Below are 72,089 nucleotides of genomic sequence, written 5' to 3'. Positions count from 1 at the left end.
TTGGGGAAAGCCAACCTGTAATCCAAGTTTCTGCACCTATGTCTTATTAAAATGGATAATGATGAGATTCAGATGTCTTATTCAACCACATATGAAGTAATTCAATTTGCTTCCCTTGATTTCCTTACTTAAAGAACTTTTTCAGGTATTTTTTAATTGCAAGGAATTTTTTAATCTCTGAGGTATAGCTTTGAACTTAGTCGTTCTTGCAGGGACGTGGTACTTGGTCTCTTTCAGGGAAATCTGGATTAGAGAGAAGAAGGGGTAGTAGTAGATACACACTGGACTGACAGTATATCTGGAGACATTTGGACTTAGTCTCTGGTGCATAGATTCCTCCTTCTTCAGATCCACTGAAGTATACTACACTTATTTCTGCTTGTAGTTCCTAGTTTCTGGAGCCCTCTTTCCAGTATATACTCTTCTTACTTAATTCCTTGTTTTCCCCAGTCCCCCTTACTCAATAAGTACCTTCTATTTTATGACTACATGTACTTCTACATCATGGAATTTATAACAGGTATGACTGCTAGAATAGTATGTCTCCAAATCAAGTGTAAACGCCTTCAGAGTAGGCACCATGTCTGCTTTGTTCTCAATTCTATCCTTTGCACGTTGCATAGAGGAACTTTCTAGCATATAAGATATATATTAAAAATTTGTTGAAAGGATAAATGAAACCACTCTAGTAGTTAGGGAATTTAGAGTGAAATATTAGAGACTCAAGTTTAAAAAATGATCAGAGAAACAGAAACTCAGGAAGGAATAGAGATGGAATGATTTTCCACCATTCTATCTCTAGATTGAGGTCACATCTCAAGATTGCATGAGAGTGGTATATGAATTCAGTCAAACTAAATGTTTTGTAAAACAAAGGTGACTTTAAAAAGGCATTTGAAATGTGGTTACAAAATCCAAATCTCATTATTAATCATTCAAAGGTTTAGAGAATCTGACTGGCATGTTAAGAATATTAATTCCTCTAGATGATCCTTAGTTTTATTTAAAACTCAGGAAGGAAAGTGAGAACTGGCACAGTGGTGATTCCTTGAAGAAAAGTAATTAAAAATAAACTTATTAAAATAAAATTGGAGATAAACTTATTAAATTCTAACAGGCTTAAATAATGTGCTATCATTTTGATAAAGAAGTGACTTCTATTCTCTTTCTTCGTGTGACAGCAAACATTTTACAATTTTTAATAAAGTATTTTGACACAATGTGGCATTTGTGATGAATATAAGAGCTAATGAAGAGAAGGGTTATATGAACTCCATTGCTTGAATTACTGTAACTTAATTATAAACAATTTATAAGTCAAAACAAGAAAAATTAAAAAATAAAAATGACTGTGAGAGTTGGAGGGTTGTTGAAAGAGCAGAAGTAAAAAACAAAGCATCATAGTTGCAGAAATATTCTAATTATGTTCATGTTAATCTTCAAAGCTCCACCTCTGAGATTGCTATTTATAAAACAAAATAGTGCTGCATGTGAATAATTCCAATTCTTTAACTTGGGCTGCTCTTGTGGACACAATTTTGAACATAATTTTGCAAAATCGAGAATAAAATTTAACTCTTTTAAGCCTCATACCTATTTTGTATAACTATCCCTGTAAAATTCACATCCCACTAAGAAACATGAAGTTAGAAATTACAGTCTTTCTTCATTACTCTCTTCACACAGGTGTATTTCCCCAGGGTAGTGATTCATATCAAGTACTATATACTATATTTTTTAAGATAAGACCCACTTGATACAGTTTTTCTCACTCGTTCAGAAAGCACTGACAGGTGCTTATCATACGCCAGGTACTGAGGATGCAGAGATGAAAGACTACAGGCACATGAGAGGCTAACTATATGAATTACCATAAAGTGGCAGTAAACTCATATAACCATAGGGTTGATATAGACCTCTGATGTATCATTCACTGAAAAATGAGGATTATTTGGTTTTAAATTCAACTCTACACCCTTTGCTCTTTTAAGAGAGCCCTTTTAATTAGATAATATACTAGAAAACAGATATAAAACAACATGATCTGAGATTTCAGCACATAAACCTAGCAAAGAAGCTGTGAGGCTGATCTGAGGCTGCTGGTATCTGATTCTGAGAGCAGTATATGGGTTGTGGGAGGGATTCTTAGAAACAGGTAGATAGAATGGATAGTAGAGAAAAATGTTCTGCTGGAAAATTTTTTTCCTATGCTTGTTGCTTATCAGAAACACACTTAAACCATTAAGGACAAAAATATTGAATATGACATTGTATATCAACAACACTTGGATAAAAAATATTGAATATTAAGTTATGGAAAGAGATATACAAACCTAATATTAAAACCTAGTGGCTACATCAATATCAGATGAGAGTGACTTTAGGAAAAAACTAAATATGAAAAATCAATCAACATTTACAAAAGTTAAATATGGAAGCAATATAAGTATTCATTAAAAGGTGAACAGATAGGAAAATGTAGTGTATATGTGCAAGCACTCATGCACACACACACACACACACACACACAAACACACATACACACACAAACACAGGAATATTATGCGGCCATAAAAATGAGATAACATGAATGGACCTAGAAAGTATTATGCTAAGTGAAGTAAGGCCGACAGAGAAAGACAAGTACCATACAATTCCATTTATAAGTGGAATCTAAAAAAATGAAAAACAAAAAGCTGAATTAGACCTATAAAAAAGAAAACAAACTGGTGATTGCCAGAGGGGATGGGAGTGAAGGGTTAGACAAAATGTTTGAAGTGGAGAGGAAGATATAGGCTTCTACTTACAGAATGAGTAAGTCACATGAATAAAACATACAGCATAAGGAATACAGTCAATGATATTCTAATAGTGATGTAACAGGAGAGATGGTAGCTACACTTGTGAACATGAATTGCTCAAACCACTAAGTTATATACCTGAAACTAATGTAACATTGGGTGTCAACTACACTCAAATTTTTTTTAAATCATAAAAAATCAATCTAATATGAAAATACTTTAATAATCAGAGAAATATAAGCTAAAACCACTATGAAATGCATGCTCAACGCCCCCCATCCTGCCACCCAATATTATACTTGCAAAGTAATAACATCTCATAATACCTGTTGTGAAGATGCAGAACATCAGAGTTGTGTTGAGAAAGTAGATTGATTACCACCACTCTTTAAACACTTGGGAATTTTCTAATAAAATAGAAAATGAACATCCTCCATTTCTCATCAATTCAATTATATTTATTCTAGAGAAATCCTCGGCCCTATGTAATACTAGACATGTAAAGACCACACCCTATCTTGTTCATAATAGTAACAATTGTTAAGCACCCAAATGCCACTGACAGTAGAATAGATTAATATATTGTGACTTTTTCATACTAGTACTATGGAATATTCTAGATCAGTGAAAACAAATGAAAGTTTAGGTACAGACATCACCTTGGAGGAGTGGGAATTTACTTATTAATCTAAAAACAAATTGTGAAAGAACAGCAAATTATTCCATATATGTATGCTACATTTTTTAAAGCAAATACTGTATATGTGAAGTGTTACAAAATTTTTAATAAAGGAATAATAAAACAAGATGTTGATATTGGTTGCTTCTGGAGAGAAGTGAGGAAGGGGGTAAAAATGGAGACCATTACATGATAAATATGGTAAATTGATTTATAATACTTATAATGTTCACTTTCTCATGTAGAGTGTTGAATAGAAATGTTAGTTTTCTAACTGTTCTTTAAATCATACATACATTTCTATGCTTTTCTTACCAGTTCAATATATTCTAGAATAAATATTTTACAAAGAATTAATAGAAACATGAATAAAAGCTGAATAATTAAAAGAATGAATGATCAGATAGAGTACTGTGGGAGGATGTGTTTCAAGTTCTGCTGTCAAGAAAGTTAACACTATGTATCTGGTACAGGTTCTGAGACTAGAATTATTACTTACAATCCTTTCCTTGTATGTTGATAGTTTGTTTCTCCAATACAGATATCTATTCTTAATATGGTATCAAAATATATTTTACTCTTGTGGAATGTTGGCTGGTGCCACTTTTCCCTAGAGCTTGACCACTGTCTCCATACTGACTATCATGTTTCCGGTCTCAAGATGTTCTGATATGATTTTATAAATTAAAAACAACATTAGCAACAACCAAGTATTAGCAAACTTGAAAATAGTTGTAACTGGGGAGCCTGGGTGGCTCAGTCGGTAAAGCGTCCAACTTCAGTTCAGGTCATGATCTCACGGTTCATGGGTTCGAGCCCCACGTCAGGCATTGTGCTGACAGCCAGCCTCAGAGCCTGGAGCCTGTTTCAGATTCTGTGTCTCCCTCTCTCTCTGACCCTCCCCTGCTCATGCTGTCTCTCTCTCTCTCAGAAATAAAAAAAAAAATTTAATTTATATAAAAAAAGAAAATAGTTATAGCTTTTGAATATCTATGGCAGAAATAAACATCTTAAGAATACAGAGTTTTATAAAACTTGCTTAGAAAAATACATTACTTCTGGCAATTCAAGTAAGCAATTATGTTGCAGAATAAAATTTTATAGTGACATTTTAAAGGGGTTCTCCTAAAAGAACTTCTCTTTCACAAGTGGCTAATTGCAGTTTGGGATGGACAGTTTGGCATTTCAAATTGAAGGTAAGTTAGTTCCTGAAACCAATTACACCCACGGTCCCTTTTTTAAATGTACAATTTCACTTTGTAAGTGATTTAGAGAACATAAAGTGCTTTAAAACAACAAATACTTATACAAATTCTAATAAAGCAAGCTTTCTTGTGGGCTCCCATGTCTGCCATACATAGGTACAGCTAAAAGATACAGATACTCAATGAAACATTTTTCTGTTTTTCCATACTTTGACAATATAGTTAAATATAGCGATTTCCTAGTCTTTACCACATTTCTCAATGTAACTATATTGATACAAAAGAAGTTACTACATTGATAAATTACATATGTAACTTTGTACTGACTGAGTTGTCAAACATGTGTAAGTTGAAAATAATGGACAGTTTTGAAAATTTTTAGAAGAATTCTTAAAAAAAATACTAGCTTATATTTATTCATTTTTATACATTTCTGGGAACTCAGATTTTCAATTACTTTTGTTAGATACTCAATAAAGATTTACTAGGTTATTTTAAATTGGAAAAAATAAAATCATCACATTTACATATGATATGGATAATTTACATATATTCACTTCACTTGGAATAGGACACCGATACAAACATAAAAATAAAATTAATTCACTTTTAATTCAGATCAATGGAGAATTGGAGGATAGATGTTCAGAAAATGGAAACCCATTATTTTACCTGCTTCTTTTAGCAGTTACTCATTTTTTAAGTTTTTTAATGTTTATTTAATTTATTATTTACATCCAAGTTAGCATACAGTGCAACAATGATTTTAGGAGTAGATTCCTTAATGCCCCTTACCCACTTAGCCCATCCCCTTCCCAAAACCTCCCCATCAACCCTCTGTCTGTTCTCCATATTTAAGAGTCTCTTATGCTTTGTCCCCCTTCCTGTTTCTATATTATTTTTGCTTCCCTTCTCTTATGTTCATCTGTTCTGGGTCTTAAAGTCCTCATGAGTTAACAGTTACTCATTAAGCACTTACTGCCTTAAGTGTCATGAAAGTAACAGTGATTGATAATGCATAGTTCTTGGACTTAATATGCTATCTAATTAGAGAGGAAAAAATAAGTAAATGTATATATTATTGCTTGTGTATATATTATATATGTACATATGTGATATAAAATAAACACAAGGAACTATATCTAGTAGTCACTTTAAACCATGGTTAAACTGGGGTGCCTGGGCGGCTCAATTGGTTACATGTGGGACTCTTGATTTTGAATGGTCTCAGGTCATGATCTCATGGTTCGTGAGCCCCTTTAGGGTTCCACACTGGGCATAGAAATCTACTTAGGATTTTCTCTCTCCCTCTCCCTCTGCCCCTGCCCTGCTTGCTTACACACAGATACACTCTCTCTTTCTTTCTCTCTTAAGAAATAAAAATAAAAATAAATCATGGTGAATCTAATTAAATTGTTTTCCTTGGCCTTCCACCCATCCATGCTTTTGTAGAGGTGTTTCCTTTTGTGTATGATGACCTGATCCTGCACAACCATCTAGTGAATAGAGCTTCCCATGTAATCAAAGTCCTCTGGAGAAGACTCTGTCTATACCCTGGATACTCATGTGTTTTACATGTTCCCACTGCATGTTGACTCTACTTCCCTTATGGCAATTGTTTCTATGCTTGTATGGTGATTGTTCACATATAACATTATGTTTACTTTTAATGCCCTTTAGCACTTAATGGGCATTTAAAAATATTGTGGACAGCTTAATCTATTATATAAATACCTAAATTTGTAATTAAATATCCTCTACTAGATTCTAAATTAATCACGTAATTAAAATGGAATACTTATTTGGATAAAGAGGATTTCTATAAGTTACATATTTGAGACAGATCCAACTGACCTTACAAAATGTAATAAAAAGCAGCCTGTAACAGCAGACAAATCCCTGAATTCAAAAGAAGAACTGGATTCAAGGTTAAGATTTCTACATTATTCCCTGTCCGATCTTAGACAATCTTTTAATCTAAGTGTTCATTTCATAAATGGTAAAAAGGAATAGATTTCTGCCCCACTTAAAATAGGATTATTGTGATAAAAAGAGATAAATGTGGTGAAGTCACTAGGTAAATGAAAAGAATTATACAAATTTAGAGTATTAATAAATTATGAAGATGGAAATTTAATATGAATATATCAAACAAAGAAATGACCTGGTGTCTCAGATTTCTTAAAAAAAGAAAATGTGGAAAATAATAATTGAATGCATGAAGATAGGGAAGAATTAATATATTTTAAGTACATAGTGATAAAATGGAATTTTCCTAAGCATTAAACTTGGAGATACAATGAATATTTTATAAGTCATTTGGTGAATTTCTTTCTTTGTATAAATATTAGAAAATAATTTCTAGAGATAGAAACTATTTTAGAAACTGGAAAATTCTCTACCAATATCCAACACTGACCAAGTACTAGGAAAGAGATCTCTTACCTGACTAGAATGCTTCTTTGTTAAAAGTTACCTTGATTCTTCAAAGTAGCAACCTGCCTTAAAAGATAATATTCTTGCCAAGGAACAACCAAACCTCCATAAAAATTTATTTTTAAGGTTTAGTCATTATACATGATATGCAGACATTTAATAAACACCTTTACTGCAACAGATTTGAAAGATGTTAGGACCATGTTAACTGAATAAATACATGAAGGAATCAGCAATATATTAGAATATGCACATATTGTAAGTAAGCATGACACTAAAATATAGTTAGCAAATAACAAAACTATAGTTTTATTTACTACTTAATCTCCAGAATCTAATATTTTGAAAAATATATTTAGTTTGAAGTCATAAAACATAATTGATTGTTTAAAAATATAATCTAGGAAAAATAATGCATGAATCAAACATCATTGGTGATATTTTTTATGGAAACACTTTTTAACATGACATCTAGCTGATAACAGTAAGTCTAGCTTGTTGTCCAAAAATTATTTTAGTGTTTTTGTATCTCCCCTTTGCAGCCAAAGTGAAAAGATTAGTTATGCTTACATTTGGCAGGGTTAAGGAGACTAAATAAAGTACAATTTAAGCATCAAATTATCATTAAAAATTCCATATGCCAACATACCATTAACAAATTGTAACAAATAAATGGTTAATGAACTATGATATCTATCCAGCCCTAATGCATATATTTAGAAGACCTGGGCTGAGATTTCTGCTGAACCAATATTAATTGTAACTTTAAGTAAAAGTTTTGATGTTTCTGAACCAGAAATTTCTCATCTAAAAGGAAGGTAAAATACACACCTTAAGGGTTATATTAAAATAGGTAACACACACACAGTTAATTTAGAATGTGTTTTAGTAATGAAAGATAGATTTGTTATAAGAATTTTTAAAACTTTTGTGTCTGTTTCTGGTTGGTGCTTTCAAAACAGTGATGCCATACTTGACTCCTTTAAGGATATCCTGGACAAGAAAAACCATCTGGTGAAATGAATGGAATTGCTTGCACAGTTATTTTCTTGACTGTTCTTCCTGGTTATGCATCATTAGCTTTTATTTCTTTTCTTTTTTTAAAATTTTTTTTAATATTTTACTTATTGCTAGGAGAGAGAGAGAGAGACAGCATGAGCAGGGGAGGGTCAGAGAGAGAGGGAGACACAGACTCTGAAACAGGCTCCAGGCTCTGAGGGGGCAGTCAGCACAGAGCCCAACGCGGGACTCGAACCCACGAACCGCGAGATCATGACCTGAGCAAAAGTCGGACGCTTAACCGACTAAGCCACCCGGGCGCCCTATTAGCTTTTATTTCTATATCTACATTTAGCATCCCCCCACTATGTTTTGTTCAATTAACCATTACCTAGGGTATACTACATGTCCGGAAGTATCCTGTGTCCTAAAGAATATTGGGAAATCTGAAAAAAAAAATAAAGAAAACTAAATATAATGCCTGATCTACAAGAACTTCTAGAAAAGTGAAGGAGACAACCATTAATGAAAGAATCACACAAATGTTAAACTGCAACTAGAATCAATATATGGCTCTATTAAATAAAATCTTATATCTAATGGGAACTGGCCTGGTTAGGAGATTAGAGAAGAATTTCAGAGGACAGACTACTTAAATCATGTATGGCAATTAGACAGATGAAAAGGAGTCAATGGTAAAGAGAAGGAACTTCATGTGCAGACTTTCAGAGCAAGGGAAAATTGTGCTGCTTTTGGTGACATGAAAGATCAGAGTGGCAGCAATGTAATATAAAGGGAAGAACAGTACAAAGGGAGAATATTGTACTCTATTACAGTCCTTTAAACTATTCCAACTCACAATACCTCTAATTCCTAGACCACTAATTTCTTCCAGGCATTTTCTTTGCATCAGTTGCTTGGTTTTACTTCTTGGGCACCGTAGTTCAACTACATATGACGTACTCCAGTTACAGCCCAATATTAGATCTTCTTACCAGTGCCTTCTATAACTTTTTGATCAAGAAGAGAAACAAAGGCCTCTTTAGAGTCTCCTCCCTTCTCCCACTCCAACACACGCCAGGCTGCATACTCCATTTAGGATTTCCTTAGCCTTATACCAGGCTAGTAAAAGCGTATTTTTGCTAGAGAAAATTAATTTCTTAAAATACAATAAAGTTTTTCAACCAGTCTCTCTAAAGAACAGATGGCAAATATGGCAAACATGTTTCTCAAAAAAAAATTTCTTTTTCTTTATGCTTGCAGCAGGGGATCAAAGAGTATACTTTGCTGTTAGATATAGTCTATGCACCCACCTCCTATGTTCTACACAGTGGTCTTAGGTGATGGCTGTGGTTATGACTCTGCAGGCTTTTAAGTTTGCATCTTATTTAATTTCAAGTTATGACAAGAATGGAAATCTGAGTTAGATATGAACCTACTGTAGAATTTATCCTAGATGAAATTGTGAAGTACACAAAATTCTTCTTTAGTGACTCTATAATACAAAACGTGCAGAATTTAGATTTTTTATGTATTCTCTCCCTTTCTCTGAAGCCCTAGCACTGATGCTGCTCCTTATTGAAACTCTTTTAATATGGTGATTTTTGTATTCTATTATGTTTTCTATATTTATTGATTGAATATTTTTGATAAGGAAAGATTTTCTCTTTTTGCTTCAAAATGGTCTCATTGATTGTTTTGGTTAGGTCTCATTGATTATTCTTTGCTAGCAGTACTTATTTTGATGCTTGAGTTGTCCCAGATTTGGCCAGTCCAGTGGAGTTCCTTTAAATGCTTCTATGTTCTTTGACTTATACTTATTAGTCTCAAGAGTGCTACCTTGCCATCTGTGACTGCAAAGATATTTCAGGCATATCTTTTACTTTTCCTGTCCTTGACATAAAATCACCTGTTTTTCATAATTAAAAAACTAATTTAGGGGGTGCCTGGGTGGCTCAGTTAGTTAAGCGTCCAATTTCAGCTCAGGTCATGAGCTCACAGTTTGTGGGTTCAAGCCCCATGTCAGGGTCTGTGCTGACAGCTCAGATCTTGGAGCCTGTTTCAGATTCTGTGTCTCCTCTGTCCCTGGCCCTCCCCTGCTCACGTGCTCTCTCTCTCTTTCTCTCTCAGAAATAACATTAAAAAAGTTTTTAAAAATAATTTGGGCAGTTATTTGTGGATACTAACTAGTGGTAAACATTTGAAAAATAAACCAACATTGAATTTACATAATCTCAAAGCTGCCCCATTCTCACCCCAAAAGATCTTACCACAGATGCTTTTAATTACAAAGGAAAAAAAAAAAAACAGTAACCTTACAGTGAAGAAAACTAGCAAACGCCATCATCACCAACTTTTCAAAGCTGGGCCATTGCCAGTAAGGGATAAAACTAAATGATGTTCCTCCTGATATTATGCACAGAAAAGGATGCAGCATAAGGAATATGGTACTTTTCAAAATAACATATAAGCATAATCTAATCATCATGAGAAACTAAATAAACCATGCCTAAAGGATATTTTACAAAATTGCTGACCTTACCCTTTGAAAAGTCAATCCTGTGACAAATAAAGACAAACTCTTGTAGATTAAGAAGACTAAAGAGACATGAAAAGTGAATGCAATTCATAATCTGGAATTTTCTTTTGTTATAAACAATATTATTGGCATATTTTCTATACTGTCAAATCTAATTAAATGTTAGATATTATATATTATCTCATAATATTCATTTTCTGACTATGATAACTGGACTAAAGTTATATTAGAAAATGTCTTGATTTTAGGAAATATAAAATAAAATACTCAGTGATATAGAGGTACCTTGTCCGTAACTTCCTTTCAAATGATTCAGAAAAAAAAACCCAGCACAAATCAACCTTGAGAGTAAATATGGTAAATATATTAACATTTGGGAAATCTAGGTAAAGAGCACACAGATATTCTTTGTATTAGTCTTATAATTTTTTTGTAAGTCTGAAATTAAATATTATATGACTAAATCAAAGAAAAAATACAAAGAAAAATATTTAGGGACACCTGGGTGGCTCAGTCAGTTAAGCATCCAACTTCAGCTCAGGTCTTGATCTCATGGTTTATGGGTTGGATCCCCACATTGGGCTTCGTGCTGACAGGTCAGAGGCTAGAGCCTCCTTTGGATTTTGTGTCTCCCTCTCGCTCTGCCCCTTCCTCTCTCACAAGAAAAATATTTAAAATAAATATTTTGAAAAAGTGTGATTGCTATTGGGAATGACATTCACTGCAGTGGCAGGCATCTCAGAAGTGATCTTGGTTGTTGTTGTTTTTTTTCTTTCCTTTAAATAAGTAACAACCCCCAAAGGTAGCTAATCATTAATTCATTTAATATTTTTATAATTCTACAGATCATAGTAACTTATTTAAATTTTATGTGGTTTTAATTGGAAAATATTGGAATTTCAGGAAGATTTAAAAAAGAGAGTGAAGTCTCACAAACTCAGAAAATAATTGGACCAGATGACAAATTTAAAAATGAAGGAAACAGAGAAGAAATCACTGCCTACTAACTGATTCACACATCTTACTGGCAGACATTAGCAGAAGGAGAGAGCTCAGAAGGACTTTTGCTATTAATTATTCACAGTCCAAGGAGGCAAGGCTTTAAAAAAGGAACTTAAGATCAACTTAAATCAGGTCATATATCTCATTAGGTTTTCTTTCTCCACTAATGATGGGTATATTTATTTTTTTCTACTTACCTTCTATCTCTTCATTTGTTGGGACATAATGAGCATTGAAGATCCTTCCCAGAGTAATGGTCAAAATTAAAAAAAAAAAAATACGTTGCTGAGTTTTAACAAATGATTTAGCACATTTTCTAACATACAGAGAAAAATACTTAACTCATTTATGGTTTTTTCCTTTATAGTTATGAATATTTCTATAAGCATGCCAATCATGGAAAGATTGTGGGTCATACACCCTAATACTTTGTAGTTTGGTATATAATTGGAACATTTTTTTCACCTATCATTTGGTATAGCAAAATATATGTGAGGATGTTTTCTTATTTTGTTTTGTTTCTTTAAGAAATCTTTAAGAAACCTATGGAATTAAAAAAAAAATTAGCTGATATGGTACCTAAAGTAATTATATAATAACATATCTATTATTAAAATTAAAATTTAAAAATATTATATATTACCTATAATGACTGAAAATAGGCTTATTTCCTCTGGTGGCTATGTGTACAATAAATATTAATGTATACTGGGTTTTCTGTACATAGTTATTTTTCCTTGGCTATTTTGTTTACAAATTTAAATATTAATGAACTAGAACTAACCTCTTCAGAATACAACTGATAATTATATTTTTGTTCTGAAATTATACTAGCATGCCTTTTCTTAAGACTTATGTAAATTAAAACCCTTACCTGCATGTTAACTCCATTTGTTTAGTTTTATGTATTTTTTTATTTTGTTTTGTTTGGTTTAATTTTTAAACAGATGTCAATTATTGGTATAATTAAAAATATACTGTATCCTTATGGAATTCAGTATTCAAATCCAAATCTATTTATATGCTTTTTGTATTCTACCCTACAGATTAAGTGGAATGAAATTTTTGTCAGGTGCTTTTCTGAAGTCATTTCCTCCTCCCCCTCTAATTCAACTAGGTCAGGGCTAGTTGCTTTGTAAGTAAACCCCAGTGAGAAAATGCTCCTCTATGTTTTCCCAGTATTCTTGGTCTTCACCCTACGGCTTGACACAATTTCATCTCCCTTCCATTTCACAATCATGTTTTTCTTAGGTTTTAGTTGCTAGGGAATTCTACGTTAATCTAGTTGATCTAGAGGAACTGTTGTGTAGTGTCAGTCAGGCCAGTGTTGGTTTATTATTCCGAATCACCAATGGTTCCTCCTCACAGTAGAACAGGGCTTTACTGAGAGAACTGCTCTGTAAATAGCAGCATATGAAGAATCATGGAACTTAAGGTGAATGAGAGGGCATAAACTAGAATGGACGCAGTCAAAATTACAAATTGTGGGAATCAATATATTGCCTGTTACCAAAAGGTCTAAATATTGTTAAAGTAAAGATATTAAAGAAAGAGCTATAGGGAAAGAGAATCAAAAATGAGGTTGGATCATTGGGACTCCAGAGGAGATATGGCAAGTTCTAGCAGCAGCAATTTTCAGGGTGTGGCAGTGGGGGAGGGTAAGCGGGTTACTGAGAAGTGAGGTAGCCATAAATAGAAAGTTTAAGATGTTGTATATATAGGTCATGGGTATCTGATGTTCTTGGGTATCAGGATAAAAGTAACACTGAAACAATAACTGTGAGTCAGGAACAGGATGACCAATTGTGCTTTTAAAACTAAGTCCCTGTTGGGGCGCCCGGGTGGCTTAGTCGGTTAAGCGTCCGACTTTCGCTTAGGTCATGATCTAGCAGTTCGTGGGTTCAAGCCCCGCGTCGGGCTCTGTGCTGACTGCCAGCTCAGAGCCTGGAGCCTGTTTCAGTCTGACTCCCTCTCTCTCTGACCCTCCCATGCTCACGCTGTCTCTCTCTCTCTCTCTCTCTCTCTCTCTTTCTCCCCTAGAAATAAATAAAAAACATTAATAAAAAAAAATAAAAAAAATAAAAAAACAAAAAACTAAGTCCCTGTCCCTGGAGCCTCCAGAGTCCTGGACAAACTTGGAGCAGGAGTGAAGAAGCTAGCAGTTTCATAAAGAGCAAACATTTTGTAGAAAAATAAGGTATGGCTGTCAGGAAATGGCAATAAAAGTGAAGAAAGAGCCTTCTCTCCCCCATTATGTATAATTTGGGAAGAAAAAAACAAACCAGTGTCGAGGCAGCCAGTGAAGGAGTTTTTGCAAGGGATAATGAGATTCATTTAAAGCCAGGATTTCTAGGGATACGCTGCGACAGCGTTGAGGACAGTGTTGAGACTATGCTTGAAGAGAAGAAGTTGATGAGTCCATAGAGCAAAGATGTTGGAGAGAGAAATAGATGGAGGTTAAGCAGAGAACATAGATGGATTTATGGAAAATTATGGGATTTAAGTTCAGATGACATAAAATGAGCAAAATGAAAAATGATGACTTTTTGGTTGACTGAGATTAACAGGGAGAAACAATCAATCATTATAGACGCTTTAGTAAAAACATGGCCATAAAACTATAGTCTGGAATGTTTTATCTGACAGTATGTTGACTTCTGGGTCTCTGCCTCTTGTGATGCACAAAATAGTATTTCAGTGATAATGAGTTTCTTCAGCAACCCTACGTGGTATGACCAATGTGAGAGCGACTGCTCCCTGAAACTGCTGTTCCATGGAGGGGGAAGAGGCTGGTGCCTCATATTTGCTGCACAGGGCCTCCTGTGCTCCACCCTATGACTCCTGATTGGTCTGAAGTTTACCCAACATGATAAATCTTTTTGCCTGGAATTAAGCATTGAGCTAATAGTAGATTTCTATCCAGCGCTGTATTCTATTTGGTCTCTTTATTTGATTTCTATTATCTGATACAGAAAAAGTTGCCATGTGCAGATACTTCTCTTTTTTTCTTTGCCTTTCCAGCTGATATTGGAAACAAAAACAAAAACAAAAAAGCAGCCCATGTCACAATGGTCACTTTCAAAACATAATTTTACACAGTAGCGATCTTACACAATTTAATTTGTGAGAGAAATTGAGAAAGTCTTGGCCTTCACATCCTTAGAATGACCTTTATATATGTATTTCATCATTCATCTAAATGTTAGAAGGGAAACAGTTGCTGTTTTATGGTTGGTTCAGCTTTTAACAGCTTTGGAATTTTGTTTTGAAATGAATGCTAGGGAAGTCATTTCTCTTCACTACTGAATATTTAACAATGTTGATTTTCATGGTGCTGATATAATAGTTAAAAACAGTGCTCGTTGATCTAGCTGCTTCCAAAGCATTATTATAAATTCCTTCTCCCATTATCTTGAATTCATACTTGGTATCCATACTTGAAATTGCCTGGAAATTTATATGATGCCTTCTTCCTATTAGATGTATTAGATGTGGTCAGATACCACAAAATCATATACTATTAAAATTAAGTACATAGATTTTTCCACCAGCTTAGGATAAGATTAAGGAGCAATTGGTCAATCACAGAAAATAAAACTTACTTGAGTCATCACCTTTTGTTTTTATTTTCCCCAAAAGAAGAAGTTCCTGGTAGACACTAGATTGAGAAAACTTTTAATATAATTATGTACCTGTGAAATTATTACCGGCTTTGACAGAAATGCCTCTGAGAAATTTAACAACTCAACTAATGTCAACGGATCTTATGTGCCTCTTATAAGCAGAGAAAAAAATACAGAAAAGAAAATCTGTGCACATTAATGTTTTTGCATTTTAAAATTACTAACATATTAATGTTTCCCCTGAAGCAATGATAGGATATACATGATAGAACATGTATATACACTGAGTACATGAATAAAGCATAGATTTTTTAAGAACTATTTGTAAAAATTTGAAGAAAATGATCAGTTAAGAGAATGAAATCAAAGAAAAATGGACTGTCTCTCAAAATGGTGACATCTATTTCCTGGGTGAAGTTTAGACATTTACATCAAAGTTTCAGAACCATGACTGTTTTAGCTCTTTGAGAGTTGAGGCAGCTTTCAAAGATGGACTTGACTTAACCAATGCAAGATACTGATGTGGATTGTAAAATTTTAAAAATATGCAAAATATGGATAGTAATACTTGTAAGCATATGGTCAAAATATGTTCTGCCTAATTTAGTGAAGTGTGGCTAACAGATTATAATCCAGATAGAAATTTACATGGTTAAATAAGTAAATTTAACTGTTACCAGATTAGGTGTGTATATGTGATGAATATATTTTCTTCCTGTGGTAAGCAATCCTCCATGAGAAATCAATTTGTAATCTAAATTTAAACTGAGGATTTTGAAATTAGAACAATGGAAGGCTGTTAGATAAACTGTGTTCAGGATAACACAGTCAGTTGATACCCTTGCTCATGAGGGGTGGCCTTACCAGCTGGAGATTAGTCTACGGACAAAGGTCCCCTCCCTTCTGGGCCTTCCTAGGTTTTTAAGATCTTGACTTTCTATGAGCCTGAGACTCACCATCTCTCTGTCTGGGAAACACAGCTCTCTTTTGAAGGACATTGAATACAAATAAAGTTTAATCTTAGGAATATTTAAGTTACTTTTACTCCTTATATTGAGTCTTCGTATATTAATACCAAGATTTTTCAAACTCTGCATTACTGACATTTGGGGCTGAATAATTCTTTGCTATGAGAGTCTGCTCTGTGCATTGTGGAATGTTTAGCAGCCTCGCCAGTCTCTATCCTATGTGATGCCAGTAGCGGCCCCTTTCCATTCATGAAAAACAAACCTGTCTCCAGACATTGTCAAATGTCCCATGGTGGAGCAAATACATTCCTGGTTGAGGGCAGCTGATTTAGCCTGATAAGTCTTAGAAGGCAAAAAGAAACCTAATATCCTTTTTTTTGGACTTAATGATTACCATATAGTTTTCATATACTAACAGCACATGTGTTGATGGATTTTTCTAAATTGTGTGGGTTTTTTTGTTTAACACTGTATCTGTTCAATATTTCTATGAAAGAGGCATTTTGTGGCCTCTTGCTTTAAAGATAACTTCTTTGAAGAAGTCATTTCCCATGTTGATGACCAGAAAAACAATTTAAAATAAGTTATTAATTCCCCCTTCATTTTCTTTTTTTCTTATTGTCACTTCTGCCTGAAGCTACGGGCCCGTTCTTGTCCCTATGGAGGAATCTTACATTATTTTCTATCTTCATTTCTTTCCTCCCAATTTCTGACCTGACTTTTTTGCTTCCACTGGTTCAGTGAAAAGGCTCTAAACCATCAGTCATCTCCAACATCAGTATTCTGTGCCCACCTTGTTTGACTCACGAGCAGCGTTTAGCACACATAATTTCTACCATTCATAAAACAGTTTCTTGGTTGCCCTGGACACTACACTTGTCTACTTCTCCTTCTTCACAGTCCACTTCATCTCACTTTTTTTTTTTTTTTTTGCTCTCTTCCTCCAAATCCCCAGACCACTGTTTCTACATGAGAGGCCTTAGTCCTTGAACGTCTCTCTTTAGTACATACTTTTTTCTCAGTGGTCGCTTAGATTACCCTGACATCAAAATAAAAATAACTCTCAAACATAAATATTCAGACAGACCATTCTTCTCAACTTCAGATTTGGTACAACTTCACTTGGATACCTAAAGAGAACTTCAAACTTCATTTAGCCAAAACTAAATTCCTGAAGACTCCCACCTCTAGCCCACCAGCCATCCTCCTTCTCTCACTCTTCAAATTGATAACAGTTTTAGACATCTATTACTCAGGGAAAAAATAATTTATTTTGATTCTTCTCTTTGCCTCATATCCCACTTTTAAGGTGTTCATAGATTCTGTCAGTTTTCAATCCAAAATATATTAAGTCACCAAAACTTGGCATGGTCCACCATAATCTCTTCTGAGAAACTGGAATAGTTTCCTATATTCCCTGTCTTCCCCTGTGATTCTGTGCAGTCGAGTTCAACACAGAAGCCAGCATGATCCTATTAAGTATATGTTGCTGCATATCACTTATTTTTCAAAATCTCTCTATAATCCATGGGACCCAAATAATCTAACAAACTGCCCTAAGGTCCTATAACACTCATTCTCTCCCACTTTCACTGGTAGAGACACTTCGTTGCTATTTGTCAAATATACTGAGTATGTTTCTGCCCAGGGTTTTTGGCATATTTACAGTTTTCTCTGCCTCAAATGAACTTTCCCTGATAAATTCCCTATTTACTGGCCCTGTTTCCTCATTTCCTTAAGGTCATACTTAAACATCACCTTTCTTATTAAAAAAAAAAATGTTTATTTACTTTTGAGAGAGAGAATACAAGCAGGGAGGGGCAGAGCAAGATCAGAACAGAGGATCCAAAGCGGGTTCTGCGATGAGCGCAGAGCCCAATGTGGGGCTCGAGCTCGTGAACTGTGAGCTGAAGTCAGGTGCTTGACTGAGCCACCCATGCACTCCTAAATATCATCTTTTTAATGAGTACTTTCAGGTCACTTTATTAAAATTTCAGGAGCCTCCTACCTACTCACCAATATTTCCTAGCCCTTTTGTGCTTTATTTTACTTTTTGTACAATTTATGACACAAAATATTTTACATATTCATCATAGGTACTGTTTTCCCAACTAGAATATAAAATCCACAAGGCCAAGGATTTTTGTCTATTTCATTTACTACCGCAACACCTGTGCTTAAAATAACTTTTGGAACATAGTAGGTATAATATAGGAAGGAAGGAAGGAAGAAAGGAAAGAAGCATGTATGAACAATTGAGTGAGAAAATAAATTGTCAAATCTTTTATAAAACTGTTTCTAGTCTGAGTTTTAATTCTTTTAGTACCTGTACTTAGTCCTTTGTGTTGCATTTCTTTCCGTATTTTTTTTTCCTGGACTAGAATTGCCAGGTACATGTTTATTTTCCTAGTCCTTTGAAACATTTCATTTTTTTTGTTTGTGTACTGCACAGACCAGAATTATGTTGGTATTTGTGTTAGTTCTGGTTCTGAGAGAAGCAGACACCTAAACTGGGTTAGCTGTGCAAGAGATTTATAGGAACAGGGCCAAAAGAGGAAATGGGAGAAAGTGGAGAATCTGGGGGAGCCATCAGAGCACTGTGTGGAAGGAAGAAGGTGGGGAGGGAGTGTCTTAGACTGCAGTGCAATTCTAAGGAAAGTGCAATTCTAAGGAAAGTGAAGCTCTAGAGAGTTCTTGAGCCAAAGTCCCTCTCAGTTAGTGCCACCTACCCTAGCAACAGGCCCCAGTATTCCTGGTCACACTCAATGATTGGTCAGGAGCAACCCCTGCAAAGTGTCACTTCAACAGGGATGCAGGTAGGGATTTCAAAGAGAGACAACTGGGTTCCTGGCAATTATACTGTGGCCAGGGAGTCAGATCACAAGGTACATTCTCATGACCGCAGTGTATTGGTTTTCCGCTTCCAATGTATTGGTTTTCTCATTCCGCTTTTTAAAAATAAATAAATTCCTTCCAATTTCCTTACACTTACTATGTTGTTATTTTCCTGTATATTTGAGTTAACATCTTAGAATTGAAGAGGAAAACTTGTCACATCGCATTACTTTAGGTCTCTGAAAGCCTCCATGTTTGAAAATTAAAGAAATAAATGAGGTAGGTTGCCCTACCATGCACCCCCAGACAGTTCTGCACTGCTTTCCTGACTCCCCGCCCTTTCCACACACTCCATCGAGTCTCCCCATGTCTTCTGTGTGCTGGGTGGGTGTCTAGCCCTGCCAGTGGAGAATAGCGGCGTGTTCTGACCACAGGAGCCCACTGCCATATGGACGACTCGGCTCCTGTGCTACCCCTTTGACCAACTCACATTGGCATGGTGCTGCCTGTAGCTACTGTAGACACCGGCCCATCAAGTAACTCCACGGTTCATGGCTTACTTTTTGTCTGGCAGTGCCAACCTAACCCTTGAGCCTTTGGTCAATCAATATCTTTCCTTGGGCCCCTACAGTGGGAGGAAGTGAGATATCATGGAATGAGCTTTGAAACCAAATGAGCTCTTATTCTACCATTTCTTAGCAAATATTTTAACCTCTCTCAACTTGCTCCCATGGAAAATGAGGCAGAAGTCTTCAATATTTACCTCACAGAGTTGCTGTGATTTAGGAGATGATTTAGGAGAAAGGACTTTACAAACTGAGCTAAATACTCTTTTTTTAATTTCTTTTTAATGTTTGTTTATTTTTGATACAGACATAAAGTGTGAGCGGGTGACAGCAGAGACAGAGGGAGACACAGAATTGGAACCAGGATCCAGGCTCTGAGCTGTCAGCACAGAGCCTAGTGTGGGACTTGAACTTGTGACTCCAAGATCATGACCTGAGCAGAAGTCAGACACTTAACTGACTGAGCCACCCAGGCACCCCAAAGCTAAATACTCTTAAGATGCACATAACACTGTGTTAAGGGATCTGACCCATGGAAAATTATTATATTGTCTTCTTTTAAAATGTTTATAATTTCAGTGGGGAACACAGCAATGCACATGAAATAACAAAAGATACATGGGGAAGAGGCTGTCCACTCTCTATCCAAAGCCATCTTCTTGCTTTTCTGATAACAGTGGCCTTATATTCCTTGGTACATACAGCTAGCTCATGATCCCAGAAACTCAGACCCTAAGTGTGCTTACTCTTAATCAGGAATGAGATCCAGATCACCTGAGCCACTAATTGCCCAAAGGTACACTGCTTACTTCTCTCAACTTGTTACTTCCTCTTTTGTGAAACTCCTATCATCTCAATATTAGATCTGCTTTTAAATGCGCTAATGCTTTCCCTTGCACTCTATTTTGAGTAATTTCACTTCATCTTCTAGTTTCCTAATTCAAGTTAACTATAACCTTCTTCCATGTCAGCTAAAAGGCTAAATACTAAATGTTTATAGATCATAAATCACGAGTTTGAGTTCCAGAAGGTCTTTTTGTGGATTTGTATACATTTTTGTAGGCTCCTAATTTTCATATTATATCTGATCAAGATATCATGGTCTCTTCTTGCCGTATATATTTTATTAAGCACCTCATGTGTGCAGTACACTTGATCTTTCTCTCTGGGATGGCCGAGTACCATAGATGAATTTTACTTTCCTTAAGCAACTTAAATGAAGATCAGAGTCTGTTGGTAAAAGTGCTTTATGTCTGAGAAGTTCGGGAAACACAGTGTCCCTGTTTACGTAGGTCAGCATTGCTCCAGACGGTGAGACGTGGTCCTTCACCTATGCATCGGGAGAAAGGCCTAACTTCCCCACTACAAATACTTCAAAGTTTCCATGTCAGTTAGGATCCAGTCAATAAAATAGAACTCATGGTAGCAATTTCAAAATAAGGAAATTAATACACAGAATTTAGTCACTGGTGATAGAAGGCTAAAAGATCCAAAAGAGAGTGAGACAGTTCAGAGTGGGGACTTTGGAGATAGGGCTGCCTTGGCTCAGAGGGTGAGAAGGGATTTTTTTCATACACAGTACATAGGGAGCTAAATGGTACTGAATCCTTAGGTGTTTGCTGCTAATGTGGAAAGGAAACAGAAATAGGAAGAGTGTCACTCTCTCTTTCAAACTTCTGATCTCTGATCAATGCCTTACACTGCTGAACACATCTGAAAGCAAGCTGTCAGAAGACTTTATAGTTTGAAAGTTCCAGTTGTAGTACTTTAAGCAAGTGTAAAAAAGTAGACTTTGGACTAAGAGGCAATAAATTAAAGTATAATGATAATAGCAGGCAAAGGCTGCAAAGGCTAATGGGCAAGCACTCTTCTCGGGTCATGGGCAGAGTGGATAGCACCAAAATATTAATCTCCTGTAGCTTTTTAGAGTACAGAAAGGCTCGCCTATTGCTACATTCATTTTAGGATATTTTGGAAAACCATCAGACAATATGGAAGTTCACCCAATATACCAAGGTAAATATGTATTCTATCTCTACAGAATCTAATAGTAGGCAAATTATTTCAAAATAGTTAACATTTTTAATATGTAAAGAAAACATTATTGGCATTCTGGCATTTTGTTAGTAAACTGGAAAATTCTTTTAAATCATATCTTGAGTATTAAGCTTAAAATTATTCATATAATTATTCATCCAAATTTTCAAAGAAATTATTCTGAAATAGTTTATGACTTTTAGTCAATGCCTTATTAGTGTGTTTAATTGGTTCATTCCTGCTTACTTGGTATACTTAGTGAAATTACTCTTATCTCTTATCTCTCCCCCCAAATAACCAAGGAAGTAAATGGGTTCTTTTTATTTTAATGTCTTATTTTGGACAAATATTCGAAGAATGGCTATAAGTCCTTTTCTAATATGTACATCTGCAACTTCTTTTAGTTTGTGAAGAATTGCTTTACTGGAGTTTACGAAAAATCTCAGGATAACTGACAACTTCTGCTTTTGCTGAAGTTACATGTCATTTTTGTTGTTTGTATTGTTCATCAATAGTTCTAATATTCTGTTTTTAAATTGTTTTATATATGAATTTTCAATTAGCCCCCAAATCTGGTGTCCTTCAGGGTGAGTGAATTAATGAATGAATAGATGAACAGATGGAAAAATTCATGATAAAAAAGTTAAGTAAATTTTTCAGGTAGTTAGAACTGCATTCTTGGAAAATTGAAAGAGTAAACGGCATCACAGCCTAAAAAAGGTTTAAGAATCTAAACATTTGGGGGTGCCTGGGTGGCTCAGTGGATTAAGCGTCCAAGCTCAGGTCATGATCTCACGGTTCATGGGTTCAAGCCCCGCCTCGGGCTCTGTGCTGACAGCTAGCTCAGAGCCTGGAGCCTGTTTCACATTCTGTATCTCCCCCTCTCTCTGAACCTCCCCTGCTCATGCTGCCTCCTTCTCTCTCTCAGAAATAAATAAAACATTAAAAAATTTTAAAAAAAAGAATCTAAGCATTAAAACCTGACCTCTTTTTAAAACTATTTTAGTAGAATTCAGCTTAAAATATTAGCCTAAAACTTGAGCACAAGCTGTTAATTAAAAAGAACCACTTTCATCATTTGCATTATGCAAATAATACATGTTCATCACAGTTGCCTATTTTGTGACTATAAAGGTACCCCCACTTTTACATAAAATTAACCATTACAACGTGTTAAAATAAAGGTTTTAAAAATTGCCTATTTCATGAAGCTGAGTTAAACAGTTCTTTAAATTTGGCAAATATATCTGTACATTCCTATATACCAAAATTGTATATATATTGCAATATTTATACTATATGTATATGATAAATTCCTGATATACATGCTTTAATTTTTTTTCATTCTGTATATGCCACAGCTTTCTTTTCATATCTGTTAAGGGATACAGATTATTTTCTAATGTTTCTACAAGTGCTCTATTTTATGTATTTATCATGATTTAAATAAGTATTCCCACATTCAGATAATTAGTTTGCAGTTTTTAGCCCTATTATATGCAGTTCTGTGGTGTACAAATATACCCACAGTTTTTCAGTTCCTGTTCAATTATATGCTTAGAATAATTTCTAGAAGTATATTTAGGAAATCAAAGCATGTATACTATTAAATATTGATAGCATGTCATTAAACTACTTTACAAAAGAGTTTTACAAGTTTAATCATCAGAAAGGAGGACATAGGGGCACCTGGGTGGCTCAGTCAATGAAGCATTTGACTTCAGCTCAGGTTATGATCTCCTGATTCATGAGTTCAAGCCCCGTGTGGGGCTCTGTGCTGCCAGCTTGGAGCCTGGAGCCTGCCCTTTCCCTGCTCAGACTCTGTCTCTCTATCAAAAATAAAGAAACATAAAAAAATTAAATTCAGAAAGAAGTGCATGGAACACACATTTCACTCCAACCTAAACAACAGTTGTTATTTGAGGCCAGGGTTCCTCACCTTGGTACTATTGACATTTGGGCCAGATAATTACTTGTTGTAACTCTTTTAAAGTTTGTTGTTTGTTTGTTTGTTTATAGAGAGCGAGTGAGCACAAGCAGGGGAAGGGCATAGAGAAAGAGGGACATAGAGAGACTCTCAAGCAGCCTCTGTGTTATCAGGACAGAGACCGGTGCAAGTTCCTTTTCATGAACCATGAGACCATGACCTAAGCCAAACTCCAGAGTTGGACGCTCAACCAGATGAGCTACTCAGGTGCCTCGTCTTTGTTGTATATTTGAGATAAAATATTCAAACATTTGAAACTTGGGTGTGGTAACTTTTACCAATTTTTTCACTTTTATTATTATCATTTCATATTTATGCATATACATATATAAAGTTAGTTCAAAATTATAAAAATCTTTTCATACTTTTTCATGTTTTCATTCATTTTCGAAATAATTCAGATTTTATAATACTTGGTATTGTTATTTGTTTCATTAGCATTGACATAATTGGATTTTTCTTTTAGCTAAGGACAAGATTTAAATACCCCAATATAGTTAACATACTACAAATATTGTCAATATTTATTAAAGAAGTATTATTCATAATCATAATTTGAAATGGAAATATAATAATATACCATATGCGTAGGACTGCATTTTCACCACATAATTGTATTAATTAAATTACCTATTATGGCAGAATTTCTGAAGCACTCATAAAAGTTTAACATTTTATTGATATTTTAATATGTTTTATTATCTATTTAGAGATTTTCTTACTAGAAGTTGATTTATGCTAATGACATTGTACTGGTTTAATCCTCATCCTTATATAGGAAAGAGGATTATTTCAGTTCTATATATGTGTGTGTGTTTGATTATGTTATATGCTGGTGTTAGAAAGAATCTATTTATTATTAGGGAAAGACATCTGCCAAATTTTAAGAGTCTAAATAGTATGTTATTTTGTCATCTACGCAAGTAAGAGAACACCTTTTATTCTAACAGTCTGAAAAAAGAAAACAAAAACCAACTGAGAGACATTAATATATTGTCTTCACAAAAGTCTATTTTAATGATAAGCTCGATCTTAAAGTACTTTCCAGAACTAAGTGTATTTGAGGCTCACAATCAGCTTATGTTTGGTGAAAACAATGCATTCTGTAAAAGGGTGCTAATGAGGATAGGTAGAAGTGTTATATTCTTGGTGAGAGGTCAGATTCAAGAATGTCATCAACATGAGGATATCTGGATAAACCCAAAAAAAGAAGAAGTCTGGCTTTGAATGTCATTTTGGAGGTAGAATTTTGGAGTTTTCAGAATTTACAAAATTATTGAATAGTTCAGAAAATGAGGATAGTAGTTCTGAAATTTAATTATCATGAATTAAGAAATTATAAAACGATGATATTGGTGCAAAATAATAATTCAGAATTTTATAAGCTTAGAACTGTGTTCTCGGCATTTGTAAAGTTGGAGATGTCTATATTGCTAGGAATCTGATACATTTAGTGAGAATAGATGTCCTTTTCATAAGGGAAAATGCTTATAAACATAACTTTTCCATTTTCTCAGTAGTCATGGTGGTAGGTGGTAAAGAGCTGATCATATTAATAGACATTTTAAGTTTTAAAACTGGATACTTCTACCTATATTCTAATTACACTAAAACATATATGTATATGTATGTAATTTCTAAAAAAATATGATATATTGCCTATAGAGAAAAAAATTAACATGAATAGCATATTTTGCTATTTCCACATATTATACCTCGCATGCATTTATTTGTACCTATTTTAGGAAAATCTATACACTACAAACTATAATCTCAAAATTTCCTATCTTTAGATTTAACTCTTTATGGATATGTTGAACAAGCTCTTTTCCTTTTACATTCACAGGAATATATCTATGGCTGTAGCTATGATACCTATATATCAATTAACAAAACACTTATTTTGATAATGAGAAAAATGTACCTCAATATTAAGCTTAAGAATTTGAATCTCTTTGGGGTGCCTCGGTGGCTAAGTCAATTGGGCATCTGACTTAGTTCAGGTCATGATCTCACGGTTCATGGGTTCAAGCCCTGGGTCAGGCTTTGTGCTGACAGCTCAGAGCCTGGAGCCTGCTTTGGATTCTCTATCTTCCTCTCTCTGTGTCCCTCCCTGCCCACACTCTGTCTCTCTCTCAAAAAGAAATAAACACTAATTTTTTTAAAAATTTGAATCTCTTTTCAAGATATTCTTCTTATCTTAGAGTTCCAGCAGTTTATATATATTATGCCTAAAAATGTGTGTGTGTGTGTGTGTGTGTGTTTGGTCTTTAACTGGCTTGTATCCTCTGAGCTTCCTATATCTGTGATTTGGTATCTGTCATTTATTATAGAAAGTCCTCAGCCACTATTACTTCAATTATTTCTGCTTCATTCAGTCTTTTTTTGCCTGCTGGTATTCCAGTCACATGTATGAGACCTTTTAATATTGTTCCACATTTATTAAATATTCTGTTGCATTATTTTTCATCCTTTTTAGTCTTTCCATTTCATTTTTGGAAACTTTTATTCACCTATCTCCAAGTACACTAATTGGTTCCTTGCCTTGTTGAATCTACTGATAATCTCACCATGCTTTCTGTTACTGTGTTTTTCATTTCTAAAATTCCTTCTGATATTTCCTAGTGTTTCCATCTCATTGTTTACATTACCTATCTGTTCTTGTGTGTTTTATACTTTTTCCATTAGAACTTTTAACATATTAATCATAGTTATTTAAATGACCTGTCTGATAATTGTAGCATCTGTTTGATGTCTGATTCCAGGTCTGAAGATTGCTTTGTCTTTTCAGAGTGTGTTTTTTCTTGCCTTTTAACATGACTTGTAATTTTTTTGTTGTCGAAAACCAGACATTTAGCGGGTAACAGATATTGAGTCAACTAGGATATAGTGCGAGGACTGATGTTAATCTGGCTAGGAATCAGGCTGTGTGATGTTTGCTGCAGCTATGAGTTCCAGAGGCTTCTGTTTCTTTTAGTGCCCTTGCTTTTCCTTCCACTCTTGACTTTGGACTTCCTTGTGGACACCCTTTAAAGAAATAGTGTCTTGCATCTCTGTCACCTATAATGCGATGCCACTGTTGGTATGGTGGTTAAATGTAGGGGAGGATGAATATTCTATAATATGATTAAATATCAGTCTTTTAATGGGTCTGCATCTCAAGGCTGTGAAATCACAAGTATTTCTCCAATTGTATAGCTTCTCTCCCCTGACTCCTATTCCAGTTTACAGAGTCTCTAATATATTTTATTGAAGATCTGACTCCTGGTGATAGACTCACAATTTTCTTATTTAAGACAGGAAGAAAATATGGGGATCAATTGGGGATGGTTTCCTTTCCCCCAGCTGGAACAAAGTTTCAAAATTCAGCTCTGGCAAAGTCCTTTTCCATGAAATGTATGTCTTTTTATGGAGAAGGCTCTGGTGTATATCATTAGAACGACTTTTCCTCTCTCTCTATGCCAGAGCTGGAATTTTTCTTAGAATCTCTCTGCAAAAACCTGTTAGGGTGATGGGAGAAAAGCCCATGAAAGTGTTGGGGGGCCCAATAAGACTGCAACCCCTGACAGGTTTTCAAAAATTAACATTTAAGTGTTTCTACCAGTTCATGGCTCCAGTAAGTGGACCTTAGCTGTAACTCTAGATTTTCTTGTCTCTCCAGATTTCAGGTTGTAGGCAATTTGCTCTAAAACCTCATCTCTCTGATGGGCCCAAGAAAATTTATTGATTTTCATAGCTTTTTCCTGATGGTAGAGAAGTAATGACGTCCATGCTCTTGATATCTCAGAGCTGAAAATGTCAACCTGTTTTGGAGGCCTTTGATTCCTGATAATTTGATGACTTGAAGGATTGTATTTTCATGGAGGAAAATACACAGATGCTAAATTTTTTTGTAAACCTAAGACTTCTCTAAAAATAAAGTCTATTAGGTTGAAAAAATAAAATTGCAAATATATATATATATGTATATATATACACATGTAATATATATATTCCACATGTTTTCAATAAGGATTCAAATATTACTTTTATATATACTATCGAATAGAGTTTATTAGCAAAATAAAACATTTTGATGTAGTGCATCTGACATGTAATTATATGACACTTTTAGATATTGTTTGAAGGTAAAAAAACAAAAACAAAAAGAATATTAAGATTTGGGGTAGTCTCCATTATTTAGTACTTATGTCTTTATGCTTGACTCCAGCTATCTCACCTCCATTAAAATTTATTTCTTTGTCTTTAGTTGGCCTCAGGCCACCCACTTTTTACTGTCTCCTAAATTCCTATGAGAATAACAATAAATTATTAAATAGTTAATGATGGCTACCTAAGTACCCAGTTGTTAGTATGATAATATAATTAAAGAAATTGCTATCCTGCCATAACTAACCATCAGTAGGACAAGCATAATCTTCTTGGTTACACATGCATCCTAGACTCTATTATCTGAGCCATTACCCAGCCATTCATTAGTAAATGCATCTTTGATAATTAAACAAGAGACTCAACATTAAGAGCCCTTATCAAATCGAATGAAAACAACCTATACCTTAGAGACATTTATTATGAATATATAACTTAAATTACATTATCAGGAAATGATGTATACTGAGCATATATAGTATCTATACTTAGGTGATACTGAGCAATTTAATATGGACCCCTACTTTTTAGGGTACCACAGATTCTTTTTCTAATAAATACAGAATAATCTTTAGTTGCATGAAAGATGAGATAAAATATCAATTTTACTTAATTATAAATAGTTGATACTACAAATGATAACAGTCTAAAATTAAAAGCATATGATTAAGAGAACTAAAAAATGTACACTATCTAAATTTTGGGTAAATCTCTCTTCAAACCACAATCTAATTTATTATTTTCCCTAATATGTCCTAACACTACTTTCTCACATTCAAGACCCTACAGTTTTATCCCATATTTATTAAATGTGCATTTTAACTCACAATGTTTTCTGCATTCATCTTAAATTATCACAAAACTGGATATACAAGTTTGTGGATATGGGGGCTTTCTTCTTTGACATAAGGTAAGAGCCCCAAGTCAGTCCTGATATGCTTCTGGGAAGGGCCTAGTAAGCTTGGAAAAGCAATAGCTCACAATAAATTAAAGAGAGAAGCCAAAATGTTAACTAGGCAAATAGAGTTGAGCATGATAAAGTCAATTTACTACACAAGGAAACACAGCAACTACCTCTTTTGTAGGGCCTGGAGGACACTTTGTTGAGCAAAGTAATAAGAAACAGTCTGGTGGGGTTATGGAACTGAGGAAGAATGGTATGCAATCATCACTGAGAAGCTCAGTTATGGCTGTCCCTTGTAGGTGGAGTTGGCCTTAGGAGATTCAGTTTGGAATGGAACTTCCCAGTAACAATGCAAATGAGAGAATCCCAGAGGAGCAAAGGACATTATGCAGAACATTGTACTGTTTCGCTGTATTGATACTTGTTAACAGGACCTGATAAGCATAGAGTGACAAGTTACATGTGCTTTTAATGTCTTAGGAAGACAAATGTGCCCTGAGTCTGATCCACTGGTAAAAACTGTAGTTTCTAGTGGTCTGGGACAGGCTAGAAAAGTTCAACAAAGTAAAGGACTATTTATTATACATTTCACATTCTAGAAAAAAAGTAAGGAGCATAATACCATTTGAATTTAGATGGCGTGCATATTCCTCTTGGGATTATACTGTGGTCCATTTATTTGGAGACAGGCAGCTCTTAGGAAGAGCACTTCAGAAGGTCCAGGTTGAGAAGCAAGAAAATCTGAGACTTACTGCATATGACTCAACAGATCCCAAGTTACTAAAAGTATTTGTGGTAAAAAAAAAAAAAAAAAGGCTATGTGGAATCTCTGGCAAGCTACAATGAGAAAGTTGAAGTATAGAGCCCTAAGTAATGTTCATTAGCAAAGCCATGATCCCTGCAGCAAAGAGCTTTAAGCCATTCACAAAGCAACTCTTAGCATATAAATTGTATAAAGAGTCCTATAAATACTGAGAATCCAACCAAGGACCATCATGAACTAGATACATCACAAGATGAAGTATGTTCAACAGCAATCCATCGTGAAATGCAGGTGTCACTTTCAGTATCAGGGAATATCTCAAGGGAATACGGAAACTATGCTAACTGATGACATAAAACACATGCTACTCTTACACTGATATCTTTATATCAAGACACACAAAAGGCCTTATGGGTGGTTTCCTATAACCAGCTGATGGAGAATGAAACACCACATGGATGTGTCAATTTGTTATATGAGTGCAAGCTACATACGGGCTGCTTCTGCAGTAGAGAAACACTCAGTGACTCTCAAAGACTGGCAAGACAAAATACTCCTTTAATGGTTACAGGTATACACAGTGACCTGGTTATCTACTTCCTGTGTAGAGAGAATGACTCTAGGATATTTGTAAATTCAAAGGAAGTGCCAAAGGCTCTGCTGATGGGTCAGGAGACTGACCAGACCAAGCTTGGAAAATTCAGGAAGGTCTGTGGGAGGAGCATGTAAATGTCCAGTAGGAATAGGTTTTTCTTTGGCATGTATTAACCCCACCATAAAGGAAACAATAAGTGCAATTAAAAACAAACAAGATTCATTACAATTATATAAAGTGCTATAATAAAATTCTTTAATTTTTTAAATGTTTTTATTTATTTGTGTGTGAGAGAGGTACAGTGTGAGCAGGGGACGGTCAGAGAGACAGCAAGATACAGAATCTGAAGCAGACTCCAGGCTCTGAGCCAGCTGTCAGAACATGAAATAGGCAATTTTTAAAACCTTTATTTTAACATGTTGTACTGGTTAATTTTATGTAAAAGTGGGGGTACCTTTATATTCACAAAATAGGCAACTGTGATGAACATGTATTATTTGCATAATGCAAATGATGAAAGTGGTTCTTTTTAAATAACAGCTTGTGCTCAAGTTTTAGACTAATATTTTAAGCTGAATTTTACTAAAATAGTTTTAAAAAGAGGTCAGGTTTAAATGTTTAGATTCTTTTTTAAAAAATTTTAATGTTTTATTTATCTCTGAGAGAGAGAGAGGCAGTGTGAGCAGGGGAGGGTCAGAGAGGGAGGGAGACACAGAATGTGAAGCAGGCTCCAGGTTCTGAGCTAGCCGTCAGGACAGAGCCCGAGGCGGGGCTTGAACCCACAAACTGTGAGATCATGACCTGAGCCGAAGTCAGACACTTAACCGACTGAGCCACCCAGGGGTCCCAATAAAATTCTTATAATAAGGAGGAAGGTGGAGTAATTTAAAAATATTCCTGTAATTCTTTTGATATCCCCCCTTTTAAAGTTGGTGCACACTTTCCCTTTCCTTGAATGTGGATTAGGCTTAATGACTCACTATTTATAAACAGAACATGTAAGAAGTAATGCTGTGTGACTTCCCAAAGCAAAGTCATAAATAGAATATAACTTCTGCCTAGTTGTGAGTATATGATCTATTCATATAGAAAGCACACAAATGCTTTTTATGTTTAAAGAAAAAAATGAAGACTCTATAATAATTATAGTGTAACAATAATATTTGATAGATGTAGGAAGATACAGAGAGCAAATTACAGAGAAGAAAAAAGTACAAACAAATATCCTCCCCTTATAAAGTGGATAATCAAAAATGCCAATAGAGGGGTGCCTGGGTGTCTCAGTCGGTTAAGTGCCTGACTTTGGCTCAGTCATAATTTTACTGTTTGTGGGTTTGAGCACCGCATTGGGTCCTGTGCTGAACACTTTCTCAGAGCCTGGAGGCTGCTTCAGATTCTGTGTCTCCTTCTCTCTCTGCCTCTTCCTCTTACACTCTGTCACACTTTGTTTCACACTTTTTTTACATTTTAAAAAAATGTAAAAAAATTTTTTTTAAATGCCAATAGTTAATATTCTTAAGCATATTGCTTTAATTACAAATAAAAATAAATAGGATCTAAAATTATTTTTGGAGACAGGTCAATTTTTATTAGGCTGGTCCAAGAATGAAAACAAAGAGATCATACCTACAGCTGATAAAACAAGGCAAAGCTATAAACAATATTGTTTGTAATATGTAATTAACTACCAGAGGTACTACAAGCAGAAAACAAAACAAAACAAAACTGGTTTTCTCTACGGAGTTGAACCAGGAAGAAGGGAAAGAAAGGACAGAAGATTTTTAAATTTCATTACAAACCTTTGTTGTGTGATTTAATTATCATACTATGACGGTGGATTTCTCTTGTTAAAAAGCAAAACTATCTCTCTTTAAAAAAATTAGCCAGGGTACTAAAAAATTACAAAATAGAAGCATAGAAATGGGTACTTGTTATAATTAATTTTACATGTGAACATAGCTAGGCAAGGGTGCCCACATATTTGATCAAACATTATTTTGGATGTTTCCTTGATGGTGTATGTTGGTTGAGGTTAACATTTATATCAGTGGACTCTGAGTGAGGCAGACTACCCTCCAAAATATGGATAGGCTGAATCCAATAACCAAAGGCTTTCACAGAACAAAGACTGACCTCCATGAGCAAGAAGAAATTCTGCCAGCCGACTGTTAGGGACTCAGAATGCAACTCTCCTCTGGGTCTCAAGCCTGCTGGTCTGCCCTGCAAATTTTGGATTGGCATCTCAAAGGGGTTTCAGGCAGAGAATACATTGCATGATTATGTTGGAGTTTTTAAAAATCCCCCATGAAGAATTAGGATGGATGGGGAAGAATGTAAAAATGTAGACAAAAAGATAGTTTAGGATACTATGACAATTAAGCAAGAGAAAAATTAAGACCTAAATTTTAGCTGATGGTACTGACCAGAGCAGTACAAGGGATACATAGGATATAGAAATCACAGAAAATGTGCTTAATTGAATATAGCTGTAAAGGTGGAAATGATCATTCAGACTGACAGCCAGGTTTCTGACTTGAAAGATTAGGTGAATTGTTAAGTCACTTACCAAACTGGGAATGTAGAAGAAAACACAGGTGGGGCAGATGGTGAGTAGGGGTGAGGCTGGGGGGTAGGGAATGAATGACAGGATAGGAATCAGTATAAAAGAGACAGATGCAAGTTTAAAATGTTAATCATGTTAGATTTTGAGCCAGTGCTGTGATTTTCAAGTAACTATGTCCAATAATCTATTGTACATAGGAGACCTGAGGCTACAGTTTTGAGAATCATTAGCATATAGATTGTAGTTTAAGCCAACAAAATCTTTGATTGTGAAGAAGAGAGAAATGAGAACAGAATCCTGGAAAACTCATTGGTGAATGCACCATGATGACTAAACTGCAGTCTCTCAGAGAAGTAACAGAATCAGGACAGTATGGTTTCCACAATGCTGAGAAATGAGAGAGCTTCAAAAAGTAGTCAAGAGCCTCAAAAGATCCTGCAGTCTAATGAGATGAAATCTGTCAATTAAATTTGACAAGTGAAAAAAAAAAGCCTTTTTTTCGGTAATATTTCTTTTTTTAAAAAAACTCAGAAAGGATATAGGGAAAAAATAAGAGTGAATGTTTATAAAATTTCTGGATCAGAAGGGCATTCTGTGTACTTCTATTTCAGCAGCAAGGAAGCAAGGAAGGGGGAAGCAGGAGAGCAAAATATGTATCCTTCTTAAAAAATATTTAATTTAAATTCAACTTTGTTAGGATATAGTATAGTACTGGTTATAGAAGTAGAACCCAGTGATTCATTACTTAAACATAACCCCAGTGCTCATCCTAACAAATGCCTTCCTTAATGCCCACCACCCACTTAACCCACCTTCATCAAATCTCAGTTTGTTCTCTGTATTTAAGAACCCATATAGTGGGTCTCCTTCTATGTCTTTATCTTATTTTTATTTTCCCTTCCCTTCCCCCATGTTCATCTGTTGTGTTTCCTAAATCCTACATATAAGTGAAATCATATGATATGTGTCTTTCTTTGACAATACATAAAACACTCTAGTTCCATCTGCATTATTGCAAATGGCAAATTTTCATTCTTTTTTATAGCCAAGTAGTATTCCATTGTGAATATATACCACATCTTTATTCATTCAGCAGTCGATGGACATTTGGGCTCTTTCCAAATTCAAAGGGCTATTGTTGATAGTGCTGCCATAAAGATTGGGGTGCATTTGCCCCTTTGAATCAGTATTATTATTTCCTCTGGATAAATTCCTAGTAGTGCAGTTGCTGGATTGTAGGGTAATTCTATTTTTAAATATTTTGAGGAACCTCCATACTGTTTTCCAGAGTGACAACACCAGTTTGCAATCCCACCAACAGTGCAAAAGTGTTCCCGTTCTTTCCATCCTTGCCAACATCTGTTGTTTCCTGAGTTGTTCATTTTAGTCACACCCACATTTCAGAGGTAGGAGGGGGTATCTCCTTGTGGTTTTGATTTGTATTTCTCTGATAATCAGTGATGTTGAGCATCTTTTCATATGCCTTTTAGCCATCTGGATGCCTTCTTTGGAAAAGTGTCCATTCAAGTCTTCTGCCCATTTCTTAGCTGAGTTTGTTTTTTGGGTGTTGAGTTTGATAGGTTCTTCATAGATTTTAGATACTAGCTATTTATCAGATATGTCATTTTCAAACATCTTCTCTCATTCCATCAGTTGCCTTTTAGTTTTGTTGATTGTTTCCTTCACTGTACAGAAACTGTTTATCTTGATCAAGTCCCAGTAGCTCATGTTTGCTTTTATTTCCCCTTCTTCCAGAGATCTGTTTAGTAAGAAGTTGCTGTGGCTGAGGTCAAGAGTTTACTCCCTGTTTTCTCTTCTAGAGTTTTGATCATTTCCTGTCTTATATTCAGGTCTTTTATCCATTTTGAATTTCTGTATATGGTGTAATAAAGTGATCCAGGTTCATTCTTCTGCATGTCTCTGTCCAGTTTTCCCAGCACCATTTGCTGAAGAGACTGTCTTTTATCCATTGGATACGCTTTCCGGATTTGTCAAAAATTAATTGGTCATACATTTGTGGGTCCACTTCTTGGTGCTCTATTCTGTGTGTTGATCTATGTGTTTGTTTTTGTGCCAATACCATACTGTTGTTATGATTACAGCTTTGTAGTACAGCTTGAAGTCCGGAACTATGAAGCCTCCAGCTTTGGTTTTCGTTTCCAGCTTTGATTTTCGTTTTCAACATTACTTTGGCTTTTCAGGGTCTTTTGTGGTTCCATACAAAGTTTAGGATTGTTTGTTCTAGCTCCGTGAAAAATGTTCTAGCTCTGGTTTAAAAAATCATCGCTTTCTTTTTAGACTGCTAAACCTTGAGAAGCCACATCTAACTTTACCCAGGCAACTGTACACAAACAACTTTGGATTGAACAGGATACAGTTAGTGGATGAGACTTTTAATTGTCCCATTTAAGGGGAGAGGTTAGGGGCATATACACAATATCTTACCTATTATGCATCAGACTGGAAACATTTTAATATGTTAATTGTCATTGTTAATGCTGATACACCTTACATATGTTGACATATGACATATTTTGACATATGTTACATGTAGTATTATAAATATAAAGAAACTTTAGGACATAATTTCAGAATGTATCAAAATATATCAAAATATAAATAACATTTGCCTTATATTCCCACTTGGAGATTCTGAACCATGTAAATAATTATATAATATATATATACACATACACATATATATTAATTTTATTGATTTATATGTGATATGTATAAATTATGTTATGCAAATATGCATATAAAAATAAAAATGACATATATTAAAATTCAAGTTATTTACAATTAAAATAGAAATAATCTGTAAATTCCCAATGATAAAAATAGTTAAACTTTGCATATCCATTGAATAATATATAAAAATAACTTAATTTTTAAAAATAATGTTTATTTACTTTTGCAAGACAGAGAGAGACAGAGCATGAAGGGAGGAGGGGTGGAGAGAGAAGGAGACACAGAATCTGAGGCAGACTCCAGGCTCTGAGCTGTTAGCACACAGGTTGACATGGGGCTCAAACCCACGAACTATGAGCTTATGACCTGAGCCGAGGTCAGACGCTCAACTGACTGAGCAATCCAAGCACTCATAACCTAATTTTTTAAATGAAATTAATCAACTTAAAAATAATATACTGAATATTAAATAAATAAATAAACTATATGTAAAATTTATAAAGTGATGTCAAATGGGTGACAAGAAAAGCTTAAATGTATAAGAACAGATGTAGTTCCCGGAGAACCAATATACTTAATTATTCAAAGAGTGAGTACATATGTATGTTAATGGAACAAAAGAGAATCCAGCAGCAGGTATGTATGTTGAAATTTGGTATTTAATACCATTGCATTGTGGTTTAGCAGGGGAAAATGGCCCATTCAACCTATGGATATCTGCTATCCTTACTGAAATTATAGATTTCCACTTTATGCCATGCACATAAATAGAATACACAGAAATTGAAGATATTAAATATATAAATTAATATTTTGACCTCATCCCAGAACTAGTACAAATTGCATGGTTAGAGATCCTCATTGCCAGAAAGCATCTATCACTGTTCTTTTATAAAGAAAAGTTTCAGAGATCAACAGTCAAAATATCTCATGCGACCTATTCCAGAGTAGAAAGAGGCAACTGCAGATTAGTGGTGGAGAGGAAGAAAGTGTGTAGCAATCTGATTTATTATCCAGTTTATGACATGTGGTTATTTAATATAGTGTATAAACAAAGGAAAGAGAGATAACTGGGTAAATAGAAAATAGAAGTCGTTACTCAGGGATGACAGGATACATTTCATGTTTCTGCAATGTTTAGTTTTAAATGATGCCCCATTTCATGGGAAAAAAATTAGAGTGGGTTTACTTCTCAAATTATGCCATCACATGCCTGATAAATTTACAGCACTTGATGTCTATGTGAGTCACCGTACAAATGGTTTTAACCTTTACTTATTATAAGGCATGGTTATTTTGGGTTGCATATATTACCTCTTTACCTTTTTTTGGGACACAGTAACAGAAAAGGAGACAGTGACTTATCATGTGCTTTAAAAATAAGGACACAAAAGAATGGATAGAGACAATCAGAACATACTGAAGTTTTATCAGAGTGAACTGGAGTTGGGTATTTTTAAACTGGAGCACAAGCTCAGGTTAATTTTCGTGACCATTATTTGGCATTCATTTCACTTAACGAACAAAAAAAGAAGCAGTATATAATTAATGATTTTTCTTTGTCTTATTTATACTTTATTTTATTGCTACTGATAATTTATTGAAAAGACAGCAAAAACACATTTGGGTTTCTAAGCTATTTTAGTACAAAATTGAAGAGTAGGTCTTTTGTCTAATGCCCCCTACTAGTAGTAACTTTCACTAACATGCTATTGTTCTCCAAATTATGCAGTTGTGTGTGTGTGTGTGTGTGTGTGCGCGCGCACATGGGTGTGCGCTTGGATACAGCTGGGAGAAGGACAAATTCATTCTTGACAAGAAAGAAACAGCAGCTACATTTGCTAAGTTCTGTTTCTATAAAAAGAGTACCTGCTAGCCTGCTGACATGAGGCAGACTAAACTGTAATGTTGAAAGATTAAGGCCAGCTGGTGTTTTTCCAGTTGATTTGCATTTTTGGAGCTCAAGGTGATCCCCTTTTATTTTAAAGGGATGCTCATGACTCAAAAAGTTGGCATCTTATGAGATTCATAAAGTTACTTCTGTTAAAGACATAAGAAATGAAGTCTGAGAAACACAAATAGAAGTGATTAACATCAAAGAGGCTAATTGCAATAATTGCTATATGAATGTTTACCTTGTTGATTAAATCTAACTTATTTATAAATGGCCTAAGTATAATCCATATCTTGAAGATGTGTGGGAAGGGTGCAGGAATGTAGAGAAAGAAATTATATCTCTATATTGGAAGGAAACTTGCCAATTAAATGAAATGAAATTTGTATTCAAAATTGGATTAAAGTCAAGAAAACTGGCTCTGCAAACCTATTAGGCAAAGTATTGCTTTATCTTAATTCCACATCTTATGTACAATAAAGACAATTATTTTCCATTCCCTTCATATTCCCCCCCATCCTTACCCCAAAACACATACTGGCATCAACACTTTTAGGCCTTAACTCTATTTTACTCTTCCCAGATCTTATTTAACTTCACAGTCTCAGGCTATTGTCTTCTGAGAGATAGGTGTGATTTCTCAAATACTTCACATATTTACAGAGGCCATTTGTTGTATGGTTGACCTAGAGTTAACCACATTTGCTTATTGTTACTATTTACTGAGAAAATTAAGAGGACTTTTGTAAGATTTTAGTTACATTTATTTTATGAGTCTTCTGTTTCCTACATATGCTACAATCCTGTAAAGCATTACAAACATTTAAATTTTAAGCTACAGATTGAAAAACTCAAATCAGATCAAGATTAACAACTTACACATACAATTAGAAACTACTGCTTCAAAGCATTTTTAAAGAATAAACATTCCTACAGATAATGCCAACAGTCTTATGTTAAACATCAAAAGCATAAACTTAAGATCACACCTCACAAATTGACATATGCTTTCTTATTGAGGTACTGTATATTGTTCTAAACACATAGCAACCGACATAATAGTTACCTATTATTCTGTGACTACTAGTAGAGAAACAGAATGCATTTTCTATTTACTGTAAACATGTTTATTTACATAGCTGAAGAGTGGAAAAATGTGTGAGGGGCAATTTTTCTGTAGAAACCATGTAGACAAAGACATCAGTGACATTTTGTTTATTCCTGTTGGGCTTCCAGTAATTTGGTTTCATCAAGTTATAGTCCTTGCCTAATATTTAAATACTTAAAAACATAGTGACTCACATGAGAACTAGCCTTGAGTCACTACATTGTGTTGAACTATGAAAGCATATATTTATATGCAGAGAACTGTGGGTTGTTTTTTGTTGTTTTGGTTTTGGTTTGTTTCTTGCTTGCAATTAGGGAATTCACTATACTTGTTAGTTCTCATATCTATACATGGGTGCTTTTGCCTCTTGGAGGCAAAGTCATTATATTTCATGATTCTATCAAATATATGAGATGATTTCTATTTATTTTATGCCTGGAAATAAAGCCAGTTCATTGATCATGCTGTAGAGATATTTTGCCAGCCACCCATCACCATGAATATAGTTATCTTCAAGTTGTAAATTATTTTTAAATATGTAGACTGGAGAAACATCGCCAAGGGTAAAAATAGTGAACTTTAAAGAATTTTTTGATGTGAAAATATAATTTGGTAGGTGAAATGTTTTTTAAAATAATTATAAATACAACAATACTCTGATAAACAAAATTACTGAACAGATAAATATGGGTTTAGGTCTCTGAAAGCAGTATTTCAAATACAACAAATTTATAAGAAGTAAATTTTTACAAGATGTAAAAATACCTACTCTGTGCTTAGCTCAGTAGATACATTAAAGAATACAATTGGCAGCTATTCTTAAAATTCATGGTTTTGTATGATTTAAGATCATTTTATGGAATATAGTGGTTAAAACAACTATACAATAACACAGCAAGCTTAATGTCAGTCTTTGGAATAATTAATTGACTTAGTTAAAAGTAAAGGTCATGTCTAGCTAGATTAAATCTGTATTCACTTGTTTCAAAAAATCAAATGGAAATGCAAAAAACGTTTCTTTATGCTAATAAATATTTATATAAGAAATTTCACTCCATACATATTAACATGAGTTAGATAGCTCTATATTGAAAGATTGAATCTCATCTCAGAAAAAAAGTTGGAATTAGTTTAATCAAGAGTGAAGATGGAAGTGACAATTTTAACTTGCAAGTTTTAGCCTTGATCAACTTGTGTGTTTTAGCTTTGAATGATCATATATTTTGTGGACTCACAGAAAATATATTTGAAATATTACTAAGATACTTGAAGTCTTTTTGAAACTGGCCTTATGATAACCTCAATTTGGAATTATCTGAACATCTGGGACTATTTACTCTGAAGGAAAGCAATTTTAAAATGCAACATTGGGTCATAATATTCCATAGTTCTAACTCTAAATTCATTATGCACACACTAAAACCATGACTTTCTGCAGTGTAAAATGTACCCAGTAATCATATAAGTATTTCATGTACTAATGAACTATTTAAATTTGAATATATGCAAATGTGTATTAAGGGATATATAAAAGTAAAGAAGATTGCTGAGAAAAGAGGCTTTAATGGTTATTAAGGAACCATTTTTGTTTATTAGGTAAATCTAGATATTAAAAATACTGTTGATGTATACTGGTAAACACATGAAAATGGGAATATTTTCATGCACTCTAGTGTAATGGAAACATGGGCAAGATACACTTACTAACTTAGCTTTGAGTATAAGTTGCTCAAATTACCAACTGTGAAGAAGTTACATTTTTCTGAGTCATAATTTTATGATCTATAATGAGGAATATAGTGCCTTCCCATGAAGTTGTGAGGACAAAATAAAATAAGATTAAACAGTGTTTACCATAGTGTTAACCAAATCGCAGAGGCTTAACAAATTTTAGTTCCTAGTTACCAGCATTAAAATAGCATTTTCCTTTCAAATATAGGCCATGATTAAGAGTACACAGTAGGTGAAATTTTATGATAGATTAAGAGATAGAGAATTGGATAGAGTGCTAAGTAATCTGATTTGTCTTGCACCACACCAAAAGAAATTGCAAGGTAAAGTAAGAAAATAAAAATAGATAACTTTTGAGTGTAAAAATAATTATCAGAATACTCTTCCTTTTATCTCACATGGTTATTAGATTCTGATAAGCTGTGAGTGACAATAAGGGTGGTAATAACAGTGACATAACAGTTTGATGACACTGCAATCATTTCCTTCTTTGAATTCATGTTATCAGATTTTTAAGAAGAGCATTTTCAACTTGAAACTGCAAAGTTGTAATGTTGGTATGATATGTGGCAGGTGTGACATTGATGTTTATCAGTAGCATATTTAGGCTACCACAAATTTAAACTATTAGTAAGTGTGCAGATGTTAAAAATCTTCACCATTCAGTTTTAATGATTTTTTAAAATTTTAATTATTGTTTTTATTTAAATTCCAATTAATTAATACACAGTGTGATATTAGTTTCAGGTGTACACTATAGTGATTCAACACTTCCATACAACACTTGGTGCTCAACACAGTGCACTCCTTAATCCCCATCATCTATTTAACCCATGCTCCCAACCATCTCCCCTNTTGTTTTGTTTCTTAAATTCCACATGTGAGTGAAATCATATGGTATTTGTCTCTCTCGACTAACTTATTTTACTTAACATAATGTTCTCTAGCTCCATCCATGTCCCACAACTATGTGGTCAATTAATCTTTGGCAGAGTGGAAAAGAGTATCTAATGGGACAAAGACAGTCTCTTCAACAAATGTTGTTGGGGAAACTGGACAGCAACATGCAAAAAGATGAAACTGGGCCATTTTCTTAGACCATGCACAAAAATAAATTCAAAATGGATTAAAGACCTAAATGTGAAACCTGAAACCATTAATATCCCCAAAATTCATTTTAAAAGTATATAGACTATATATTTCCCTTGCAAGAAAATTTTCCCTTGCTGAGAAAATTACTGTATCTGCCTCCTTTAACTTTTTTTAGATTCAGGCAAAATTTGTGAAACAGTAAAGTGCACAAATCTTAAGTATAAATTTGAAATGTATAAACCCATATAAATAACACTCAGTTCAAAGCACAGACATTCCATCACCCCATAAAGTTTCCTCTCGGGATCTTCCTTCCAGTAAATCTCCATCTCCCACAGGTAACTCTTGTACTGATATCTTTAATAATATATCTGATTTGTCTGAAATGGCCTTTGATTCCATATGAGTGGAATCAAAGAGTATGTACCTAGTTGGCATTTACAGAATTCTCCACAAAACCACGTAAAATAAAAATCCCTTCCAAGTTATCATGAAGATAGACCATAATCCACCCCATACAGCAAACCTGAAGAACTTAAAAGAGTACAAACTCTATAAAGTATGTTCTCGGACCTTAATAGAATTAAGTTGGAAATCGATAACTAAAGACATAAGGAAAATCCTAAGTATTTTGGATATGAATAAACATACACTGAAATAACCCACAGATCAAAAATGAAGTTTTAAGAAAAATGAAAAAGAACATTTTAAACTTAATGAAATTTAAAATATCGCAAAATTTACAGAATACCACTAAAACACAGCATAGAGGTAAATATGTAACATTAAATGTTTGTTTTAGAAATAGGAAAGGTTTCAGTAGTGTAACCTAAGATTCTATGTTTTAAGGAAAAAAATGAGAAGAGCAAAATAGAGACAAACATATGGAAGTAAAGAAATAATAGAGTAGAAATCAATAAATTTGACAAGATAATAAACAACCAAACCAAAAGTTTAAAAGATTTTAGTGTTAAGGCAAATTATTCATGCTAGAATAAAAGATGAAATATCATTACTGATCTAGGGACTTTTAAAAGGTAATAAAGGGGGTGCCTCAGTGGCTCAGTTGGTTAAGTCAGAGCCTGGAGCCTGCTTTGGATTCTGTTTCTCCCTCTCTCTCTGCCTCTCTCCCACTTGTGCTTGCACTCTCTCTCTCTCTCAAAAATAAACATTTAAAAAATTAAAAAAATTAAAAAGTGAAAGGTAATAAAGGAATACTACAAAGAACTCTTACTTATAAAGTGTACAATTCAGAATAAATGAATCAATAACTCCTCAAAAGATACAAAGTTTACTCAAGAAGTAGATAATCAGATCAGTCCTATATCTATAAAAATTTGAATTTTTTAACAAAAGCAGGCGAACAAAGAAATTTCCAGGTCCATATGTTTTCACTGGAAGATTTTACCAAATGTTATGTAAAAATCCTCAGAAATTAGTATTAAATAACCCACATAATATAAAAAAAGATAATGACAAGTGGAGTTCAATGTAGGAAGGATTATTTACCATTCAAAACTGCATCAGTTTAATTCACCATATTAACAGATTAGAAAAGAAAAGCTCTGTCATTATTTCAGTACATCCATAAAAATCCTTTGACAAGATTCAGCATCCATTCATGATACAAAAAAATAAAGGAAAAGGAAACAATCTCTCTGCAAACTTGGGACCGAAGTGTTTTAACCTGACAAAAAACATTCTAAACCAGGTAAAACAAAAGAACAACTACGGTGAACATCATTTTTAATGCTGCCTGCCTGAATGTCTTTCCCTTTAAGATTAGGAACAATAAAAATGTAATGATGTCTACTCCCCTCCCACCGCCCCTAGTCAACATGGTACTGGAAGTCCTAGCCAGTGTAATAATATAAGAAAAAGTAAGACTTGAAATTGGATAAAAGATCGCATTGCATAAAAATGCAACTACATAGATGATATGACTTTCTATTCAGAAACTCAAAGCAATCTATATTAAAAAGTATAGAATGAATTTTCATGAGCTTATACATTTATTAGGACTTATTACATTTTACACTTTAAATATGTACAGCACCATATACAAATTACAGCTTGATAAATTTTAATATCATAATATCCATTATTACCAAAAACTCTCAGACTACAGGTTAGAAATAACAGGAAAATTAGCCAAAGAGATGGACATATAGTTCTCAATAAAATAAACAAATCAAATGGCTATGAAGCATAAAAAAATACTTTTGTCTCACTAAATTAATGCTTTTTATTGTATAAGGTCTCATGTCAATAAACAATTTTGAAGTGTAACATGCATAACGAAATGCAAAGAAATTTTCAGTGTGACTTTAATCCACCCTCAAGGAAACACCTTATTTAATTACTACCCTAATCAAAAGACAGGACATTTCTAGTCTTCTGAAAGTTCCCACTGAGCCCTCCCCTAAAATAACCCCTTCAAACTTTCTCACATGTAATCATTATGCTGACTGCTACTGACGGCTAACAAGTTTTTCTGCTTTTGAATATTACATAAATGAAATGGAATAATATGTATTATTTTGTATCTAGCTAATTTCACGGTATCATTATATTTGTGAGACTTATAACATTAATAAGACAAAGAAAATATTTATTAAATTTTCCAAATGCATTATACTTCATTTAGTCTCAGCAATTGTTCTGTGATAAAATTTATTCTGCAGTTATTCATAAATATATGTAAAGTGATATTTTCTTAAAAAGTTTTCACAAAATGAAAATAGAACAAAAAATTAATAGAAAACTGATTCAATATTTAGTGGTATCTACATGGAGAGGAATATTATAAAGCCATTTGACAACAATGAGCCCATTCTTTTTAAAGGCATAATTAAAATATACATGTGTTATATATATGTAAATTACCTCTGTAATAATAACAAAACTTCTATATTAAGGAAAATAGGTCAGAACAAATTGCATTTTTCAATTTATCTTTGGTTCATTTGTATCTTTAGTTAAATGAAATAGTTTAAAAGTCAGTTTTGGGGTTTTTTTTTTTAATTTTTTATTTATTTCTAGGAGAGAGAGAGAGAGAGAGCGTGAGCAGGGGAGGGTCAGAGAGAGAGGGAGTCACAGACTCTGAAACAGGCTCCAGGCTCTGAGCTGGCAGTCAGCACAGAGCCCGACGCGGGGCTCGAACCCACGAACCGCGAGATCATGACCTAAGCGAAAGTCGGACGCTTAACCGACTAAGCCACCCAGGCGCCCCTAAAACTTCAAATTCTTAAACATAGATACCCCAAGGAATATTGTTAGATGTAAAATATTGTTAAATCACTTGCATCCTAGAAAATAGTTGCAAATGAAAATTAAGATTATTACTTATACATGGAACAGGAGAAACTTAACAGAGGACCATGGGAAGGAGAAGGGGAAGAAATAGTTGGAGACAGGGATGGAGGCAAAACATGAGTGATTCTGGAGTACTGAGGACAAGCTGAGGGCTGATGGGGTTGGGGGAGAGAGTAAGGGGGGTGATGGGCATGGAGGAGGGCACTTGGGATGAGCACTGGGTGTTATATGGAAACCAAGTTGACAATAAACTATGAAAGAAAAAAAATAAAAATGAAAATGAAAAAATAAAATATGTTCTTAAAAAAGAAAACTAAGATAATTATTTATTATATCTAATTAAAATGTAGTGTATTTCACAATTTCTATAGCTTATTTTCCTCTTCTTAATAGCTCATGTTAATCCTTTCACTCTCTAAATATGCCAAAAATAATAATCATTTTAAAAATTTCAAAGTTACATATGGCAAATATTTTAAACTACTCAAACACTGGCATTTTGAAAACAAAGGAATATGTGAACACTATGTAGACACACTTTAGTTTGAATCTGGACATGCAGATATAACAATACTGAACTTCATATTTGATCCATTTTTGTCCAGACTATACTGACCCTGTGGTATATTTTAATATCAATTTTTAGAGGTTATTGCTTTTTATACTCTGCAGAATTGTTTGAAATGCCAGGGGAATATTATGATACCTTGTCGAAACAAACTGAAGACTAGTTTTCCAGGTTGGTTCATACGATTATTATTAATTTTAGTCTCATTTCTAATGGGCCATATTGAACAAGGGGAGGAGTTTCTCAGTCATTTGGAGTATGAAATAGAAGAGATAAGTAAATGGACTCACAAGCTATTTTCTTCTTAATAAGTATAGGTGACCCTTGGAAGCAAATGTATGTTGTCATATGGATACTTCTTTACTGACATGGATAATTTCTCTTCTCTTCACAGTTAGCGCCTAAGTAGTGCAAGATGAAAAGATCTGATGAAATAAAGTTTCCTGTCTAGGCCCTTCATTATTGGAACACCTTTTCTTACTCTCTGTTTGTGGTGTGCTTTATTTTTACTGAGGGTACCAGAACTTGTATGCAGGTTTCTTTCATATGGTTGAATTTCACTTTCCCCAGAAGGAAACAATTCAGTCTATTATTGCCATCAATGATCTAATAATTTACATACAGATGTTTTGTCAGCTTGCTTTCATTTTCACTACTGCTGTGTAGTGAGAAGACCATTCACAGTCCCATGAAATTGTTTTCCCTAGTAGAATCTAAACAGAATTGTTGAGGTAGTCAATTGACAGGCCAAGCATTTTAGGAAGTATGTCTACTCCACATTTTATTTAGTCTTTTGCAGTAAGAAACAGATGAGGATGAGGAGGACCCAAGGAAGGTAAAACCATGTTAGGAGGGGCCCTTGTCCTTGTAACTTTCACATGAATGAAAGCCGCACATCAACCATAGAAACCAAATTGGTCCAGTACTAGAATGGAAAAGTGCTTCTATTAGAAGAATCCACTAAAATGATGGTGGCAGCATTATTCTACCTATACAGTCAGTTGGTCAATATTGGGAAATATTGCATTAAAATAGACAAGATTTCTCAGCTGATGTCAGCATTAGAAGGAACTTTTATTGAATGTGAAAAGGAAGTCCAAATCACTTCCACAATTTAAGGAAGAGTGATTAGATCAAAATAAAGCTATTTACTTCTGGTTGTGACCTGAATAGAGTTGTTAATTCATATGCAATCAAATTATGAAAAGAGCAAACGGGTTATAAACAACTTAATGCAGATGTTCAACTAAGAATATAGCAAGGATTTAAGCTTCAATAATGTCTCAAAATATAACCTATATTTAGAATTTTAAAATAACAACCTAATTTTGTGAAGATAATTCCAGACTTCCAAATTATATGATAAAATATGTGTATTGCTTGCCTCAATCCCTTCTGCAGAATTTTATTAAAATATCCAAAGGATATAGAAAAGAAGAATTCTGGAAAAGCACTAGAAAATAGAGAATTGTACTAGAAATGAAAGACCCTTCAGGGAAATTATGGGATATATGTTGCCAATGATCTAAGCTGAAGGAGATTATGAAGGTCAATTTATAGCTTCCATTCCTACATAAAACCTTGTGACTCTGTAAAGATGTTTAAGGAATCCCCGAGGATTTCAAGCGTGAAGGCTGAAGGTGGAAATAACATTATGTATACCACTTGAAACTTGTTTTAAACCTTAGATGAGTAGAACTTTAAAGAAGTGACACTCTTATACATGAAGAGTATTTTAACCATAACTAAACAAGCAGATAGTTATTTGGTGTTAAGAGCTTGCCGTCAATAGAAAGTTAAGTATAAAAACTCTTGGCAGAACCTGGGGTTCCTGGGTGGCTCAATCGGTTAAGTAGCTGACTTCAGCTTAGGTCATGATCTCATGGTTTGTGAGTTCAAGTCCCGCATCAGGCTCTGTGCTGACAGCTCAGAGCCTAGAGTCTGCTTTGGAATCTGTGTCTCCTTCTCTCTCTGCCCCTCCCCTGCTCCTCCTCTGTCTCTCCCTCTCTCTCTCTCTTTCTCTCTCTCAAAAGTAAATAACATTTAAAAAGATTAAAAAAATTCTTATAGAACTTGGCCTCATTGAAGGAACAAATTTGAGATATTCGCAATCGCAATTAATGTTAGTGGAAGACTCAAATATTCCAATTAAGGTAACAGCAAGAAAACAGATAAAAGCCTTAAAAATTAAAGAAAATATGGGCAAAAAGCCCTGAATGATACCCTCCACCTGCATTACTTTGATTTAATTTTACGACAGCTAGTTAGGAGCACATGAATGTATTAGCATTTATGATGCCCCAGGATACAGACCATGGCTAAAATAAGATAGATTAAAGAGATCAGTGGCATCATGAAGGATGCCAGTGCCTGCTGTGATCCTGGCATGGATGATGGACCAGACAGAAAGTCATACCCAAATGTTAGCTCTTGCCAGGGAGGCTACAGTAGTCATCAAATGACAAGTCACTGTAAATGGCACAGTACGAAAGTCTGTATGATGGGATTGCCATGGTTATAGGATTCCTAGGTTAGTAATTACTGAGAGGTATAAATGTTTCACAAGCTGGGCTTTGGCTTAAATTCTTAGAAGAAAAACAAAACAAGAGTTGAATACTAAAAACAAGCAAGGATAATTTACACAATTGTAAGAAAACAACTAGTTAGGACTCCATCAAATATGAGTAAACAAAAGCACACAAACACACCCATAGGTGTATCCATACATACAACAGGTAGCCATACAAAGTTGAAATTTTAAAAATAAGGAAAATAATACTCAATGCAGAGAAAAAAATGTGAAGTAGTAGAAAAAGGAAAACATTATGAAATAAATCACCTTTCTGTTTTATTAAAGTTCAATAAAACCTGAAGGTATGCATTTCAAAAAAGAGAGTAAAAAATAAAATGGGGACCCAAATGGAATATAAGTTGCAAAGCAAAAGCAATTTTGCTTTGAAATAATTAAAGCCAAATGAACACTGGTAAAAGTATAATAAGAAATGGGGGCGGGGGGACAAAAACCAGGACCGTTCTTTCTAGGATGAAGTAAAAGTCAAAGATTATTATATTTTATTTTATGTTTTCAAAGAAGCATCTACTAAAAGACAAAAGACAATGATTTTTTTTAGATCAAGTGCTTAATATACTTTTTAACTTACATGGTGTTGCAGATTTTCTTCCAAAGGCATAAATATTATGTATCAATTTTAATGACAGAAATCCAAAACTTTTTATTTCACCATTTTGTCTCTATTTCACCTATATAAACCTATTTATTTATATAGATTTGATACAGCTAAATACATAGATAGCATTTATTTTTCTATAATTTATAAATACTAAATCAGAAAATATTCATCAGTTAATATGCAACTTACTTTTTGACTAAAATACTATACATGATCTTCCAGGTTTAAACTTTATCAGATGTTCAGAAACTTGGCTAAGGGGGCCCATATCGACTATACCAGAATCTCTAGTAGTGGCACCCAAGGCATCAATATTTTTAAGTTTTTTTTCCCCCAGATGAAATCAATGTGTAGATATGGTTGAGAAAAGTTTTATATAGAACAAATGCATGCATTTTAAAAGCAACAAAAGCAGCCAGACGTGTATATATATTCACTATAATCTATCCATTAATAAATAGGTCAACTCTCCATGAGGCAGCTGACTTGGCAGCATTCTGTCTTCCCCCTTCTCCATTTTGTCACTTTGGGTTCAGGGTTGTTAACAGCTTAGCTATGGTATATTGTTTCCCTATGTTCACACCTATTGAACGCATCCTCCTTGAATTACTGCATTGTGAGTGTGTTATCTGTTTCTGTAGGCACCCTGAAGAATGTACTACGGAGAAACACCTTTGCTCCTAAGAATAACCTTCTGCTTGTTGTATATTAGCTCTCATAACTTTTTTGCTTTCCTAAGAATATTGATCCAACAATTTTCCCCTCTATCTGCTGCATCATCATTTTTTTGCCTTTCTATTTGATCAATCCAAGCTATGGAAATATCTGTATATATTAAAAAACAATACTTTTTCCTTAAGAAAGTCCTTCCCTTGATCCCACATCTCCTTTACCTACCTTTTCATTCCTCTGCTTCTTTTTACAGCAGACTCCTGTAATCAATAGTCTCTCTTCACTCACTCTGACCCTCTCATGTATGCTCTTTAACCCCTCATGACCCCAAGAGGCTCTTACTATCATATTCCTTTCAGGTAGCTCTGGGGAAACCTACCAATTACTTCTACATTGTCAAAGCACATACTTCATTTTCAGGCTTCATCTTAATAAACCATCAAAATAATTGGAAATATTTTAACTATTTCTCCCTAAAATACATTTCCCACTTGGCATTTTTTGGATAACTGCATCTTTCCCACATTACTCCTACTATCTCTTTCTTAACCATCATTGCTAAGTTCTAAAAGTTGAAGTGCCTCAACCTCAGATCTCTTTACTATACTCACACTTTCAGGTTATTCAAATAAATCCCATGTAGCATAATGTCACCCAAATGATGACTCTTCTCAAAACCTTCAAATGGCTATTCATGTCACTCCCACTCGAGAGCAAAGCCTTACTGTGTATAGGCAAAACACTGTAAGATCTGAGGCCAGCTGCCTTTCTGACATCACCTATGAATTCTATCCCATATGCTCATTTTTCTGTTACAGTAGACGAACAATCAAGGTCACGCCTTGTGGCCTTTGAGTGTTTTGTGCCTCCTGCTTTCTGCCAGATAGCCACCGGGTTCACCTCCTCACTTATTTCGGGGCCCTGATTAATATCACCTTATAAATATGGTTTTATCTAGTCACTCTGTATAAAATAGCAATGCTCCCCACCTCTCCTCTCTCTGTTCCTATCTCTTTGCTTAATTTTACTTCAAGACACCATCAACATCTAGAGCACTATACATTCAATTATCTATTTCTTTATTTTTAGTTCAGCAACTCTTCCCTGTTAGACTGTCAGTAATACAGAAAGCCAAGAACTTTCTCCCTTGCTCTTTTTATTTATAAACAACTGCATTCACATCACTTAGAATAGAATCTGCTACAGAGTAAGCACTTGAAAACATTGGTTAATTGAATAAACTAATGTGTGTTCATTTGCATTTCCTTTTCTGTGAATTACTTGTGAATATTTTTTAAATTGTATTTTATGATTTTGTTGTATGTAAGGAATTTTAACATTTCCCCTTTCCATGACAAATATTTTATCCTGGTTTATCATTTGTCTTTTAGTTTAGTTTTAAGGTATCCTTTGCCATATATAAGCTTTTGATTTTCAATATAGATAAAATTGCCCAATTACAGAATAATTATAAGATACAAGTAAAATGTGTCAGAATAAATGCCTTTTTCATTCAATTTCTTTCTCTCAACTCCATAGAATAGGAACACCTTTCCAAAATTAAAAAAGAAAATATCTACAACCCCAAATTAGAAATGTCTAGGATGAGATAGCATGCTGAGAAATGACACATACTGCCTCAGGCCTCACAGAATAAAAGTTTCCTCAAAACCTAATGTCACTTTTTGAACAAAATTTTGTCAAACATTTATTATATGAAAAGGGAAAGTGATAGAGATAATATTGAGAAATATTGTGTGTGAGACCTCTTATGATAAAAAGGGAATGCATTCTTTGCGTGCAAGAGACTATAAAAGCAAAAAGCAGCAAAATGAATGAATATATCTGTATATACCTACAAACATCTCTATATGTGTATGTGTATGTAGATATCTAGCTTCCAAACTGTGCTCTTTGGTGGTCAGACTTTGAGTCTCCCTCCTTTATGCTCCATAAAATCTTTAAATCCTAACATGTTTCCTAAAAATTAGGATCATATTTTTCATTCAGGACACTGTAATATGTATATATATATGTGTGTATGTATAGACACATATATGTAATATGTATACTAAAAACCTATATGGGTGTATATGCATATATATACATATATATTATATATTCATATATAGATATATATATTCTATGCAGAGCTAGAATAATTGTTTGCTGTCCAATAATGCTGATTTTTTCAGAGGTAAAATTCTTTACCTGGTCTCTTTAGAAAAGGTTGAGCATCAGACTCCTGTTTTCAGCTCCAGTCGTTCTCACAGGGTCATGAGATTGAGTCCCACATCTGCACTGAGCATAGAGCCTCCTTAAGATTCTCTCTCTCTCTCTCTCTCTCTCACTCTCTCCCTCTGCCCCCTCATCTACTCATGTGCTCTCTCTCTCTCTCTTCCTCTCTAGAGAAAAAAAAGAACTTGATTTTTGATGATAAAGCTACTTATAACTGTTTCTGGGGAATTTCCCAAAAATTTTAATAAGGTTCCTGAATTTCATATGCATATTTACATTATAACGTATAGTGATAATTTTTAATGATTTCACAGTAGGCCTTTAAAATATAATGTAAATTTTGGTTAAGAGAGAAATATTTTTGCAGGGAAGTTTGAAAGACATGAAGTCCAGTTCTACTTTAGATTTTATTCGTGACTTTCCTTGCAAAATTACACACATTGATGGCATGATGCCCCAACTTACTTTTAGGACTGCTTCCTAAGTTGGCCATTGGATAGATATTTGAAGATATTTCTCTATGTTTCAGAAATCCAGAATGAAATCCCTGACAATGTTTTTTTTAACACTAAAATAAAGGAATCTGCTCTTTTGTGATGTGATGTTTCCTCCTATTAAGCACTAAGAATCAAGTGTCTATTATTTTTCATTCTCTCTGGCTGAAAGAAGCTCAGAGCCAAATTTACAGAACTAATTTTGGAATCTAAATAATACTATTTATATATGCTTAAGTTTAATAATTTTAATCATTTGATTATATGTGTTATGAAATTCTGTTTGAGTCAATACTGTTTTTAAATTTAAATATTAAAATTAGGAAAGACATCCCATGACTTTCAAGTAACATATGATTAATGATTATATTTTTATTTTCATTTGAGATCACAATTCATACTATTGTTTGATGAACTATTATTTTTTTTTAAGTTTTCATTGGAGAAACATTTCTTTGGTATTTTTGTAGAATTGCCATTGTACACCTATATCTATATACTTTATTGTCTTATCAAATAAATGTTTCCCATTAAAAAATGATTTTAGGCTTAGGAATAAAACATTGAATTACCTATAATTGGCAGATTTATTAAGTATTTAAGAAAAAGCTGGTACAACTATAAATGCACAAGGGAGAGAAGTATCAATTTTGAAAGCATATTGAAGAAACTTTTGTATTTAATGGTAGGTCACTCAGAAAAAAGTGTTCTACTTCCCATGATTCACTTAAGGTTTAGTGGTTAAAAATGTTTGCCTTAAGCCATTTCTCAAGAAAAATCTGAATTTTAATTTCTTGCAACAATCTTCTCAGAGCACTAATTAAAATAAAACCTCCAATTAGTTTAATTTAAAATAATTCTTCTTGAAACCTTGAGTCTCCTTGCTACTGGCTGACATGCCAAGCTTGTAAAAATACATTTTTTTCTTCATCTCAAAGTAAAAATTGTATATATCCCTAGAAAGATGTTTATAGTATAGTCTCTGAGTATGAAAATGTGGAAAGTTATACAAAACTGACACATATACAGAAACCAAAAATATTTATTAGTTTACTAAAATCACTTTAAGGGGCACCTGGGTGGCTCAGCTGGTTAAGCATTCAGTGTGGGCTCAGGTCATGATCTCACACCTCATGGTTTCAAGCCCCACATTGGACTCTGTGCTGACAGCTCAGAGCCTGGAACCTCCTTTGGATTCTGTGTCTCCCTTTCTCTCTCTACCCTCTCCCCCCCATTCATGCTCTGTCTCTGCCTCTCTCTCTCTCGCTCTTTCTCTCAAAAGTAAAAACATTAACAAAAGATTTTTGAAAAAAATAATTTTGAGAGCACCTAAAAAATGGTTTAAACAATCACTTCTGATCGATGATGCTAATTTTAAGATATATTGTTCTAGAAAGGTACTATATAATGTTACCTGCATACACATTGTAGCTATATACATAGAAAGAAATGTGGTCATGCTCCTGAGAATGCCCCTCATATGGGCATGTGACCATGCCAGAATGATTTCATAACAAAGATACTTTGCAAGGGTTGAATCACTGAAATTGATTGATTGATTGATTAAGGCTGAACTTTCCTATACAAATTAAAATATGCAAATCAAAATGCTTGACACATGTCTTCTAAATATCTTCTTTCTAAAATATTTACTATGTTTGCTTCAGGAGAGTGTAGCCTATATAATTCTGGTAACAGCATATACCAGAATTCATCTGTTGAGTTACTGATACAATACTTGTTACTTTTAATGTGCTTCATGTTTGCATTAAGTACTGCCATAAAAAGTTTAAACTTCCACCAGAGCCCAGACTCTAACTTTCTTGGTACTTAAAAGAAAATGATACATGATTTAATAAAATTATATTGGGGAAATGCTATTTTAGCTAATTTATATTAAACAGACTCTATTATCAGACTTCCCAGTAGGAAATTCCAGCTATAACACTTTCAACCATATGACCTTAAAAAAGTGATCCTAACATCATTAAGCTTCTGTTGTTTTTAAAAGTAAATGATAATAATATTATCTAGTACATGAAATTTTTATGAAACTTACAGGATAATTTGTGAAGAGTACTAGATTGCACTTCAGTTCTATGGATGGTTTGGTAAGGTTATCAGTGAATTCTCGATACAAATTGCCTGTCAGAGGAGTCCCTCACCACTTGCCCTTGTACCTTCTTTCTACACTCAGTCATTGGCTGGGAGCAGCCTGTGGGAAGCATGGGAAGTCAAACAATGGATTTCAGAGAACATCAGCTGGAGCCTTGATCAATTACATTTCCTGCAGTCACAGATCTGAAAGGCACATTCTCATTGTCACCAAAATCCATCCCTTGAGTCATGCTGATCTATTCCTTCATACCAGTTTGGGAGGCAACTCTTCCATGGTTTCAATACCTCCCTGTTTTTAAAGAGAAACTAAAAGACAGGAAGTAAAGGAATGAAATACAATCCCTTGCTGCAGCTGTTCTCAGGGTTAGGACTGATAATCATTACCTCTCTACTGTGCACTCTTTGTCTTTCAGGACCACCACAATTGTGGTTGTCATGCAGCCATTATTGCTTTTCAATCTGCATCCAAATACTGAGTGATCCAAATACCAGTGAGCCATCTGTAAACCAAATGAAGGGTTTTCCCTGATCTTCCTGCTGGTCAAACAAGGCCTCTCAGATAACCACAGGTGCAAGCTAGGGGAGAGATGACCTGAAAAGCTGAATTCCTACTATAATATATCCTTTTGGCAATCTGTATATTTTTTCTCAATTCAGGAAGAATTTACACATAGAACATATGTATTTTTTTTTTACGGAAATGTTTATGTTGGTTCCTGAACCAAATGCAGTGGACACATCCTCAACTGGGTAAAGGATGCAGAGTTGGTGCCCAGGTGATCTGATTACCATTGCTCTGTGACAACGCCAAATCTTTATGACTTAAAACAAAAATTTTATTTTGCTCACAATTTTGTGGAAAAAGAATTCAGGAATTGTTTGGCTGGGCGATTCTTGCTTGGGGTCTCTCCTGCTGATGTCATCCAAGAGACTCAATTACATGCTTGCCAATTGTTGGTTGTCAGCTGGAAGCTCAGCTGGGACTGTCAGCTGCAATCCCTGTACTGGTGCCTTTAGCATGGCAGAGCTAATAGTCATACTTCCTACCTATTGAGCATCCGAAGCAGAGTTTCTGGTGAACAAGCATTCTAAGGGATTCAAGAAGAAGCGCATGATCCACTATGATCAAGCCTAGGAAGTTTTTCGGTGTTATTCTCTCAACATTTATTACACAAGACCATCACCTGCCTACAAAATGAAGGAAAGGGGACGTAGGTTCCATTTCTCAATGGGAAAAGTGTCAGGGATTTCAATGCCATCCTTAAAAACGACCACATCATGTTTCTTGAATAATACATCTGCCTCCAGCTTTCCAAAAAACCAGAGGAAAAACACATTAAAATAAGTCAAACAGCTGTATCAATAAATCTTGTACCACTGGGTTTTATACCCCTGGCTACTTTGTTCCTGTGTCTGTACATATTCTCATTGTGAGAGCATTGAATACCAGATGGCAAAAGAAGAGAAAAGCAAAATCCTTAGGTGAATTACATACAAAATAATCAGCATTAATCAGTAACTTAAGTATCTATATTAAAAATAACCATGATATTTCATGGAGGCAGACATAATATTATGCTGCTTTAACTTCTCAATTCTACTTTTTTTTGGCAATGGTTATTTGTAGGATTTTACAAAGCTGCCAAGTTTCATTTTAAATGAGCTTACTGACCTATATATTATTTATTTATAAAATCAATCAACAAGATAACAGGGATGCTTTCTATATCAATATGAGATACAAAGTCATAACTTATTTCAAGTGACTCAATTAAAACAAAAAGAACAGTATGTCATATTTTGGCATCTGACATTGTTTGTTGCATTTGAGTGTTTAAATGTGTAGAGTTTTATGGAAATGCCTTTATCTAAAGCGTAAGTGAACCTTGAAAAACTAAAGTGATCTTCCACACAACAAATTTTTATGTTCATAATAAATGAATCATGACTTAATTCTTTGAAAATAGTGCATCTGTCACTCCTAAAAGTCTGAACTTTAAGATAAGCAGTGCCATTCTACACATAAGGGTATATATATCTATAGATAGAGATAGAAATAGAGATAGATATAGGTATAAATAGATTTAGTTTGTATGTCTAACACATAATTTTAATACTGTAAAAAAAGCTATGAAGTAAAGTCAAAGAATAAACAAGGTTATAGTCTTGTTTTTGCTAAACGTCATACATGAAATTGTAGAGAAGAAAACCTTCAGAGAGATATGTTAAATTATTTTCATGTACATGAAATTTTTTATTCCACAAAAATATTCTACTCACTTTTAAACTTTCCATAGGGAATACTCTCACAACTTACTATTAGCTTTTACTAATATTCATGTCATAATGAATAAATGTAAGAATCAGCAAATTTTTCATGTAACGATTTTATAAAGAGATTTTGTCTTTATTTTTCATTCAAAAGATGTCTGCTTCCACATAGTCCTCCTTTATTTTATAAAAGAAATCCCAGAGACATATAGGTTAAATAAGAAAGATATTCCAGGGGCGCCTGGGTGGCTTAGTCGGTTGGGCGTCAGAATTTCGCTTAGGTCATGATCTCGAGGTTCATGGATTCGAGCCCCGCGTCGGGCTCTGTGCTGACTGCCAGCTCAGAGCCTGGAACCTGTTTAAGAGTCTGTGACTCCCTCTCTCTCTGACCCTCCCCTGCTCACGCTGTCTCTCTCTCTCTCCTAGAAATAAATAAAACATTAAAAAAAAAGAAAGATATTCCATAAATTACACAAACTTTATACTTGCTATGGTAGTCCTTAAGTCATTCCAATTTCTAGCCTTGATTTTATGGTGGAAGTCAAGATTAAAATAGTAATGATGACGATGATGTGTGATGATGGTGAAGATGATGATGATGATTAACAGAGTGGTTGGTGATTAACCCTTGGAAAGTGGTAAGATCTATGGAAGCAGAGGCGCCTGGGTGGCACAGTCAGTTGAGTGTCCGACTTTGGCTCAGGTCATGATCTCACAGTTGGTATGTTTGAGCCCTGCACTGGGCTCAGTGCTGGCAGCTCGGACCCTGGAGCCTGCTTTGGATTCTGTCTCCCTCTCTCTCTGCCCCTCCCCCACTTGAACTCTGTCTTTTTCTCTCTCTCTCTCAAAAATAAATAACAATTAAAAAAGAATTTTAAAAAAAGATCTGTAAAAGCAATAAATAAGCCATCCCATTTCCGGAAAAATTGGGCAGTGTTCATGCTGGAATAGGTACAGGCTTCTCTTAGGTTGGCTTGTCGATTCATATTGGGTTGAGAGATTTTTTTTTTTTTGCCTTCTTTCTAGAGTATTGTGTGTACCTTATGATGTACAGGAGGATCAGAAATTCTAGGACCACTCTTCCAATATGTCAACCATAAATCTGAATGTTCTTGGAAAAAGTAAAATAGGTCTAAATATGGTTAAGTCTCATTTTAGCCAGCCATGAAAATTCAGCATATATTTTAGGTATTTGATAGTCTATGATGGCATTCTTACTTTTTGTGGATTTGGGTTTCCTTAGAAAATATTTTTTCTAATTGTTCCAATTGAACAATTTACTTTTCAAACAGTAAACAAGACTAGAATCTTGTGGTATGGAAAAACAATTCAAATTTGAATATTTTTATTAAAGGATAAATTAAAGCTACAAAAAGTTATCAGTAGCATCTATCTTTAGATTAATTGTGGAAATAAAATGAGAGGACTGAAAGAGTCAATGTTCAATAGATCATTAAAGTTATGAGTTGTAAAGTTTATATTTCACTTTGTATAAGTTTATTTATTTATTTTGAGAGAGGGAGAGAGCTAAGGGGAGGGGCAGAGAAAGAGAGAGAGAGAATCCAAAGCAGGCCGACACAGGACTCAAACTCACAAACCATGAGATCATGACCTCAACAGAAATCAAGAGTCAGAGGCTTAACCAACTGAGCCACCTGGATGCCCCTAAAAAGCATTTATATAGCCTGTATATTTTTAACATTTAACTTCTCAATATGGGATATGCTAGCCTTTAGAAGCAGAATTTTTTAATGGTTTACAAATTTTAAGATTTCTAAAGTCCAGGGGCCTGAGAAACTATAAGAAAACTGCCTGTACTAGTAACTAGTACCAGTGCTGGTACACTAGGTACTAGTGACCTGTGTAAACTCTAAGGAGGTTTTGTGGCCATTATTAGAATAAAGTATAAGTAACTCTAAAGTATTCCAAAGTCCTTAGGAGATCAGAATACTTTTAAGAATCATTTGTTTTCTCTAAGGTCTTAATCTTGGCAAGATCTTAAATTCAAAAAGTTGAACTAGCCCATGATAAAGACACAGTTTTTTTGTTTGTTTGTTTGTTTGTTTTTTGTCCTATGCCAGGTTCCCTATAGCCTAATTTGTAACGGCTTATTACAAGATATAAACCTGACTAGTCAAATTAGTACAATCAAATCATTTTTAACTTCCAAAATAGAAGGAAGAATTCAATTGACACTCCTTATCACTGACACTTTCTTAATAAGAAACCATCTTAATTTTGACTTAAGGGGACAGTAGCAAAAGGTGTTTGTCTCAGTGAAAATATAGGTCCTTTAGTTAGAATTGCACTATAAAATGTATGCTTATTTGAGGCATCATGTTCTACTCTCATGGATACAGTCTATCCATGGCCACAGCAGTCATGCAATCATGAAAGGAAGAGAATCACCTAGTAATACTTGAAACATTAAAGCATGGGTAAGTAGGCACTGACTCACTCCATGACAGGAAAACACAATGAATAAAAAGACTATAGTGTATACATTCTGGCTAGAAGTAAAATAAGGATGCTATTGAGAAAGTTTGCCAAAGTTAACATTGGTATTTGCAAAATGCAAGCCCATTATGGTTCACACAAGGACTCACAGGATCTAGAGAATAACTGGAATCAGGAAATGAATATTGTAAGAAGACACTAAGTCTTTAATCTTGTAGCATTAGTGATCTAAGCAGTGAGAATAACTGAAATGGCCTATTAAATTATTCTAACTCTGTAGATTGCTGACTTCTGGAAATTATGGGTAGAACAAAGTTTCTGCATAAGGCTATGAAAGAACTCTGAAAAGAAATTCAAATGGTCAAAACTGTCCGTTTGTTTGCATAAGGGAAACCAAAAACCTTTCTTATGGAGAAAGCAGACAGTTTCATGAAAAATTTCCCAATAATATATCAAACAAACTGATGGGTGCTATGTTAACAGTTCTCAAGGCCATAGTGTTTAGTCTCACCACCTCAGCAGTGTTAAAATGGCACTGGTAGCTGTCAAGCTGCATCAATATGATTCTAGAAAAACTGAAAGCACCTTGGGCAGGGGCAATTTTATAGAAGTTTGGGAACCTTTGATGTCCTGAGCTTCCTATAGTTTGCATTTGTAGTGATCACAGTGAAAGGCATATTTAGGGAATTGGTATTTATTTTAGTCTAACTGATGTTTTAGAAAGAACTGAGTTTATAATTAAAGCAAATCTACTTTTACTAAAGATTTAGTGTTCAGATGAACCTGATAGGGCATAGGTCCTCTGAGCTCCCTGAACCAAGACATTACCTAAGGCACAGACATTGCTCAACCTCCCTCGGGTTATTCTGTCAGAGTAACAGCATGATGTGCTGACATAATGTTACCCTAGGGGATGAGCAATGGGCTCTCTGTTCTGTGGAATTACTTTAGCCACATGTTGGCTTGTCATACTTTTAGCCTCTAGTTTTCTCTTGAACGTGTTTTTTTGTACTTGTGCTTGTGTTTTGGGGTATGAGATGGACATGACAACTTTACTATTGGTTGTGGTATGAACCTGTGAAGATGATGTCTCTAATGTAAAACAGGAATGAATCCATTGTCTTTTACTTTCTAACGGAGTTTTACTTATTTTTTTACTTGAATTTCTTTCCAGGGATTTAATACTAGGAAAAATTTTATAGTGAATTAAATATAAGGCATAACATTTTTGACATTGAATTAAGACGAATTTTATAGGGTCATGTGAATAATTACAGAACCCCTACTGGGTCATGACAAAACCTCGGAGACATAATTAAGACAAGAACAGAAACAGGGAAAATTTGGATCTAGAAAAGACTATGGCTTTGGATTTCTTTAACTAGTATCTCTGCCTAAACTATTTTAAGTATATCTGGAGACAAAAGGTAAACAATTGAACACTACTACTAGAACTGAATCTGAAAATGGGAATAAAACTTCTATGCTAAACTGATATTCACCTTCCTTAATAAGTGTAGCCAAAAGGCTCGAAATCATTGATTTTTTTTTTCAGTTATGCCCACTGATTAGAAAAACAAAATAGTGGGAACTGTATGAGACAATTCTCTCTTATCCCCTATTTCTTGATTACAAAATAAGACTCTTTTCTAATATGGCCACCCACTTGGAGAAATTACCAGCTAAGAAACCCTTTTACTTGTTTCATCCCATGGGTAGAGGGAGGTTTTATATAGAGGAGGTGAGCTGAACAGATACAGAAACAGGGCAGGCCCCTCACCTAAAATTACTCTAGAGTTTGAAGCTGATGATGCCACCCACACATACCAAGAAGCCATGAAACAGTTCATCATTGACATAAGGAATCTTTCTTGGGAGAAAAGGGCCGGCCCCACACAGGCCAAAGAAAATGACCTGACAGAGTACAGAAAGTACACTTGTAATTTTTTGTGAGAGGTAGGTGGGATGTGGGCTCAGGCATGTGGGTTGGGGCTTGATTGGTTTGAACTCCAGGATCCCAGAGGAAAGAATATCCGGGCATTGGGATCAGCTCACCCAAATGTAGGGCAGAAGACAAAAGGAAAGTGGTGGGACATGAAAGATGACAGCAGCCAAACATAAGAAATGAAGTCAGAATCTTTATTATAAGATGGAAGCAAATTGTATTTGAGAAGAACTCTGTTCAAAAGAGACAAAGGGTGAGAATATGTCATAGCGAGAAAACTGTTTCTAAGAAATTTGACACGCAATATACAACCTATTTTTGTTAAGTTATTTATTTATTTATTTTATTTTGAAGGTGGGGAGGGGTGGAGAGGGAAGGAGAGAGAGAGTCCCAAGCAGGCTCTGAACCACAAGCACAGAGCCTGATGCGGGGCTTGAACTCATGACCCTGTGAAATCATGACCTGAGCCAAATCAAGAGTCCAACTCAACTTAACCAACTGAGATACCCAGGCTGTTTGTGATTTTTAAAGTCTTAATTCAGTTCCATAAAAGGCTCCATAAAGAGTGTTTCTTTTAAAAATATTAGAGAGAAAGAGAAAGAGAGAGAGAAAGAGAGAGAGAGAGAGAGAGAGAGAGAAAGCCCAAGAAACAGACCTTTAACTATAGAGAACAAACTGATGGTTGCTAGTGGGGAGGTGAGCAGGGGATGGGTTAAATGGGTGATGGGTATCAAGGAGGGCCCTTTTTGTGATGACCAATAGGTGTTCTATATAAATAATGAATCACCAAATTCTACACCTGAAATTAATTTTACACTGTATGTTAACTGGAATTTAAATAAAAACTTGAAAAAAATTAGTTACTTTTGCTTTATTCTTCTTAGTTTTGTTCAAACAATTCTAAATCTTCTCTAAGAATTCTCTGAGATGCACAGTTTAGTACAATGACACCATCACCCCAGCTCTCCCTAGAGAAATCCCAACTTAGAGCTGTAGATTAGATTTTACATGCACAAGACTTGGTGCAAAGAAAAAAAAAATCCTCTTGAAGTACTGTTACTTCTACAAATAAAAGTGTCTTATAAAGATGCTACTGAAAATTAAAGGCTTGCTTTTTATTAAAACCCAGGAAGGAAATAAATGAATACTTCCTTAAAATATAATTAGCACTGCATTTTTATGGGCTTGGGAATTCATATTTCAAATCATAAAGAAAGTTTTATTAGCATATGAAATAAAGGTACTTGTTAGGTAAATTATTTTTCTTTTTCCCTTACTTTCAAGGTATATATGAAAACACACCTCTGTTATTTAAACTGAAAACATCTTTGGGAACCTTATAATCCACCTGTCTCATTTAATACATCTGTGAACTGAAATGTGATTAGAGACCATGTCTTACCAATGTCTGGTGGGAGCATGCCTGCCCGAGTCTGGAGTGTGAGTGAACAAATAAAAGATAAATGGATCATCTTAAATCCACAATACTGAGAACTTGAAATACCACATGATATAAATGTTGTGAGACATGACTTTGATTGTTAAAAATAGCTATTTATTTAGACTGTTTGAATGTAAATGTGGGAAGAAAAGCCTAAACGGTGGCCTCAGAATTCCCCTTGGGAGGGATGATGTCTTTGGTTAACAAAGCACTTTGTGAGTCATTTTAATTGAAAAGATTTTTCTTATGGTAGCACTCCAATAAATGAAAGAATAAACTTCTCTGAGGAAAAATGAGTAAGATTTTAGGGGTTAGGTATATACAAACTAGAAGTAAAAGAGGAGTCTGAAGAAAGTAGAGGGAGTTCAGCCGTACAATAGGAGGCTGGAGTCAGGTTAGAAGAGAGGACACCTTGGGGCTCAGTCAGTTAAGTGTAGGACTTCGGCTTAGGTCATGATCTCATGGTTTGTGGGTTCGAGCCCCGCGTCGGGCTCTGTTCTGATGCCTAGCTCAGAGCCTGGAGCCTGCTTCAGATTCTGTATCTCCCTCTCTCTCTGACTCTCCCCTGTTCATGTTGCCTTTCTTTCTCTCAGAAATAAATAAAAACATTTTAAAAATAATAAATAAAAAAAAAGAAGAGAGGACATCTTGAAATTTCCTGATGGGAAAGGAAAGATACACCATTTACTTTTAAGAAGTATAAAGTCCAAATATGTCTAAATTTAATTTTGCATTATGTGCTGGGCTGTGATGAAGTGTAGATTTCAGTCTTGTTGTTTAAGTGATACCTTGGGGAGGGGGAGGGAGGGAGAGAGAGAGAGAGAGAGAGAGGGGAAGAAGGACCATTTTCTTTCACATAAAGGTTGCAGATGAGAAAATAACTATAGGAAGAAGGACATGAGAAATTACTAGAAGGTAGGAGAAGTCACAAATCTACCTCAGAAGTAACTAGTTGAAGTAAGAGGACTATAAAATCCTTGGCAGGTATTTGAAAGGATGCAAGGTTTCCAACTACACGTGGGATATAGTTTGACCCGGAAGCAAATTTCTTTTCAAAATTATTTTCTTTACATATGGTGTCATAATTTACATATTCCTACTTTTCATTTATATTAGATCTAAAAATGCTTTTTATATTTTTATATAACTTTTATCTGTAAAACATATATCAGTATATGCAGACCTTACTATATATATACATGTGTGTATTATAACATGTGTGAATATATACGTATATATAGGCAACTCATAAATTTCATTTAAAATACCCAATAATAAAAAAGTTCTACTAAAGAGTACAGAAAACAATCTATGTCTCCTGCTCTATGTCTACTTTCCCACTGTTCCTCAGTCTGATAGATTATTTCTTACATGACTGCAAACAAGTGGATTCGCCTTTTTACATCTGAGTCCTCTGGTTTGTAAAGAGTGCTTTAGTGTCAACCAGAGCTGTCTTGAGAACTGAATGAAACAATATATTTAAAACTCTGCATGGTGTCTAGCAGATATTTGGTGCTCAGTACATGTTAGCTATTACTAAATGTCTTCATGAGAACTAAATGTCAATAGCCCATATTTTGGAATCTGTAAAGATAATAACATGGCTTTTCTTCTTTGAGGTATTGATATCCATCATCTTAATTTACTTCCTAGTAGTAATAGATACCTATTGGGTTCTTATTAACTTAGCTAGGTAGTTAATAATTTGCAAATTAGATAACTCTATATTTATGAATTGGCTTAATTCTTTCAGTCTTAGTTTCTATTTTTCCACAGTGAGAAAAAGAATAAGCATCACTGGTAGTAGTGAAATTGAAGCAGATATGCATAATTCACTAATAAAATTAAATTGTTTTGAAATGGATAATTTTATTTGCAACAAATTACTGAAATTGACCATACTAATAAAGTGACACAAAATTTCAAAACGATAATTTATAAAAAATATATTGAGCTGGGGTGCCTGGGTGGCTCAGTTGATTGACCATCTGACTCTTGATTTAGGCTCAGGCCATGATCTTACAGGTTCCTGAGATGGAGCCCCACACTGGGGTCTGCACAGACAGTGTGCAGTGTGGAACCTGCTTAAGATTCTCTCCCTCCTTCTCTCTCTGCCCCTCCCGTGTTTATGGGCTCGCTCTCTCCCTCTCTCTCTCTCTCTCTCTCTCCGTCTCCCTCTCTCTTTCTCTCTCTCTTTCAAGTCAAAGCCTACAAGTTTATATAGTTAAGATAATCCAAAATATGTATACCGTAGTATATTATTAGCAATACAGAATTAGGCTAATTTACAAGAAATACCCTGAATTAATGCAGGTAGCCAGCAAGGAGCTATAAAACTGTAATAGATATTTTAACTCTATGAAAGCTACAGTTGTCACACATCACCCTAGTTTTAGTGAAATAGTCACCAGATATTTAATTTATGTCAAGTAGTTACACTGAGCTTACTCTGATATCCTGTTTTTCATCATTCTGCACCAGGCTTACCATTCTTCATAAATCTTCACTGGTGACTCAGTTGCTTCTGACAGTGTAATTAGCACACATGATTAGTCACCTGTCACGTCCTTCAACACATACACACAAATATACACACACATCTACAATATACAACTTCTATTCAGGATCTTATATATATATTTTTATTTTTATTTATTCAAAGAAGCACCTCCGGAGCTTAAAAATTATGTATTTTGTAAAGGAATATCTTATTATGTTCTTCTTCTTCTTTATTTTTAGATCTTTTATTTATTTTTATTAAAAGTAAAATAAAAGAAAAGCCCTTTATGTTATGGACTTGGCTTTGATTTCTAGTTGGGCTGCATTGCATACTTTGTGATATCAAATGCTCCTAAAACCATTATTTTCCATCACTGCAGTTTTACTTGTTCTCTGATTCAAGAATTCATTAGTAGAGTGTTTTTTAAATTGTGTTAATTGACTGATTAATTGACTAATTACCAAGTAACTTATCTTTATTTGTGTACAGTTCTATGAAAATGTAATATTTATATTTTATAGCGATGTGTTTTCTTTGATCTTTCAATTTTGTGTTTATTAATATCTATTTTGAAATCTGTTGTGTAATAATTTGTGTATATGTTTCTTGGACACTTAAGGACTATTAGACACTTTATCTAAAATGCCAAAGTGAAGAATCTGTCACTAGGTTAAAGGACTTACAGTTGACTGAATAGCCTGGAGAAGAGGCCAAGAATATGAATAAACCCAAAAGAGAAACATGTTTTTTTTTCTCTTCTTGAGAAAGTGGTTTTGGCAAAACATTGTGCCAGACTTTGGTTGGCTGTCATTTCTGACACTGAAATGGTTTTTCCTCTTCCACTTAATTTCATCAGACTACCAACCACACTGAAGAACAAATATATTCTAGGTGCCTTGTGATGATCAATGACCCATTCTTTGATTTAAGAAACGTTACCAAATTGAGCCTGACAGAAATCTGCTGCCTCAGGAAGTTTCTTCTCTCAAGCAAAAATGGCAAACTGATGGTCCAAGAGAAGGGTGATCATAAAATTCATTTGTTGTCTAAGCTGGGACCCATTCAACAGTGAAAGGAGTTTTATTAATTCTTATTTTGGGACAATTATCTGGGCCAAGTTTTGATTTATGGTCCTATTAACTGAGTTCTAAATGTAGTCTACAGATGTATTGATGGGAAGAGTATTTAAATTAGCTGACAACAGTTAAAAATAAGGAGATTTCACATAAGAATTCACATTGCCAATTTCTCTTTGAAATTATCATGAGACACTAACACTGAATGTCACAAGTTTGGTTGTCTGGGAGCAGACTCTGAGACTGAGTTTAGTGGGCAGAATGTTGATTAGCGAGTGCCTTTAAAATCAATGCTTATGAATGGGAGGAACCAAGACAGGGTAGTCAGGGACAGGAAAGTGCAATGGTGGCCTCATTTGACCGCATGGGGGCACTCTACAGCTACAACTGCTCAAGCCAGTTCCAGGTTTATGCTCTGTCTCAAACAGGCATTTGATATATAAACTGCCTGACATGGATGGGATCATACTGGACAGGTGGCTGTCTACAATTAAGACAATCCTTGTTGTAATGACAACTAGTACAGAACTGGGCCACCAAGACCTTCCTCGAAGTGGTATTTTGGTGGTACATCAACATCCTCCCTGAACTGAATTACTACAGTTCAGAGCAATAAGTAGCTAGAGTTGGGTAGTTATCTCCATGCAACAGCACAACATTCCTAATGCCTTCTACTTGCCGAGGTTATACCTCCCCATGACCTGTGAGACCTCTGTCTGCATTTGTGCCACTGCTGTCTGATCTACAACAATACCTCCTGCTATTGCTGATGGCACTGCAGAAGACATGTTTCATTCTTTAGCCTCTTCTGGGCTCCTGAGCTTTTCCAACATCAATCCCTTTTAGTTCTCCAGAACAGTGACAAAAGCAGGGACTCAATCTAGTCATGTACAATGCTCCATTTTTAAATAAATATTTTATGATTCCCCCTTGAAACACTGAATTAAATTCAAAATTGTGATTGCATACATCTCAAAACACCAATACTATGCCCCACATGTAATATAAAGGTAAAATAAAAGGAAAATAATTTATACCAGATTTAATACATAAAAACTTGAGGACGATTACACCAGCAAAAATACCGAAGCAGTAAGATGCTTGCATCTGAATGTGGAATCATCGTGAATGCACTGGCTACAAGTGTGTATTGAAATAATTATATGGTGCAGCCCAATCAAATATCACAAGAAATACTTTCTAAAATGAGGAATGGCTCATTCTCTCCCCTGAAAGTTATCATCTTTACTTGATCTACACAGTAATAGTATTACTGGAAAATTCATCGAATATTAAAGCTATTGAACAATACTTTGTATTTATGTGTAAGATAAAGCTTAAGTTCTAGTCTCAGTTATTAATAAAACAGTTTTACCTACATGATTAATAAGTGAGATATTACAAGTGTGAGAGATACACAATATGGAGTAGATTTTTCTTATGTAGGACTACTATCAGTACTGCCAGATTTTTAGTATCTCCGGCACAAACTTCCATTGCACTTTTCAATCAATAATGTCCCCACACCGGAACACTTATATTAAAAACCACTGAACAAAAACAAGACAAGACAAAAAACAAAACAAAAACAAAAACAAAAGAATCCAAAAATCCTCTAAAAAAATTTACTAATCCATTTGTCAGCCCTTACCTCATTTTACCTAATCCCCAGTGGTCAATTGTCTCCACTGATTTCCCATTAAGCCATACTATTCCAGGAAGATCATTTATCAATATGTCTAGAGTCTCATGTAACCTCTATCTATCTATCAAAAATTCTTCATAGTTTCTGGCATTTAAAAAATGATCTACCTGAATTCCCAGGGATGATACAAATGAACCCCCTTTTCACATTTTCTTAATACTTAGGATAGTCTTATAAACTACAGAGGAAATATGCAAACATGTGAAATCATGCCAATGTATTTCTGGGAAGTTCTAAATATTTAATTCTGCAAATGGAAACATTCATTTTATAAAGATCTTGTTATTCTAATTGATGTTATTTCCTTCAGGAGAAAGCATTCTCTGGGCATCTAAGAAAGATCATTTTGACTGCCATTTTTCCAATATGATTATAGAGACTTTGTTAAAATTGATTGGGAGCTTTGGTATTGTATTTAGAGTGTGGCCTTTACATCCACAATATATAATGTACACAGTATTTAATAAATTGAATAGATCGAGAACAGCCACATAGTAAGAAAGCACTGGCTAAAGCTTTGCACTTCAGTCCCACTTTTGTCAGGAACTAGTTATGTGAACTTCGGTGAAATGTTTAACTTCTCTTGGCTGTGTTTTTCCATCTGTGAAATTATTGAGTTGGAAAACTTGATCTCTAAGGGCCCTTTCAGCTCAAAAATTCACTGACTCTGTTTTCATGATTACCTTTTCCACATTTTTCAGATGTTAAATTGGCAAGAAATTAGGCTTTGAGAATTTTTTTGGAAAGCTTTCAGCTCTATTTTGCAAATGCAGATGTTTGGTTACATATAGAATTTCCCTGATGTCTAATGATATATGACCTCAGCTGCCTTCAAGCAGATTATCCATCTGCTATCTTATGTTGACTCTGAAAAGATAATTTTAAAATGTCTTCAGGAGAGTAGTTCCATGGAATATGACATATCTTGAGACACAGCCAGGCATGACCCATTTCAGCATAGATGGAAGGGATCTGGAACCTAATCTACTTAGTGGTGTGGAGCAAACATCAAGGTGGCTGACCCATCTACAGGTGTTTCCTTGGGGGAATCCACATTGGCAGACAGAACATAATATACAGAGAGTACACAAGGGATGATAGATAGTAATTACAGTCATTTTATTGGTTTCCAAGAACCAGTGTAAAATAATAGAATATATAAATCAATGTTGGCTGAATTTAATATTAAAATATATTCTTTCTTCATTGACTACATACTTGAGTGTCTACCATGTGTCTGTGAATAAAACTTGTTTTAAAAAGCACAGTTCATATGTAGACATTCAGTAATACATGAATCTTTCAGTGTGGGACAAGTTTTAAGAATAGTACTACTGGACCCAGGAGGAAAAATAACAAAAACCAAAGAATTGTCCTGTTTTATAAAACTGGAATATTAGGCAAAGCCATTGATACGTTCACTCAAGAGCAAGAGGCAACAGAGATCCAGTTGGAGAAATTAGAATTCAGTGGAGGATTTTTATATCAGGAGCAATATGAAAGTCATGCTTGCTTTAAGGCCTCAATCAAAGGCGCCAGAGCTCAAAACTGTTATTCCTAAGTATATTATCTGAACTATACCTTCTAAAAGTTTTATGAAAGCTCTCAAGCTTAGACCTGTAGACACAAGTTTAACTTCTCTAAGATCTTCATACGCCCTCTGACTTTTAAAGACAGTATTTTATAGCATAAATAAATCAAATGCATGTATATCCCATGTTAAACTTTAGTTTTACCTAAAAGTGAAATTATCTTTTTATTTTTTGCAAGTGTTTCAAAATTTATGATTGACCATGGTGTCTCTGTATCTTTCATATACATTGTTTTCAAATGTAATGACTATTTCATCAATGATAAATTTAATAATTAATGAAACTGAAACACCTTGTTAGCCGTTTAATTATACAGTTTTTTATTCTGAATTTACAAATTTCCTCTCCTACATTGTTTCAGGCCATAAGCATTTAATAGTCCTTTGAAATGGGTATAGGCCATATGTTTTGTGTATAACATGTCTATTGCAGAAAGCCCTTTCTAGGGGAAATATAGGGTAAAAGCAGGCAGGCATAAAATAGTTGCCAATGGTAGAAAGTATATATGGACAGCATAGGATGTTTCCAAGGAGGACAGTCATTGGAAAACAAATTTCAAGAGATTCAGGCTTCTGAAATTACTCTTGTATAAAGCCCAAGGCTGTGAGAAAACTAAGGCTATCAGTTATCAGTGATGCCCATACTTCAAGAAACCATGTCAAGAGGAAAAGTGAAGCTACAACCATGCAAACACTGGCATATCAATTGTCCTACTTGATCCAGGGCACATTCAGATGCACAAAATATATTCACTGAGTCCTAATATGTGACTCATTTCCAGTAGGTTTGCCAGATATATATAATACAAGATACCTAGTTAAAATTAATATTTTTGATATAAGTATTCCTTATGCATATTTATACTAAAACAAAACAAACAAATCCAAAAGCCAGAATTCATTGTTTGAAATCCAAATTTCATTATCTAGAATCGAAATTTAACTGAGCATCCTGTAATGTTATTTTTTAAACCTGATTTCTAAACATGCAGAAAAAAACCACTGAGTGAAAACAGACACAATCCCTGTTCTAATGGAGGTAGCAATGAAATTGAGAGAAAAACACTTATCAAATAACCACACAAACAAATGTAAATAGTGTCTATAGCAAGTATATAAAGGAGAAGAGAGATGACTCATTGAGACTCCATGGGGGGTGTTGACTTGATTAGAGATTAGAGTGGCCTTTTATGTGTTTGAAGGAACAGGAGGAGTTAACTAGGCTAAGGATTGGGGCGCCTGGGTGGCTCAGTCAGAGCGTCTGACTTCGGCTCAGGTCATGATCTCACAGTTTGTGGGTTCGGTTTGTGGGTTCAAGCACCGTGTTGGGCTCCATGCAGACAGCTAGCTCAGAGCCTGGAGCCTGCTTCAGATTCTATGTCTCCCTCTCTCTCCGACCCTCCCCTGCTCATGCTGTCTCTCTCTCTCACACATAAAACAAAACAAAACAAAAATGAAAAAATACCTAGGCTAAGGATTGGGGCAGTGGGGGAGGGGAATCAAAGAAGAGTATTCTAAGGAATTAAGAGACAGAAAGATTTTGTGTATGGAGATATTATAGGAACAGAAAATGCCAGAGTAGATTAAATGAGTGGGAATTAAAAAGAGAGGGCATGTATGTCATATTAAAATCTATCTTCACCTTAAGAACAAAGATGAAATCCTGAGAGTTTACAGGAAAGTGAGTTGAGTGTATAAAGTACAGAATAAATGCCTTAAACCCATAACTTTACGCCAAGTCTCCTCTCTATTTCAGAAAATTTTGTATCATTTCATTAGAATTATTTCCTTAATCTGATCTTATTATTTCTCAAATCACTCTTGGTGTCTCCACAGGTAATATATTAATTTCAACATCCTAGACAGTGTGATTTTATTTTTCCTCTGGTCCATTCCATATGTGTTTTGACTCTCCTACGTATTTTGTATCTTTTATGAGATAGCCTTTATGGGCCGATGTATTGGTGTAATAGAAATCAGTTATGAGGGAGATCTTCTCATTCCGAAATTACTGCAAGCATAGAATCTCATTGCATAAACTTTCAGTGTCACTAAGCGGCACGTTAAATTTTTTTTAACTTAGGAAATCATGAAAAAGCAGAAAAATACGGATCCAAATGATTGTGTTTACTTATTTGAATCTATACCGAAACCAAGGATATCAATCCGGACTGTTTATTGAGCCGTCTGAAATGAAAGTGATACATTTCTGTACTTTTTACATAGCGCCTTATTATCCTTATTGTGCCAATTCCAGCAATGTCTGTTTGCAGTTTCTCACTTCGTCTGATAATGAGCAATCTTCTGATTACTCTGAACAGTTGGGGTGAAGGCACTCTCTCGTCATATAAATTTAAAAAAAGTAAACGTTTTTTAAAGAATCTTACGTTTACTTCAGTATCACAATTTCTGAACAAAAATTCACACAGTACGTTAGGAATGACTAGAATATAAAATGATTTGTTACTTCCCTCAAAGAACATTTGCTGTGTGACTCCTATGTGGATTTATCCCTGAATGAGCTATGACATACATCAGTGCATTTACAGTTTAAAGGTCAGAGAGACGAAAACATTTAAATATAATGTAATATTGTAACACAAAATCAGATATATTCAAGTTACAGTGGTTATATTAAAATCCTGCCAGAGGGAGAATGAGAGAAAGAATTAACAGATTCCAGGCAGCATGGACAAGAAAGGAAAAGAATGGGTGTCAAAATCAAGAAACTAAGAGTAGCCCCATTTCAGTGGAGCAGTTGTTGAAGTGAAGATATGGGATTATTAGTCTGGAAAATTGCAACAGATGTCTTGTGTGGTGCTAAAGATTTGGCAGTGTGATAGAAAACTGATAGGTGGGTTTTGAAAGGTTGTGTAGTGATACTGCCTTTTTTTTTTTTTTGAGAGGGGGCCCAATGGATTCAGTAATTACTTGCAAGACTGGTTTGACATAGTTTGATAATAAAATGTATCAGTGAGAAGAATGGGTTATATATGGTCTGTTTACTAGATGCTAAAGTCATCCACAGATATTCAAGTTGGGAGCCATTCTGAGCCTACTAGTCGAGAAAGCTCCTGGTGAGGTTAAAACATGTTTGCACAGCCTCTTGCCATCAGATGACAACCGATATCCGCTGCCACTCAATTATTTCTGCTTGAGCACCGACCTCCAAGGTAGCTTGTTGATCGGTACCGGGAGTGACTTGTCCCCTTATTCTGGCCCTGGTATGATGATTGCACCTTGTGAAGGAACTTATTGTGGGAACTTCTTTTTATTATGGGAACAGACATCGTGTCTCCAGAAGGTCCTGTTTCCCTCAATACTTCCCTTGAGCTATAAA

Source organism: Crocuta crocuta, unplaced genomic scaffold (genome assembly GCF_008692635.1).
Source record: "Crocuta crocuta isolate KB4526 unplaced genomic scaffold, BGI_CrCroc_1.0 scaffold249, whole genome shotgun sequence".
NCBI lineage: Eukaryota > Metazoa > Chordata > Mammalia > Carnivora > Hyaenidae > Crocuta > Crocuta crocuta.
This window is presented reverse-complemented; position numbering follows the sequence as displayed.